This window comes from Choloepus didactylus, chromosome 1, assembly GCF_015220235.1.
Source record: "Choloepus didactylus isolate mChoDid1 chromosome 1, mChoDid1.pri, whole genome shotgun sequence".
In the NCBI taxonomy this organism is placed as follows: Eukaryota; Metazoa; Chordata; class Mammalia; order Pilosa; family Megalonychidae; genus Choloepus; species Choloepus didactylus.
This window is the reverse complement of record NC_051307.1, coordinates 9,783,069-9,855,157: the sequence shown is the minus strand read 5'-3', so window position 1 is coordinate 9,855,157 and position 72,089 is coordinate 9,783,069. Positions and strand designations below refer to the sequence as shown.

At 42.9% G+C, this 72,089-nt stretch overlaps 1 long non-coding RNA gene across 1 annotated transcript; it reads left to right on the top strand.

Annotated features, from left to right (window-relative positions):
* Positions 1 to 20,285: 20,285 nt before the first annotated feature.
* On the top strand, positions 20,286 to 70,692 carry LOC119541808. Its single transcript, XR_005218410.1, has 3 exons — positions 20,286 to 20,367; positions 20,513 to 20,563; positions 70,605 to 70,692. It is a non-coding gene; the product is annotated as an uncharacterized LOC119541808 (long non-coding RNA).
* The last annotated feature ends 1,397 nt before the right edge of the window (positions 70,693 to 72,089 follow it).

The following is a 72,089-nucleotide window of genomic DNA, read 5'->3' as shown; positions in this document are numbered from 1 at the left end:
AATTCTGCCCAAAATCCCCATTTGATAACTGAAGATTATTTAAGAGAAAACCTGTTCTTACTTACTTGGAATGTTTTCATGATAGGAAGGAAAAAAAAAGTGAAAGAGAGCCAGGGCATCAGATCAGTGTGAGTCATTGTGAAATTGAACTTCTTCTCTTTTCCCATAGTCTCTCAATTCCTTACAATTTATGTTGAAAAAGCTTTAGAAGTGTGCCACTTTGAATGTATTATGTCCCCCAGAAAAAGCCATATTCTTTGATGCAACCTTGTGTGGGCAGACCTATCAGTGTTAATTAGATTGTAATTCTTTGAGTGTTTCCATGGAGATGTGCCCCACCCAGCTGTGGGTGATGACTCTGATTGGATAATTTCCATGGAGGTGTTGGCCCGCCCATTGAGTGGATCTGAATTTAATTACTATGTAAGATCAGACAGAAGGAGTGAGCTTGCTACAGCCAAGAGGGACACTTGGAAGAAAGCACAGGAGCTGCAGATGAGAGAGTTTGAACACGGCTGTTGAAAGCAGACTCTTGCTCCGGAGAAACTGAGAGAGGACAAATACCCCAAGTGCAACTAAGAGTGACGTTTTTGAGGAACTGCAGCCTAGAGAGGAACGTCCTGGGAGAAAGCCATTTTGAAACCAGAACTTTGGAGCAGACGCCAGCCATATGCCTTCCCAGCTAACAGGTTTTCCAGATGCCACTGACCATCCTCCAGTGAAGGTACCCGATTCCTGATGTGTTACCTTGGGCACTTTATGGCCTTAAGACTGTAACTGTGTAACCAAATAAACCCCTTTTATAAAAGCCAATAAATTTCTGGTGTTTTTGCATTCTGGCAGCATTAGCAAACTAGAACAGACGTTTTAAACGTAACTCATTAAACTGTACTAATTTTCTTTACAAAATGAAAAATGATTCTAAAATAAATAAAAGTAGTGTATTGGAGTCAGAATATTTCTGGTGAATTCACATAGCCCCCCTTGGCCTCAGTTTCCTCTTCTGTAAATTGAAGGTGGGCTTGACTAGACATACTTAAGATTCCTTCCAACTTATATACTCCCTTGCTGTATGACGAGGCATGCCATTTTTTGTTAACCACATTATTTCACCACTACTTAGCCTACATTTTGGCTTCCTGCTGTCTAAACACATGCTGTATCAATGGAGTGGGGAAACTAATAGGTTTATTAAAGTATTTGGAGTGCCCTATATTGTTAGGAATATATAAAGATACATTGTTATAAGACTTTCTCCTCTCTATCCTTATCATTTTGTAGTTATATCCAGAAATGTTCTTTACCAGATACTCTGAAGAATTATGGTTCATCATTGAATCTCAACTTATTTTAATTTCAATTATATGTTGTTCTCACAAGTTGGAAGAATTTAAGAGATCAGATGAGTGTATGAAAAGTCATTTCTTTCAACAACTTTGACTTCTATTTTCACTGCCATTATATTTCCTCATTTTAAGCTAAATATCACAATAACCTCTGAATTGGTCTTTGTGGCATTAGGTTAACTGCTGATTTTCTATACTCACTCACAAACTAACTGCCAGAACATTTTTGTCTATTAAACCATCCTGCCATTTTCCCGGAAATGCATCCTGCCATTTTCCTGCTTGAATCTTTGAATGCTTCTGTCTGGTCTTGGGGGTAGCAATTCAAAAAATGGATCCCAGGGCAAATAGTCAGTAGGATATTAAGAGCTGCCATAGAGAATCATAGTGAAATATATTTGGGAAGCAATGGGTAAAAGTAGTTAGTTAAGCAGATTTCTTTGCTGCAAGACATCGTAATGCCTTTATTATATTAATAGACATTGGGAACCTCAATGGGAGGGAGAAGTTCTTCCTAAAATTATTGAGTCACCAGCACCTCTTATTATCCTGCTTTTTAAATTCATTCTGAGGATATTATGGGAATAATGTCCCAAGGGATACTTGTTGGAAAATGGTCTACAGAATAACATGCAAACTCCTTATCTGGCATGCAATAGATGCTTTACTCCATCTGACCCCACCTTCATTCCCCGACTTTTCTTTTATAGTTTCCCTACTTAAAATGTCCAGCTTTGGCCAATATGCCTTACAATTGTCCTCCAAATAAACCATGTACTCTCCTGACTCCATTTTTTCTCTTAAAAGAATGATCCTCCAGAGCTACCCACACAAACTTGGGGCGCTATTACTCCCTTCTTCTCTCTTTATTAAAACCCTGTCCATTCTCCAAGGTACTATGTGGTGGTGGGGTGAGAAGGAAATAAGCTATAAAACAGCTTTCCTGTTTCCTCCAAGAAGTGATCTCTCTTTTCTCAAATCTCAGCTTCAGTGATGAGATGCCCTGGGGTCAGTAATAATCAAGTACAGATATTTGTAAGTATATGTATATATATATTTTTCAATGAAGAGATTCAAGGTTATCTCTATAATGATGTTATCGTCTTTCCAGTATGGAAAGATAGGGAACTGAATTACAGCATAATAGTGGGGTTCCTCCAGGAAATGGGCTACTGTGAGTTGAAGTTCATCTGATAGTGTGTCTTTGTTAAAAAAAAAAAAAAAGAAAAGAAAAAGTGGGGCCGGCAGGTCTACCCCATGCACTTGCCATTTATCATTTACTTCCTTATGATATCTCTTGTCCAAAGTAGTGTTTAACTTTTTACGTCAGTCTTGAGGGCATGGTTCCTGTTTTATAGCTCATTTCCTTCTCACCCCACCCCACACAGTACCTACTAATAAACACACATTGATTGCTTGGTTAATTATTTCTAAGGGCTTCCCCCTTGACTTACAAAACCAAATTCAGATAAGTTTTTACAAAGATGAAGGGGAGAATTGTGTAAAATAATTCTGAATAATACAACTCTTTGGTTTACTTAAAGAAATTGCTTCTTCTTTCCTTGATGGTCATTGAGTAACATAAATTTACAAGTGTGGCAGGAGAAAATGGTGTGAAAATCTTCTCCATGGGAGAGTCTTAGAGAAGCTTCTGACTGGTTTCCTTTGATTAAAGTCAAAGAAGGTGGCTGGGAAACTGCAAAGGATGGGGCCATCCTGGATGTAAAAACATGTCGACTTATTTCTTCCTATGCGTTGTCTTACTGAGAGCATTCTTTCTGTTAATATGGACAGGGTAAAGGGACTTCAAAGGCATGTCCCTGTAGATTAGGGACTCAGCAATGCAACTTTGGGGGGAAATAATTTGGGGAAGGGCATTATTTAAGAGTCAGGGTACATTTTCCATAGGTTTATTTTATTTTAATTAATAGGACACTTTCTCCTGGCTGAGGACAACAGTGATCATCTGAATTAGCTAAGTAGCTACTAAAAAATAAATCTGAGCAACCAAGCAGGGAGTCATGTTTGGTTTGGGTTTGACTTCAAGAAATGAAAAGCATAATTTATCTCTCCTAATTCTATGAGGCTGAGATGAGTGGAAGCTTTGAGTCCAGGAAGCACACGCCCTCCCTACCACCAGCAGCCACAGCACGGGCAGATCCTCCTGGGGAGGAAACATCTGCATTATGAGTTGAAAAGATGCTTGGTATTTAGCAATGAAACCTGTAAGTCGACTCTTTGGCAACGATGAAAGTTCAAGTCTAAGTGCAGTATTACTCATCAGAAGAACAAAGCCTACTAAAATTCCAAACGTAGTAGGAATCAGTAACAAGAAGTTTTCATACCTAATGTCAGGTATACCATAGTAGCATCTGGCCTTAACCCTGGATCACTAAGAGAGTTGAAGCTGGTGCAAGGTTACTACGACTAAACTTGTCAATGTGAACATTCATTGAATGGGCTTGAAAGTACTAAGTAAAATGACGTATGGGAATAATGTGAGTTTTGTTTCGTTTTCTTGTTTCTAGTGCTTGATTTGGGCCAGGTGCTAAGCTAAATGCTTTATATACATTATACGTTAGCTTTATATACTTGAATGACCTATTAGCTCATACACATATATATTTAAATGCATTTATATACATAATTATGTATGTAAATATACATATCGGCTTGATACATATATACATTAGCTTCATACAAGGTATCAAAACCCTGCCAGGCAGCTGTTAGGCTCAGTGGCAGGAACTGCGAGGGGAGGGTTAGGGATTCATCTGCCTCCTCGCAGATAGGAGGCTCCGAGCCCTTAGACCAGCTCCGTCTGCCTCTTAAACTCACACTGACCTGCGTCTCCCTGTAAGGCCCACACTCGCCATGGATGTCAGGGATGTTTTGCTAACTGTGTAGGAACCTTTATGAATTCAGTTCTGGGCTGCAGGGCAAATCTCTGAGTCAATATTTAAACATCAAGATCCACCCCCCATCCCCCAGCCTTGTAACACCTTTGAGCCTGAAATTTAATATTTTGTGAGAAAGACGAACTCAAAGCAGAAAAGGACAGAAGAAATGGAGGCAGTGATGTTTTTACTGCTGACCCCCATCCCCCCACGCCGGCTCCTCGCTGTCTCCTCCCTGGGGCAGTGACTGTCTCCCACCTGGAGGCATCGGTTCCCACCTGATTTATCTGCCCAGTTCCCCCCACCCCAGCTTCAACGCCTCTGCCCTCTCTGAATCCTTCCCAGCAAAGAGACAAAGGAATTCAGGGAGGCGGAGGGAGCAGCCTGGAGCCCCTTGTAGCCCAGTTCATGCACCCTCACCGGGTGGAGGAGTAGCTCCCAGACCAAGGAAACAGGGCTGGGAGGTGGGAGGGGACAAGGGAGGAAAAATTCCCACACAGGCTCCATTCCTTCTTGCTGGGAAGATAGCAAGAGGCTGATCAAATTCCTCCAATCCGGTATTTGCATCCTTCCTGCTCCAAGGAAAGGGCTGTATGCGCGTGGCAAGGGCCTTGCCCATCCTGGCTTGTGCTCTGGGGAGCTTGAGTCTTTAAATTTCAGCCTTCTCTGCAGCTCCCTCCAGCCATCTGCTCCCTGACAGGGGCAAGTGTGTTATCTCAGGCTCGGTCTCTCCCAGGCATACCACCTTCCTCCTCCTCTGGGCTTGAACTTGCCTCTTCTTTCAGGGTGGGCACCTGCCCCCTACCCCCGGCCTTCCTCTTGGGCCTCGGGGCTTGTCCGGTGGACTTTCTGTTCTCCCCTTCGCTCTGCCCCGTCCCTGCCCCATGGCCTGGCCTGGAGCTTGGGCCCTGGGTAGAGACGTCCCTGCAGAGCCCCGTCTGGGGTGCCTTCTGGAAACCTGTTGTTCCCTGCGGCTCTGAGCAGGAGGGGCTGGCAGTGACTGAGGAGGGCGGTGAGCGGGGGGGATCCTGCACAGTGACAGGCTGTGGGCGGGAGGGGAAGGACAGACAGAGAGACGGGGTGGCAGCTGGTGGGAGGCGGGGAGGGCCAGTGGAGGGAGTGTGAGGCGAGAGTTTAAAAATGTATTTGTTTACTTTTTGGCTTTGCACTTGAGCAGAGGCAAGTGGGGCATGTTTCAGGTCTCCTCTGGGGGCTGGGCATGGGGCTGGCTTTGCCGGGGTGGGTCTGTCCTGGAGAGGGATCCAGGGCTCCTCCACTGCCTGGGGTGATGGAAACAGAGAGGCAGAGAGCTTTGGGAGGTGGTGGCCTCTGTGGTGGCACCCTGGCTGGAGCTGGCTGCCTCCGAGGAGCCAAGCTGGGCTGGTCGTGGCATGACTCTTGCCTGGAACAGCTGCTCTGTGTGTAATCACCTTCTGGGAAACGAGAGAGGGTCAAAGTCCTTGTGATCCTGAACAGAGAAGAGGCTGAAGTGAAACGTGACATCAGGGTCCCCTGAGACAGCAAACCGAGAAGACCCGGCTGCCCCAGAGCTGGCCGTCTTTACACCATCAACAGCTCGGAAGGGCAAAAGAAATGAGAAAAAAGTATTCTTCCGGAGGTCACGGGAGAGTTCTTATAATCTGGTGTTTGGGGAAGAATGACAGTTCCAGCTTCTGGGAGACAATGGCAAGCTCTTTCAGAACCAGGGTCTCCACCCACTCACCCACCTGCTGCCTCTCCTCTTTTTTCCTCCTGGTCCCAAGGGCTGTGGCTGTGGTATTTCCAACTCTTCTCCTGAACATTATTACATTAGAAAAATCACTTAATCTTTCTGAGTTGCAATTGTGCCATCAACCAACTAGAAATACTAATGTCTTGGTTGACCCCAAGGTCAGGAGCCGAGGTGTCTGCCGGGAGGGGTTCAGGCTGACCATTCCCGTGTTCAGCAGGTAGAGGGTGGGCGACTGCAGCATGGACTTGTACTGGAGACCACAAGCCTGGGTTTCTGATTCACTAGCAAATTTCGCCATTGATGTGACCCACTCGGAGGGGAGGGGACGGCTTAGCCTTCGTTCTTCCTCTTTTATCTAGATCGTTAGCTCTCAACTGGGTGTGTGTTTGAGGAGCGGGGTCTGCCGTGAAGGGAACACTTCGCAATGTCCAGAGACATCTGTGGTTGTCACAACTGGGCCATGGGCGGGGGGTGGATGCTATTGGCATCTTGTGGGTGGAGCCCAGGGATGCTGCCAACCTCCTGCAGTGCCCAGGGTAGCCCCCAGCGACGAAGACTCATCAGCCCCAAAACGTCAGTAGCACTGAGGTTGGGAAACCCCGATCTGGGTCTCCCTAGCACCAGAGAGAAGTGTGAGTGTCAGAGATGCCTGTTTCCCACTGACCAAGGTAGGGGCCTCCCTCAGGGAGCAGGGATCAGAGTGGTTTCCAAGATCTTTGAAAGAAGGAAAATGAGCTTGAGAAAACAGGTCTAATCCACTTCTTCCTGAACAAAGATCAATAATACCTGATACAAATGCCTGGCATCCTAGGCCTGAAATGTGCTCACTTATTTTGCTGTTTTCACATTCCTGTGTGTTTCTAGGAGTAAAATTCTTTAAACTACATGCTGGTTACAGAGATGGACGGGGGCATTCTGCTCTGGGGCTGCCCATTGCAGTGAAGGACCTCACCACAGGTGCAGGAGGTAGCAGACAGAGACCAGAGAAGTAAAAAGTCCCCACCTTGAGGGACATGGGGTGGAGGAGAAGGGGCAACTGGCCACTCCCATGGAGATGCGGTTCGGGGGCATTAAGCAGCAAGAGGGTTGTCATCCATTTCAGGACCTTCAACTCGAGAGCTAGGATCTCTGATTCCAAAAAAACACAGCCATAATCTCAACTAGAAAGCAATTATCCTTGGATTTGAAAGATGTTTTCCAGTAAGGACAAGCCTGTGCCTCATAGTGAAAAAATAACAGCTTTTTAGAGAAGCACAGACAGGGAAGAGCCTGTTGGCTCCCTTCTGGTTTGGATCACAGGAAGCTGTGGGAATGAAATTGTATATTGTGTAGGGACCAAATGTGCAGTCTAATCTTTGGTGTAGATATGCGTTCATGTGATGAAGAAATGTAAAAGGTGCTTCTGCTGCCACCCAAGCCATCCCACGCCCTTAGCATCCATTCTCGTACCTCATTCCCTTGTCCTGCAGGCAACCCAGGGACAGACAGCCTTCTCCATTGAGATGACACCAGCCTCTCTGGCAAGTGTGAGCAGACAGGGACTGTCAGGGGACATTACCTAGTAGCCAGAGTCTTGGGAAGAATGAGAGAACCAGCCTCTGGTTTCGGTTTCCAGAACAAACTACCTACAAAACTCTAATGAAGGAAATCAAAGTGGAGCTAAATAAATGGTGGGGTACTTCATGTTCATGGACAGAGAGACTCAGTATCATTAAGATGCCATTACTTTCCAACTTGGTCTATAGATTCAGCACAATCCCAATCAAAATCCTAGCAAGTTACTTGCGGATATCAACAAACTGATCCAAAATGCATATGAAGAAACAAAAAGTTCTCAATAGCCAACATAATACTGAAGGACAACAAAGTTAGAGAATTAGCACTACCTGACTTCAAGACTTGCTATAAAGATACAGTGATCAAGACAGTGTGGTATTGGTGAAAGAACAGACATATGGATCGGTGGAAAAGAATAGAAAGCCCAGAAAGAAACCCACACGAAACAGACAACTAATCTTTGACAGATGAGCAAAGGCAATTCAATGGAGAAAGGATAGACTTTTCAACAAATGGTGCTGCAACAACAGAACCAACTCCAAAAGCCCGTGGCAGATCTGCTCGGTAGGGGAATTACTGCTTCTGCCAGTCTCTGTTCAACACCTGTGCCCACACCCAGCCTGCTTCCTCCTGGAGCTGACCCCATCAGGGTCTCCCATGGGAGAGGCTCACAGTCCCAGGGCTGCACTCGGCTGCAAAGGTGGCTGGGAAATGTCAGTTTAGCTAGTCACCTTCTACTGTAGGAAGGAAGAATATGCAAGAAGGGGCAGTGGGCAACTCAAAAGAGGGTCTTGAAAACATAATGGGCAGTCACAAAGACACCTGCCCACTAGAGAGGAAGAAAGCAAATGAGAAGGGAGGCTCTGGAGAGAGGAAAGCCTGGAGAGAGAAGCAAAGACAGCAGGGAAAGATCAAAGACACACAGCCAGAGAGAGCAGTCCAGTGGAGGGTCCCTGAGGACTCCAGGATGTCCCCAAACATCCTATTAAAAGGGACATTTTGCCCCTGGTACAAGAGCTAGCAATGCTTCCCCAGGTGTGTATCATTTAGGAGCCCATTTAGATAACAATCAGAAATGAACTACATTGAAGTGATGATTTACGTTGTGTAATAGCAGGAATTGAGTAGTTCAAAAGTAATGAGTTTGACTTTAGTTTGAATTACTTTTCATGTGATGCTCCAACTACTTGTGTGGGTGTGAGCCCCAGGGATGGTTTCAATATTTGAAGTAACTGAATTTTTTGGTGGTGAGATGGTACATTTAAAAAGAATACCCTTTAGTGGCCCTGGTGTAGCTTTTTCCACAAGGGCTAAAGTGCTATTTTGCACCCTAAAGGCCACTTCTGAGTTTTATAGGGCTGCTGTAACAAAGCACCCCAAACTGGGTGACTTAAAACAACAGAAAAAGTACTCTGTCACAGTTCTGGAGGACAGAGGAAAAAATCAGTGTTTCGGAAGGGTGCAGAGCTGAGGGCAAACAGGGCTTTCTTCTCCCTGCTTCTGGGGTTTGCCTACCATCCTTGGATCTCTCCCTGAACTGTCAAGTGGATTTTCCCCTCATGCCTGCATGTCCCTCTTCTTACAAGGACACTGGTCATATTGGATTAGGGCCCAACCTCATCCAGTTTGGCTTCATCTCAACTAATTCTATTTCCAATTAAGGTCACATTCCAAGGTATTGGGATTTAGGACTTCAACCCCAAACAACCTCATACAAAGCATAGCCCCATCCTCTCCGAAACGGCCCCCTCCACAGTCCTTCACTCCCAGACCAGACAGGGGATTTCTTACCAGCCATAAACAGGGCCTGATTTGGGAGTGACTCTGCCTGGACTGTGACTTTATCCTTTCCCATTATGGGGGAAGGGAGCAAAAGTGTGCTGGGTTACATCAAAATTCATCACCCTGAGTGTCCGGGCTGGGGTGCTGGCCATATAGAGTGTGGGTGAGGGTGGGCATTTTCCCCATGAAAGCTTACACTATCCCACCAAGCTGGAGCAGCCCAGTGGGAGAGTCATGCTTCTGTTCTTCAATTGTCGGGAACCCGTAGACCATGGGATGAGTTGGCTGCCTTCTAGAAATCTGAACCTGCTTGCCTGCTCTTGGCTCTGGTCATTCCTACGTGAGCGTTCTCTCCGGGGAGGTGGGCTGTTCTGGGGCCGATGTGGTGTCACAGGCACTCACATGGATTATTCCGTTTCCCCCGGGCCCATCCTGGCCTGTTTGCCCTCAGCTCTGTCCCTCGCCCACCCCCTGCCCAGCTCTGTACCACCACAGAGTGCTCCTGCCAGCTGGGTTTTTCCAGGCGCCCCTCTCAGCTGGCTTCCACCCGGGCTTTGCCCACTGGGGGCTCTGCTGGGAGCCCGGAGGTCAGCAGGAAGGGGGACGTCAAGGCATCTCTCTACTTCCTCAGACTCTGCTCTGACTTCACCACAAAGGTTGGCTGTCGTTCCAGGTTTGTAGCCTCCCGTTGTCCCCCTGGCTTGGGGTGGTGGTGGTCCCCTGCCATTGCTAACAATGGATGTTCTCCCCATCTCTCAGTTTGGCTTCTCGGCTCTTCCAGCATGCAGTTTTCTGGTTGGAGCTGACCAACACCTCCTCCTTGCAGGTAAGGGGCAGAATTGTACCTGCCTTCCCCTTGGAAGTCGGGTGGGGCTATTGACTTGTTTTGGCTAGTAAACTGTAAGTTCTGGTGTTAAGATGCCAAGTTCCCTTTCCTCTAAGGGAAACAGGTTGACATGGAGCCTCTGACATCTGGGAACCCTGGACAATCCCGATGTGCCGAGTGCACAGCTGACCAGTGTTGCCAAGTGGGGTTGTCAAGTGTTGCCAAGTGGTGTGAGAAGAAATATACCTATGTGTGTGTGTCTGTACATGCATGTTTGTGTGTATATGTACATGTGTGCATGCAAGTATGCATTTCTAAGTGTGTGTATTCACATGTGCATGTGACAGCATGTGCACATCTGTGCATGTTTTTGTATGTGCACACATGCATATGTGCACGGGTGGGCGTGAGTACATGTAAGCACGCGTATGCATTGGCACATGTGTACATGTGCATATGCATGTGTTAGTGTGCCCCTCTGTGCACACACATGCTTTTGTGTGCTTGTGAGTGTGCATATGTGCATGTGCCCACGTGTGTTGTGCATGCGTATGCTTCTGTGCTGTGTGCCTGTATGGGCACATGTTTGTGTGTGTGCACACATGTGTGTAGATGAGTGTGTGTGCATTGAGCCACAGAGATGTTTTTGTTACTGCAGCATAGCTTAGCCTCTCAAGCTGATGACTTCATACATGCTCCATTCTTTTCCTAAAGGCACGCATGCCACCTGTGTAGTAAAAATGACTCCAAACATCTAGTGCCTCTAACCTCCCATTGTATCTTAAACTCAACACATTCAAATTTGAACTCTTTGTGGTTATTAGCTCCTCAATCACTTCCTATCCTTGCCGCATTCCCAGCACTGGGGGCTCTGGGAAGCATCCACTGGCCCTTCCCTAAGCTCACTGCTCCAGCAACTGGCTGTTCCCTTCCACATTGGCCTCAGCCTGAAATCATCCCACAACACCTTAGTGCAATCTTTCCAAAGTGCCAAAATCCCAGCACTGGGGGCTCTGGGAAGCATCCACCGGCCCTTCCCTAAGCTCACTGCTCCAGCAACTGGCTGTTCCCTTCCACATTGGCCTCAACCTGAAATCATCCCACAACACCTTAGTGCAATCTTTCCAAAGTGCCAAAATGCTTATAAACTGTAAGCGCCACCCTGTGACCCACAGGAAAACCCCAGGTGGTGAGCCGCGGGGCCCTCATCTATCTGCCCAGCCATCTCCGGTCTCACTGCCCCCAGCACCCTGTTGCTACCACATCACAAGCATTGCTCTCCCCCCACTCAGCCACCTCCTTGTGCCTCCCCCAGGCTGTGCCCTCTGTCCTGGCACCCCTGTTCCCTCTGGCTGCCTGGAGGAACCCTGCTTGAGCTGCAGGAGCCTCTATGATGCCTGCACCTCGGAAGCCTGTGGGGGGAGCACTGCTGGGCCGTCAGCCTCCTCCTGAGGGAGCACACCCTTTCCGTGCTGCCCCTCTTCACCCCCAGCCTCCTTCACCAGCTGCTGCATGCGCTTGGGCAGGGCTCTCATTTTCTCCTCTTTCCACGCCTTCACACGATGCTGAGCTATAATAGCTGCTCCATAAAGGAGGGAATAATGACTTAAAATGATTCTCCTTTGACCAAGCGAATTTAATGTGCAGCAATTGTAATTGGTTCTAGCTCTTCATTTCATTTGACACAAGAAAACTTCAAATTTGAACTAAATTTTTTTAAAAATTTTTGGCAAGAAAAGTCATTCCTTTAATAAATTGTCGACATATATCGTACACAAACTGCAGGGCACTTAATTTCTTTAACGGTAGGAGGAATTCCCTCTACATCAATGCAGACAGCCAAGACCTCTAAACATCTCCCAAGGCAGAGAACATGACCTCCCGCCTCTCCCCAGCTATGAGAAGACTCAGTCCCCGGACCCGCTCAGAGTCAAGCCGCCACCCCTTTTGTTTATTTGAAAATGATCAGCTTCCCTCACAACTCCTCATTCTCCTGTAAATGTGTTAAGGTCAGGAGATGGAGTTGGACCCTGAAGGAGGGGAGGACCTGGACAGAAGGCCTTGTGAGGAAGAGCAGGTGGGAAACCTAGGTTGGAACATGCATGCCATGAAGAGGACAGGAAAGATGGCAGAAGAAAGCAGCAGAAAGTCAGCTCCTCCAGTCAAGCCTCAGAGTGGGCTGCAGTGAGGTGCACGCAGCTCAGGGGACCATCATCAGAGGACACATGGCAGAAGTGAGTGCAGAGAAGGGGGCAAAAGTGCAACTCCTGGGGTGCCAGCCAAAACAGGGTGGGGTGCCTCAGGAAGGGGCCCCACAGCTGGAGAAGGTGCCAGCTCCAAGGCTCCCTGTCTGTCCCACCCTTGTGACTACATCAGACATGCCCAAAGCCAGACATTAGATTACAACCAATGGATTAATGGGACTGTGCGGTGAGACTCTGTGCTGTATTTGACCCATTCCCTAGAGCTCCATGTATGGGGGTGACACATCCACAGGCAATGATCATGAAGCTAATTATCCACAGAAATCTATGCAAGGACCGTCTACAAAATGATTCCATACAGAACACCATTCCAGAGACCCCAGGCCATTGGCATGTCCCTGAAAACCCTGTGATTTGTCGCAGTCTCCCTTAGATTAGGGTGCCCAGAACAGAGCCTGCCAGCCCCAGTGTCGCCTCAGTTGAGAGCACAGTGGGGAACCGGTCTTCTGGTTTGGGTCGCTGCAGCTTATGTACAGGAGGGTTCAGAGTCGCCCCTAGGATCAGGCTTTCAGTTAGACTGCAGCTGGTGGACGGTGTAGTCATGTGCTCATCACCACCGGACAAGCTCAGAGTAACTTCCTCCAGAGCGGCTTTTCTGGCTGGTGGTCTAAGTATGAAAACATCCATTTCAAAGATGCAAGCAGAGATTAAAATGTCAAAGGGCAATGACAAAAAAAAAAAAATCAGTAGCCCTTGGAAGGTTTAATGTCCACACTAGGCTAACGGGCAGGAGTAGTTTGCTAATTTTTAGACCCAATTGAATCTTTCTCTGTCCATACCTCTTCCCCATTTTGTCTACTTGTCTTCTCTTTGTTTCTTGTGACTTTTGACCCCTCCCTCCTTAACAGTTCCTTCTCTGGGCTTTTTTCCTATACATTTTTCCTATGTATATTTTTGCTTTCTCTCCATTTCTTTCTACATATGTTTTTTCTTGTTCCCTCTTTTTTTCTTCCTTTCCCCTTTTTCCATTTCTTATCATGTCTCCCCCATGAGTCCAATAACGTGATGCATAAAATATCTTATTGTATACAAATATAGAATAATATACATTACGGTTTTATAATACATAAAATAATATATGACAAATATTTAAAAATAATATTTTGTGTTTATTAAAGTTGCTTTTAATGAAATATTTTAAAAATCAGTCAACATTTTGAAATCTCTTGCCCGCACTTTATAAACAAAGACTGAAGTTGAATTTTGGAAGAAGGTGGATTAATGGCATGTGATAGAAAGAAATAGTCCTCATCCTTGCTCTAGAAGATGAAGCAGCATGCTCAGCAAGGCCTCATCCACTACATACTTTTGTAGCCATGGATAGGACTCGGACAGTCAATGTGACATGAGAAGAATTGCTATCTAGTTAAACATAGAGATGTTGTAGTGACCAGATGGTTTCTGCTTGGTGATTTAACAATCAAAGTGTTATTGGCTCTGGAGATGCATTCAGAGCACTGTGCCCTGGATATCTATGGCTCCATTTATGTTTCTTTTCTCTTGTGGGCTTGGATTTGATGTTCCCATCAACATTATTGAGTGGCAATGTTATTGACCAGAAGTACGTGAATGATTTGCTTAGCGTACTGATAGAATTTTCTTATATGATTATATATTTCCTGGTAGATCTAATACTTTCCATTACCTGTGTAGGTTAAAGTTGTAGTTGCATATTATATTATTCATGAGCTGTATATCACTACTAGTTTTGATGATATTATTTGTTAAGTGTTGACCACACAATTATCATTTCACACCACCTCGGTGAGTTATAGCATGTTTTGTATATTTTATAATGTTCTATATCTTCGTAAGGATCAGTGAACTGGTATGTTGGGTATGATTCCAAGGTTATTTCCAAACTTTAAATTTCAATGTGCATTGGCCATATCTATGTAATTTTTTTTTCTATTAAGACAAAGAAAATTAGAAGAATCACTGTACCCTTTGATCTACCCAAGGATTTAGAATTCAATTTTAACAGAATCCTCTTAAGCCAATAGATTCATAGATCAAACTTACTGGAATTATTGAAGAAATGGGATGTTCCTTAGGCAGACACCCTTTTGAAATATAATCTCTGTCCGGAAGGGAGGAAAATTAGGGACTATAATTATGATAAAGTCTTGGGATTCTCACTTTGATTGCATTCATAGTATCGGATGATGTTTACCAAAGGCAAATCTAAAGCATGAAACCAACAAATTAGTAGTACAGGGAGGAGCTCTTATTTAAATGCATGTGGAATCCAATAAAATAGAAACATTAAAATTCTTTATCAGAAATACTGACCAACCTATCTCTTATAGTACCCTTAATATTTTATAACTCAGCTGTGCCAGTTAAAAGAATAATATTCACTGAACCAAAATATCAGTTTCTAACAGAATCTTCATTGTAAATACTGTGTTAGTGTCACAATTCATGTGCAACACTATCTACTTTAATTCACCCATACACTCGAGACTCAACTAATTGATAGCGATGCTGGGTTCTAAGCCACTGATTTTTCCAGCATTCAGAGAATCGGGGTATCATTTGTGCTGGTGACAATGGGCTTAGAGAGTAGCACTACACTCATCTATGACTGTACAAGAGTTACATAAAATTAGCCAGAGGTTTTGGGTCAGGACTTAATAAAAGGAAATGTAAAGAACCTTTTCACATTATCTTTTCTTGGAAGGGGGTGCAGATCTTAGGGGAAAATGTTCACTCACTATTTATGCTATTGGGGAACGCATGGAACACTTTTATTTGAATAGTCTCATGATTCGAGAGATAGTAAAAGGAGGAAGCAGGGGCACAGTTAAGTGTGGGTAAGATTATTGATTAATTTGACAGGCCAGGTTTAAACACATGTTCACGATCCTATCGATAATGCAGCAATATTTGCAAACATCCCTTGTAACCACACAGATGAAATCTATCACCAGTAATGATATATATTTCTAAAGGAGAAAATCTGTGTTATCTGTGGATTTCATAACCACATGGTCCTCGCTATTTAAACTTCAGCATTGCAAATTGCATTTCTCATTTGTAGGAGGATTTGTTATAGTTAATTGTCCTTTCCTCTTAAAAATGCTTTGTATCCTGTTTATTTAGCTTCAGCGCTTAGAGCATCATTACACTGATTTATATTCAAAACTCAGATCATCACAAGCTACTGATACATCAAACACTCCATTTTCTAATAGTTTCATCTGAAATTTCTGAACTGCACCTGAAAGGATTAATGATGATCAAGTGTCTTTTTTCTCTTTAGATCTTCCAGCCTATTGCTTATCTGCATATAAATCTCAGCTGGAATTATTTTTATATAAAATTAAATAAAAATATTTTATGTGAAAAACAGCTTGAAATTATTGTAGGTCCTGATCCCTGATGCAGTGTTATAAATAGAAGCCATTTCGATTCTTCACCTCCATACGCTGGGTAACAATGTCACAGAATCTGACCCCACACAAGATGAATTCTGAATAATGCATAGTATAGCATCAATACAATGCTTGGCTGTCACAAGAGGCAAAGAGAATAGACCTAGGCTATCTCAAGAAGCAAAGAGAAGGACAAATCCGACAATCACAAGGGGATGCGGTTTTCGAATGATTGTGTTTTTTCTATTCAAAACCAAAAATACAGGATAAATTTCAAGTTACTTACTCATGGACTCTGTCAACTTGGCCATTGCTGTAGTTTCTTCTTGTGCTTTTCCTAGAGGTGAGAAGAAAAGACGATTATGTATACAACATGTCTGAGATATGAATTGACAAAATGGGTCAATTATAATTACCTTTCCCCTGTTTTTTTCCAGGTCACAATTTGGTGTCCAGTGAGAAATTAATTTCAAAAAATCTCAGTTTATAGATATATTATCAGACAAGAGAATTTTAGGACATTAAAAAAACCGCCCCGTTGCTCTTGGAAATGAGTGTCTGTCACACTGATCTTGGATATATATAATTGGTGATGCACGACCAGTTTTCAAACTCTCTTTGATACTGGGATTTTGACATCCGTATGTCAATCTTTTGCTCTCTACTTTCCCTTGTTGAAGCTTTTTTGATATTTTTGGATCTGATATTTTTGTAGTCATTTGGTTTCTTTTTTCCAAAAACTAAATAGATTTTATACATCTTTCTTTGTCTTACTTTTTGAGTTCCTGGAGTCTTTTGAAAGTCATTACTTTTGATAGGTTTACAACTTTATCTATTTTGGGCTGAAAACATTTTGTTTCAACCGGGATATAAGTTATAACCCACTGAGTTTGAGAGTCAGATGATACATGCAGAATTAAATTTGTCCTGATTAAAAAATGGCTTTGGAGCTATTAAGAATAATGATCATCTCTATTGAAAAGTTCTCTATAATTTCTTTAGGTTCCTAATATGTTTAGTAACTGCAATATTGGCCAATGTCATTTTGCTTTTTTGTAATCTTATTATTTCTGATTATGAAACTAATGCTGCTCATTATTTTAAAACTTCAAAAAATACTGGAAAATTATGTCATAAAATACAGTACTCTCATAATATCATCCTTACAGGAAACCACTGTTGCATTTTGGGGAACATGTTTCTATGCCCATTTCTATACTTGTTAACATATGCAGATGTGGAAATACCATTTTTATAAATATAAATATCTACACTAGACATACTATTTTGTAATCTGCTCTTTCACTTAACCCCATATTGTCTACTTTTCTACGTCAATAAAGATAAAATCCAGAATCAGTTTTTAATGACTGCATAGCATTGATCATGGGTTACACCATAATTTCCTTAACCAAGTCCCACTCAACTTTTAACAATTTTTCACTGTTTTATAAAACACTGCATTGAACATCCTTGAACCCGTATCTTTTTTTGCCCTCATCCTGTTACTTACTGAGGATAAATTCTAATGTTTTGCATAACTTATTAAAAAGGTATGACTGTAAAAATTTTTGACACATACCACTCAATTGTTCCCTCAAAGATTGTATCTGACTGTGAATACAAGTGTTCATTTTCTCAATTCTTGCCAACATGCCAATGGTATTAGTGTTTTTTTCCAATTGTTTCCAAATGGATAGGCAAAAAATGGTACCTTGTTATGAAATACTGTTGTTTTTCTTTCTCTGACCTTGTGAGCACCCATAATGTTCCTTCACATTTAATCATTATGTTATTACTTTAGTTTCACATTGCCGTGCTCCACCTCCACTGTCCTCAACACTTTGGCTCTTAGAAGCCAAGGATCGCCCTTACTCTTCCCCATGGCTCTAGTACAGAACTGAGCATATTACAGCTGCTCAGCTGGTACTTAACGTGTCACTGCTTGGGTGTTGAAGTACAGTTGACAAAATTGTTATTCATTCTTTCAGTGCTGCTATTCCTAAACTAAAAGGCTCTGCTTCGATTGAGTGGCAGCGAATAATTGTCCATCATAAGTATGCTTGACGTGCACAAGCTCTGTCTTCATAACTATGAAATCAGGACACCTCTTTTTACTTTTATTAACAATTGCCCTTGAGAACGGAAGGAATTAAGGACACATAATTTACTAACCTTCCTGCTGTGGCATTTAGCCCATGATATTTGACATACCACAGGGTTTATATCAAGATGCTGACTCACAGTATGGCTTGAGCTGGTAAAGAGGTTGAGTGTCATGTACAGAGACAAATAAGACCACAGCCAAAGAGGGATTTGTCACAGCAACGCTGGTTCACACCAGTGTGCAGAGGCTTCTACAAATATCAGTCTCTAGTGGTCATCACAATTCATGCCTGGAAACATCTCCACGGTGGGAACTTGGTGAAACTCACCCCAGATTAGTCTTTGACCTTCAGGAGACTCTGCTTGCTTGGTAGTTGACCCTCAGTTTTACCTCTTAGCTTAGCTTTGCTGGTTTGGCCCTTCTAGCTTACAGTGCCTCTCACTGTACCCTGGTCTGTGACTTGCTCCCCCTTCATTCTCTGGCTCCATCTTCTGTCAGACTACACACTCTACTACAACTGACCTCTTTAGCCTGGACTTCTTCTGATTATTGCAACTGTTGAGTCCCCAAACCATTGGCAACCAGATTCTAGGCATTATATCTTCACAAAGACCTGTCAAGTTTGTGGGTGTCATCACTTTGTCTCTTGTGGCTTAAGGACCCTGCCATATTTGTAACCCAGTATTGCTGGTGAATGGTCCTTGTACTTATTTTACTCAGACTTGTTGGGTAGTCTTGTCCTGGAGAAATCAAATACTGCTTGTGTCAGCATTTTTGTCTTCCCTGTAGTTAAACTGAAGCTTCTGATACTGAGGGGAGGGTATCCTTGAAAATCCTAATTTAGCTCTCGCAGTTTGACTCATCTCTACCATAACTTATGGTTGCAATCATGGCATATGTTTCTGTGTACACAGTTTGTCATTCTATGTGATGTCTTTAAACTCCTTATGTCCTTTCTTCATTATCAGAAAGTATATGTTTGCAATTACATGGAATGTATCCCAATAAAGCATTTACATTCCACTCTTGATCCCAACAAATTCTCCTCCTTATTCTAAAGCCAAGAGTTTCTTCCAAATTTCCTGGTTGTTGGATTTGTATCACTGTAAAGAGATTTAGAATTACAGCATCTTAAAACTGATGAGATTCTTTTAGAGATTGTCAAGTCCAACCCCATATTGATATAGTTGATGGAGCTGAAGAGTGTGATGTGCTAAGAAAGGAATTTAGACTGAATTGGTCTCTTCTTCTCATCATCTCCAATCCTCCAAAAACCTTGACACTCACCACACACAGACATATATGGACAAGATTCCTTACACAGCAATCTGGGTGCTGTACTGGAGTTTCCCAGATGTGCCATTTCTGTGTTCTTTTTAAAGCAGTGTCACCCACAACCATGCCCATCCTCAATTTCCATAAATGGTGGTAACTCCCAAATTTGCATCTACTGCCTGGACCTCTCTATTGAACTGCTGCTATCCATTGGACAGCAGATGTCCAATGGACACTCCAAACCCCAACAAGTTCAAAACTACTCTGTTTCCCGTCCACTTTCCACCTGCCCCCACCCTCCTATAGACCCTTACCCTTCGGCTTCCTCTTCCAGTCTCTGTCTTTGGTTTATAAAGTCACAATCTACATTGTATATGAGCCGGAAATCTGTGCATCACCTCATTCCTCTTTCTTCCTCATAGTTACCAAGATCTGTTAACATTGGTTAATAGATTAACATATGTGAATCTGATCTCTCCTCTCTGCCATTCCTTAAGGGGACTAGTAACCTTGTCTCCTGTTGACCCCATCTCTCTCCAGTCTCACCTGCTCCTTGGTAGATTTATCTTGAAACAGCCCCAGGGTGATTGTTCTAAAATGCAGGTCTGACTGAGGCACCCCCTGCTTGAAACCCTTTGGTCCTTCTCTAACAGGTAAGGATGTAATTCTCATCTTTAGTCAGGACCAGTTGCTTTTATGGTTTGGTCTTCTTCATTCACACCCTGTTTATAGCTCTCTGCAATCCAGGATCTTGGCAAACACCGTCTCCTCTGCCTAGATATCCCAATTTTAATTTCCTCTTTGACCTCTCCATAGTCATCCCTAAGAACTCCACCTGGGCACCACCTCATCTCTGCAGTTTTCCCTTACTCTTTTTGACCATCTTTCTTGAGTTTTAGTTCTAAGCATGTTAATTCTCAAATGCATATATGCATCATTGCATAATTTGAAAAGTCAAGAGTCCTGCCCTCCCAACAGTGTCTTTTGGAGCTACCTGTAGGCCAACCATCATGGCTAGGAGGCAGAACATGGTAGACCAGAAGCTCTGGCCAATGAAAAGCCCAGTGATCCTCCACAGGTCATTTTATTTTTTGGCCAGTTTCTGGTCTTCTCATTTCAGACATGATTTGCTGTTTGCTGAGACTCCCACCCAGCAGTAATCAGCCACGAGAAGAGGAATGCTGCACATGCCCAGCTTGACAGAGTGTGTAATTATTGGTGATATTTTAAGATGAAAAAGTGAGATATATTTATCTTATGAACTTTTGTAAGAAATGTCTTTCCTTAGGGAGTCAAAAGGTTTTTGTTTTTGAGGTAATCATCTCATTTTCTCCTTTTACAATGAAAAGAAAACCAGGAATGCAGGAATCTTACCGGTTTGGCAAAAAGAGCTTACTTGGGTAAGTTCTTTGTTCTTATTCACTGTAATTGTGCTCTCTGGATGATCCTATTTTGAGAGGAGTGACACAGGTAGTGGATGGGGAGCCTGGAGGCCTGTGTCTGGCTTAACCACTTCTTAGCCACTAATTAATTAACCTTCTCAGAGCTTCAGGTTTTTCATCTCTAAAGTAGGGATAGGGTAATTTTTATTTATACATGTGGGTGTATAAATACACTCAAGGGCGACATCACTGTTTGTAATCGTAATTCCCTTTGGCTATACTGTGAAGGCCAAGGGTTGTAGCCTGTATTGATATCTGGGGACAAATTCCAGCCTCTGGCATTTGTGCCAATGATTACAGAGTAAAAGTCCCTGAAACTAACAAGAGCCAAGTCTGCCTGCCCCCCAGGGGTGTGCCCATCACAAGTGTCAGCAGCTCGTGTCTCTGAACCTCTCATCCCCATATTCCATCAGGATACAAGGTTTGGGAACCTTGGCATGATGCTTGAAAAAGCTGGGTTCTTTGGCTCCAGGAGGCACTCCACTTACAATCTGTTGTCATATGTTTAATGGAATAACAGAAACATCTAAAGCGTGGGGGAATCATGATGACGTGTTTGAGCAAAACATGCCCACAGATGCTGAAAAAAGTATATGTGTCTTGTTAAAACCATGCCAAACTCCTTGGGCAGAGATTGACCCTCAAAGACAATAGGTATTTACTTTCCCTTTTACCTGACTTTTTGCATTCATTCTATCATATTTGGAAATGTAAATAAGTGCTCAGCAGTTTGTGCTGTGTGTGTGCATGCACATACACAGAATCCTTACCCACACAACTGCTTCAGTTAAAGAGAGCTTTCTACTGAGATCATGCCTGATATATACTTCTCTCAGTCTGTCTGAAATGACAGAGGTCTTTTTAATGAGGGCAATTATAACTGAATCTGACTGTAACTGAAAGCTAAGTCCAAGCCACTGTGTGTGCGAGGGAGAGACAGACAAAGAGAAAGAGACAATGAGAGAAAGTGAAAGAGAATCATGAATGTAAAGCTTTGCAAGAGGTTGGAAGGTGCTTTTCCATCAAAATGATGTGCAGCCGTCGCTCCTGGCTCCCTCAGACGTACAGGGCAGGAGTGGGTGGGCTGGGTGAGGGTGCATGTGCAGCTGCACAGTTTACTTTCGTTTGCCAGAAGTAGGCTTTCAGGATGGGGGTGGGGAGGGGAAACTCATCATGCTTGATAAATTTCAAACCAGTCATATTTGCATCTCAGATATTTTTATCTCTCTAAAATGTGTGCGTAGTTTCATCAGGAAGCTGTGACTTTTTTTACAAGTTACAACCACTTAAAGGAACATTGATGCGAAGTTGGAAACGATAATGCCATTTGGTGTGTTTGAATCCTCCAGCTGCCCTCACTCCAGGCTAAGTCAGGGGCTCCCACCTCCCCCACCGTCTTCTTTGAGTTCTCTACAAATGTGCCAGCTGTCGCCCCCACCCACACCTTCTTTCTTCCTCTTCACCAGCATGATGCAATCGCGGGTCACTTGAGGACTGATTTAAATGGAAAATGCCTCCTCTTCAGATAGCCTACCAAGTGAAGTATTTCTATAATGTGATACCATTTTTATTGCCTTGAGTTGCTGCTGAAAAATACAGGCCAGAGCAGTTAAGAACCACTGATTGGCTTTTTGTTTAATGGAAGAATAATGTAATGAGTGACCAGCATGTAGGAATGGCCTGAGGGGAGTAACATAAAAATTCCTAACCTTTATTTAACGTTTATTATGATCTGGCCCTGTGTTAAGTCCATTGTAGACTATCTCATTTAACCTGCAAAATGACCCAATGAAATAGGTACTTTGCAGATGGAGAAAGTGAGACACAGTGAGGTTCAGAAAATTGTCCCAGGTCACATAGCTGATATGGAGTAGAGTCGGGCATCAAACCCAAGAAGTCTTCATCTAGGATTTGTATTCTATATTGCTGTGCCACCTGCCTTCCAAGAACTGGTGAGGGGGTCTGGAAACAAAGTCGGTAGAGCTGGAGGCAGCAGTGAGAATTCAGGACTAAGATTCTTCTTAGGGTCATTTGTTGCTTATATGTTTATTGACTTGTTCAAGGTGTGCATTAAAGATAACAGGAGACACAAGTAAAGAAGACATTAAACCTGCCTTCACGAGGCTTTCAAGAAGGTCAAGAAGGTAAGATGTACTTGTAAAAAACTGACAGGTGTGGTAGTGAGGAGGCCAAAGGTTCTTCAGGACATCAAGGGAAAGAGGACGAAGGGAGAGAAGAAAGGAGGAGAGAGGAAGAGGAGAGGAGGGAGGGTGGAGAAGAAGAGAGAGAGACTGAGAACTAAGAGAAAGACATGGGAGATAACAAAGTTCCAACTTAAGAAACCAGGAAGGGCTTCATAGAGGAAATGATCTTGGCTGAGTGAAATCCAGTGGACCATGACCAGACTTTATCTTACTTGCCATCTTTACGGCACTGGACACCATTGACCTCACTCCTTTCTTGAGACTGTCCTTTCAGCTTATGTGAAACTCCTTCCACAGGCTTGTAGGTTCTTCTTCCAATTAGTCCTTAAACATTAGCAATGCCACTTCCCATAACCCCATCCTGCCTTCTTCATCCACTTTGCACCTGGTGATGCCTCCCCAGACCACTGCTCTTCCTGCTTCCAGCCTCACTTGCCTTCCCCATGCCCACCCATTCTCTCTACCAGAGGCTTTCTGTTCAGGACATAGATGGGTCGTGATGAGTGCTGTAAATAATCTATAATACACTGACACTTTGGGATGACTTACAAAAATAAATTACGTCAGATTCAAGGTTATGCTTGCACTAATATCACTTCAATTCACTTGCACCCCAGTGTGAGTTCTCAGGCGGAAGGGAAGGATTCAGAGCATCACCCTGGAAGCCTTTTCAGAAGCACATTGAGACGTAGACTTCATTTGCCGAAAGAAACAGGTCACAGTGGAGTTAAAAATGTGCTGAACCACAAGGTTCTCAGAACAATTCCCCCAAATCCAACTCTGCATGTGTCCTCCCCTGCTTGAAGCCCCATGGGATAAAATCTAGGCTCCCAGCGTCACTATATGGCAATGTCTCATGAATTCCCCAATGCGGTTGGCTTCTTGGAATATTGATGAATGACTCACTCTCCCTTTCCTAGAACTCTTGGAAATTTCATAAAATATAGGACAAGTATTATCACCAAAGTTATAACATCAAGGCATTTCCATTAAAAAAAAAAAACACTGTGGCTAGAGTGCAGCTAGGCACTGGGGATGTCCAGACAACTGAAGAGCTCAGAGCCTGAGTTTAGCTGCATGTCCCTTGTATCAGTTTGTATATATTATGTCCCCCAGAAAAAGCCATATTCTTTAATGCAGTCTTGTGTGGGCAGACATATTGGTGTTGATTAGATTGTAATTATTTGATTGAGTGTTTGCATGGAGATGTGACCCACCCAAATGTAGGTGATAACTCTGATTGGATCATTTCCATGCAGGTGTGGCCCTGTCCACTCAGCGTGGGCCTTGATTAGTTTACTGGAGCACTATATAAGCTCAGACAGAAGGAGCGAGCTAGCTACAGCCAAGAGGGACACTTTGAAGAACGTACAGGGGCTGAGAGAGGAGCTTCAGCTTACAGAGACATTTTGGAGATGGCCTTTGAAAGCAGACATTTGTTCTGAGAAGCCAAGAGAGGAAAAATGCCCCCAGAGCAGCTAAAAATGACTTTTTGGAGAGGAGCCATAGCTAAGAGAGGATAAAACGCCCCAAGAGCAACACTTCGGAGAATGCCATTTTGAAACACAACCTGGGAGCAAATGGATGCTAGCCACGTGCCTTCCCAGCTAACAGAGGATTATGGATGCCATCAGACTTTCTCCAGTGACTGCACCTTTTGTTGATGACTTACCTTGGACACTTTATGGGCTTAAGACTGTAAATCTGTAACCAAATAAACCCCCTTTATAAGAGCCAATCCATTTCTGGTGTTTTACAAAAGGGCAGAATTAGCAACCCGGAACATCCCTGTTTTAATGAGTCACTCAAATCCAGCGGTGAGATGGGTAGGTCACTAGAATGCCTTATGGTTGTCATATTATGGAATCTTTGGAGCAGCCAGGAATTTCCTCTTGGTCTCATTTCATTCTCTTCTGTGCGGGCATCTCTCTGAGAGCCGCAGTCTTGCCTCCAGCAGCTGCCTTCCAGGAACTTAAAGTTTGCAGTGACCATTTCCTCTCCCACTTAACGTTCCCCTGAGGCACAAACTTTGCTACATCCTGTCTGGCCACAAAAGGAAAGAGGGCAGATGTCATATCATTTCCTTTCTTTTTCCTTTATCTTCTGTTGTTTCCCTACAATCTGTGTTTTGGGTACCATGAGTTCTCCAATACCCCTCTGCCCTCGCAGAGCTGCCCCATTCCACAGGAAGTCAGGATCCCTCACTTCACGACTGGCTTCCGCCTCCTCTCCTGGTGAAGTTCCCGCTACTTCTCAATTCTACCCTACATTCTAGTCACACATGCTCCTCAGGGCTCCTGAGCACGTTATACAGCTTCTTTCCTTGGTTCCTTTGCATGTTCTACTTTCTTTGCCTGCAAAGTTAACTCCTATCTGTCCTTGAGGACTCATTTCAGGATTGACATCCTGCTTGAACTTCTCCCTGGCTGCCTCCTTCCTAGGTGCCCGTCTTCTCTGCACCCACCATCAGTGCATACTTCTGTCGTAGCACTTGTCATTCTTGGAGCCATGACTTCCAAAGTAACAGAACAAGTCGGAGGAAATAGCCATGGCAACTTCAGAAACAAATGAGAAACTAAAATGCATGAATCCCTTCCTTTCCAAAGAGGAGACAACAAAATCCCAAAACAAAATCAAAGAGTTAATAGAATAGATGGGTTTCCTTGAGTAGTCATGAATTTCCTGACATAGGAAACTGATGGATCATTTTTCCACAAGGTTCAAAGAGGGATTTCTGCCCCCAGGAAGTGATGCAACGAAATGACCTATAGAACATTTCTGAAATTGCTTCAGGGATGGAATGATAGTTGAAGGTGGGCAGTGAGGAACAACCCCGAGTTCTTTTACTCTTGTATGGGTGGAATTGTTTCTTTCATTGGTCCAGAAGTGGGGTAGGGTTGGGGTGAGGTGAGGTGGGAGTGATGACGGGGATAGGATGGCAAAACAAAAGATCAGACTGGATAATTACATTGACATATCTGGGATATTAAAAAAAAAATCACCAGATTCAGCTGCATGTCCCTGTTTTAAGTAGTCACTCAAATCCAATAGTGAGATGGATGGGTCACCAGAATGCCTTATGTTTATCAAGTTAGGGAACCTGTGCGAAGGTGTCATGGACGGCTTTTAGTAATCCAGAGAAAAGCAATTGCTTAGTGCCCCAATTTTCCTGCCTTTTAACTTCTGCCTACAGCTTCCGCTGGCAGGAATGCGCCAGCTTCTTCCCGTGGGGCTTTGCTGTGCTGATGTGAGATGATTTATCCTGTTTCCCCTTAGGAACTGGCTGGATTGTAGTTAAGAGCAAGGATTTACTCATTCATTCATGACTCAACTCCTGTGAGGCTGTGATAACGCATGGCCTCTAGGAGGATCATGATCCGATTTTTGACAAGAGGTTGATCAATGGTGAAACTTAAGGATGCACTTGAGCTGTCCACTGTTGGGTGACTTACGTGGAAATCCCCCAGTCAGCCAGGGAACCCAGAGAGCCCAGTGAGGACCCCTTCCCAGGCCAGGCCACTCTTGAGTACTGACAGCATCTAGGAAGTAGTTATGGATACTTGCTGTCAAAACGGACCACCATCTCTTACTGGAATCACCCCAGGAAGTCAGCCTGTTGTTTATGCATGCAAAAAAAGAGTGTAGAGTGCAAGAAAATATGATTCTTCAACTTTTCATCTGTGCCAATAGCTATAAAAGATACAAAGTCAGGGGAATAATTTCTAAATGTTACTTTGTGAAGTTCAATTTCATAACCAAATGTGACATTTACCAGGGCTGGAAAATGAAAATTTATTGGTACAAAGCACATCATTTTCTCATGCTTCTTGTTATATATTTACAGCTTGAACCTCTGTTTGGGCAGGGAGAAAAGAAGAGTAGATGAGTCCTTCGTTAGGTGGTACCTAACTACTGACTCTTGGCTGCAGGGATCTCCAAGAAGGATGGAAAACAGGGACACTCCATTTCAATCTTTTGCTTTTTGTTCTCTCTGTTTCTGTCTTTTTAAAATAAATTTTTGATTTCAGCTCCCAGGAAGATGTAATAAATGTATATTTTCCTATTTATCCCACTAAGAACAACTGAAAAAACCCTGGGCATCATGTATAAAACAAATATAAGACAACTCTGGAAGGCAGAAATTAGAAGGAAGATGGGCAAGGTACTTGGGACCCAAGGAGTAACATGGTGATGAGTTCCCTAGGTGTTCTTCTACTCTAGATATTGGAGAAGCCAGAAATTCATAAATGCTAATGGCTGCAGACAAAAATGCCCCAACAGAAGCCTGATTTCTCTGGCTAAAGGACCAGAAAAGTGGTAGCTTAGCAAGACTGAGTACTTTTAGATGGTAATTGCTCTACTCCAGCCAAACACCACAAGAAAAAAAATGCAGCCCACCCCTACTCCTGATGGCAAAGGCTGAGTGTCATCAGAAGACCACCCGAAAAGAATGAATAAAGGAAATTCACTGAACAAAAAGGAAATGATCAAAGAAGAAATTTTGTGATATTAGGAAGGAAGAAAGGATACAGAAAAAGCAGATATATAGGTAAATACAATAACCTTTCTCTCTACTATCGAGTTTTCTGAATTATTTTTGATTGCTGAAGCAAAAATTACAAGACACTCTAATGTGGTTCTTGATTTATAGAGGAAATATTTAGGGAAATTTTATTATAAATTGGGGAGGTTGAATGGATGTAAAGGGAGGTAAGGTTTATATACTTTGATTAAGCTGATAAAATGTCAACACCAGTAGATAAGTTGTGTATGAGTAATGTAATGTCTAGACCAACCATAAAAATGCTAAACAAATAGATACACTCAAAAATACTGTAGATAAAGAAAAATTGAATTCTAAAAATTGATCAAGTATCCCACAGGAATTCAGTAAAAATAAAACAGAGAAACAAACAGCAACAACAACAAAACAGAGAGAACAAATAGAAAACAAAAAATAAAATAGCAGACATAAATCTTAACATAGCAATAATTAGATTTAAATTTAAGTGGTCTAACTAAACCAATTAAAAGATAGGCATTAACAGAGTTGATTAAAAAACATGACCCACCTATAATGATGTCAAAAAGAAACTCACTTCAAATATAATTATATAGGTACGCTGAAAGTAAAATGTAAGAAAAAGATGTACTGTACAAACCTTAACTGAAAGAAAGCAGGTGTTGCTATATTAATATCATATAAAGTAGACTTTAGAGCAAAGAAAATACCAAGGATGGAGACAGACATTACATAATGGTACAATGACAGCCTACCATGAAGACATAGCAATCCTAAATATGTGTGCACCAAACAACAGAGATGTAAAATATGTGAAGCAAAAAGAACAGAAGGAGAAATAGAAAAATCTACAAATATAGTTGAAGACTTCAACACCCTTCTCTCAGCAATTGATAGAATAACTGAAAGTCAGCAAGTACATAAAGAAACTCAATCACACCATCAGCCATTATGATCTAATCAATATTTATAGAATACATCACCCAACAACAGGAGAATGGACATTCTTTTCAAGTGCCCACAGAATATATGTCAAGATAGACCAAATCCTGGACCATGAAACAAACCTCAACAGACTTAAAAGAATTGAAACTAGAGAGTGTATTCTCTGACCACAATGGAATCAAACTAAAATTGATTTTCTTATTTTTCTGTTTTTCTTTTTTTCTCTTTCCAACCTTTTTGCTTTTCCTGTTTTTCCACTGTGTGTCTGCCTCCCTCTTCCCCTGCCTGCCTTCATTCTAAGTGTTGCATGAGGGTGCCGTTCTTGGGATGTTTTTGGAGGGGATCTGGTTTCATGCCCCAGGGCTGTACATGAACAAGAGGCGTGGATTTTCCCTTCTGTGAAGGCTCTCCACTGGAGTCTTCTCTCTTCTTTTTAGAAATCACCACGACCCTCTCCTAGTTGTTCAGACTATTCCTGGAACCTTTCTATATAAAGCCAGGAGAGGAGAATTGTTGAGATTCAGAGTCCATGTCACTGAATATGAATTCGCATCCTATGTGCAGTTTAAGCAGTTTTGTGACCGAAAAGAAAAAATAAGGGAGCAGAAAAAATATCTTTCCTTATGCCTTATGAGTTCTAAAAATTCAACCATAAACTCCCGATTTAAAAGGCAGAAGTTGAGAGTGACTGCATCTGCTGTGCACCTTCTGTCCCCTGTGGATAACCACATGCTGTGTCCATATGACCCTCTCAGTGCTGCTGAGTTCTGAAACCTGTTCCTGGTCAAATATGGGAAGTCTTTCTTAGAACAATATATTCCCAATAACTGGCTTTTCACTGAAATTCCACAGTCTCTAACTCTTTAGTATATATATGTAGAAAAGGAAAAATGACTCTCACCATCAATTATTACAGGGTGAGCTATTGACCAAGCACAACTGGGGGCCTCAATTTCTGACAGGTGGTGGTTGTTCGGCTCCCTGACCTGGAGAACAGGGGGCAGAGAGGAGGGGTGGAGGCAGGATTCAGGGAACTCAAGGCAGAGATTCTTTCCTAAGGGGATTCCCCCTGGGACTAGATGTTGAGGCTGGTGGTGCTTGCTTTCTCCTTTGGCCAAGTAGCCATGACTAGAGGTACAGGGAGTCCAAGAATTGCTTCTTAAAGCTCTTCAGGTTCCCTGCATTTTAAAATTACATAAGTCTGCTCTCTAAATATCACCGAGTCACTTCCATATGATGTTGCTGTGGATTGGCACAATCTTTTTGGAAGGTTACTTGGTAATATCTATTAAAATTTTTAAAATGTTCATAGACCTTCTTCTAGCAGTTCTACTTCTCAGAATGTATCTTACTGATATGCCCACACAGGTGTAAAATAAAATATGCAGCCTTGTTTCCAATGTAAAAAAATTGGACACAACCCAATGTCATTCAGTAAGAGACTGGTTAAGTAATTTATGTTGTATTTATACAATAGATGCCATCAGAGTCATTACGAAGAATGAGCCAGAGCTAAAACACTTGACATAGAAAGGTGACCAAAATATGTCTTTAAATGAGGAAACAAGTTGCAAAATAATATGCATTTTGTGATTTATGGGATGGATGATTTATTTTTCAGTTAAAGACAGTAATATTTACAGTATAAATGCAGTAATATATATGACTGTATTATGTATTATTTGATTCCTTTTTTGTAGGAAACATATATATTTATAATTTGCATATGCATATAAAAATAAATGAAGGACAAAATATCAAACCACTTATGGTGGTTACCTTTAGGGAGTTGGGTTACTGGAGACATTTTCTTCTATATTTTATATAATCATATTTTTCTGTAATATGTGACTTTTTATGCATTCATTTTGAATTAGATAAAACAGTAATGCGTAAAAAGTAATCTTGCCATAAAGTACATTTGGTTCATGTACTGTGTGATGAGGCTCAGAACTGCATAGGTGAGCCATCCTCCACAGAAAACACAGCTACCAGTGAGAGTTCTGCCATAAGAATGGCCTCAAAGAGCTATTAAAGCTTCCATTCAACCAATATGGGGGCATAACATGCTCTAGAGTCCCTTTCCTAAACAGAATCTTTGCACAACTAGCAAAAACTGGCAGAGAACCCTTCCTCAAATCTCTGGAAAATGGGTGAGTGCCAAATCTGGAAAATGCAGCTTTAAAAACTGTAGGAGAAACTTGTGGTGCCCTTGCTGACCTTTTCTCATCTCCCTCTGCTGTGCAGTGTGGGACCAGCCTGGGGTCCCTCTGTAATGTTCCGGACCATATTCCAGAGGGAGCAGAGTAACACCTATGTGCATACTGGGATGCCTATACGGTGGTACCAACTATCAGATGGCAGCTAAAGCAGGTAATTTGTCATAAGCTCACCCTCCCAGAACTTGCCCTGCAGGAAGAAGCAGCTTGCAGACAGCTAAAGTACTGTGAGAACCAATTAAGTCGGTATGGCCTGGAGGAAAGGATTGCCTGCTTTAAGTCACATAATAGGGCACCTGGGAGGAGGAGAGAGTCTATGTCACAGGGAGCAGAAGTGGCATTAGAATTCCTGTAAACTGGGAACTTCCTAAGGCTGTGAGCAAGCACAAGCTCAGGACAAGACTCAAGCTTAGAAAAGACAGAGAGGATGCTGCACTTCACTTATGCCTCAGGCTGATCTTCCCGATAGGAGGCCTAAAATCTGAAGGGGAGCACCAGCCAACACAGAGCCAATTTTCAAAGACTGTGGAAGGTGCTCTTTGCTTTGTTTTGTTTGTTTTTGTTAGCTGCTGACACTCAAGGAAATCTCTTCTCATATCACTATCTGGATACAAACTGAAGGAATAGACAGCTCAGGAACTAAATCCCAGAGGTAAACTCTAAAATATTAAAATATATAGTGTGCAAATGATGACAAGACAAACAAAGAAATAGGAGATGACAGCCTATCCAAAGGCACAAGATAAAAATACAGAAACTGTCAGTAAAGTAGCAATAAAGAGATAGCAATTTTAAAAAGGGATCAAACAGGAATACTGGAGTTACAGACTTAACTGATAAGACTTAACAGTAATTGAAATAAAAAATTTCCTAGATGGTTTCAATAGTATATTGGAGCTGGCAGAAAAATCAGTGATCTCAAAGACAAGACAATTGAAATGAATCAGGCTGAGGAACAGAAAGAACAACAAAAAAAATTAGCCTAAGAGACCTGTGGGTCACCATTAAGCATACCATTATATATATTATGGGAGTTCCAAGAGAAGAAAGAGAGAAAGGGGCAGAAGGAATATACAAAAACAATACAAAACAAAACAAAAAAGAATGGAAGAAAACTTGCCAAATATAATGAAAGACATAAATATGCACATTCAAGAAAACTAACAAAATTTAAATAGGAGAAACTCTAAGAGAAACATGCTCAGACACATAGTAGTCAAACTGTTGAAAGCAAAGGACCAGGAGAGAGTTCTGAAAGCTTCAAGAGAAAAGTAATGTGTTGTGTACAAGGGAGTCCCAATAAGTTTAAGTTCCAATTTCTCATCAAAAAATATGGAAACAAAGAGGCAGTTGGATGAAATACTTAAAGTGCCGAAAGAAAACAATTTCCAACCAAGAATTTTATATTCAGTAAAACTTAATTTCAAAATTGAGAGAGATTAAGATATTTCCAGATAAACAAAAGCTGAGGAAGTTCATCACCACTAGGCCTGCCCTACAAACAATGCAAAAGGGGGTCCTTCAGATTGAAAGGAAGGGACACTAGAAAGTAGTTCAAAGCAGTATAAAGAAAGTAAGATCTGTGGTAAAAGCAACCATATGGGTAATCAAAAATGCCAGTACTGTTGTATTGTATTTTTTGGTATGTAACTCCATTTTTTACTTCTAACAGGTTCTAAAATGCAAATGCATAAAAAGTAATGATAAAACTATGGTTTTGGACATACAATGAATAAAGACATATTTTCTAACAAGTACTCAAAAATATAGCTAGTGCTGAGAGGGAAATTTATAGCTCTAAAGGCTCACATTATAAAAGAAGGAAGATCTCAATTCAGAGACCTAACCTCACAACTCGAGGATTTAGAAAAAGAAAAACAAACTAAACCCAGAGTGAGCAGAAGGAAGAAATCACAAAGAGTAGAGATAAATGAAATAGAGAATAAAAAATACAACAGAGAGAATCAACAAAACCAAAAGTTGTTTCTTTGAAAGGATCAATCAAATCGACAGAGAGCTAGCTAGAGTTAGACTGATAAAGAAAAAAAGAGAGATGATACAAATAACTAAAGCCACAAATGAAAGGGGGTCATTAATACTGACCACACAGAAATGAAAAGGATTATAAGAGGATCTATGAACAATGGCATTCCATCAAATTAGCCCTGATAAATTGGAAAAATCCCTAGGAACATGCAGACTACTAACATTGACTCAAGTTGCAATAGAAGACCTCAATAGACCAATAACAAGTAAGGGTATTGAATCAATAATTTAAAACCTCCCAACAAAGAATAGCACAGGACCAGATGGGTTTACTGGAGAATTTTACCAAACATTCCAACACAAATCCTTCTCAAAGTTTTCCAAAAAAATCAAAGAGGAAGGACACTCTCTAACTTGTTCTTTGAGGCCAACATCACCTTAGCACCAAAGCCAGATAAAGATACCACAAGAAAAGAAAATTACAGACCAATGTTTCTCAACAAAGTAATACCAAACCAAATCCAACCGGACATTAAAGGAGTCAAACACCGTGATCAAGTGGGATTTATCCCAGGTATATGCAGAAGTGGTTCAACATAAGAAAATCAGTTAATATAATCCACCACATTAATAGAATGAAGGATAAAAAAACCACATGATCCTCTCAACCGATGCTGAAAAGACATTTGACAAAATTGGGCACACTTTCTTGAAACCTCATATCTGATAAGGTTTTAATATCCAGAATATATAATGAAATCATATAACTCAACAACAAAAAGACAAACAATACAATCAGAAAATGGGCAAAAGACTTAAACTGACATTTCTCCAAATAAGATCTACAAATGGCCAAAAAGCACATGAAAAGATGCTCAACACCATTAGCTGTTGGGGAGATGCAAATCAAATCATAATAAAATACTATTTCACACTAGAATGGCTACTATTAATAAGAATGGAAAACTACAAGTGTCAGAGAGGATGTGGAGAACTCCTTTATCATTGGTGGGAATGTAAAATGGCACAGCCACTGTTGAAACAGTTTGGAGGTTCCTCTGAAAGTTAAATATAGAATTATCTATGATCCGGCAATCCCATCTATAGGTCTATACCCAAAAGAATTGAAAGCAGGGACTTGAACAAGTATTTGCACGTTAATGTTTATAGAGGCATTAATCACAATTGCCAAAAGATGGAGGCAACACAAGCGTCCATCAACCAATAAAGGAGAAACAAAATGTGGTATAAATACACAATGGAATATTATTCAACCATAAAAAGGACTGAAGTTCAGATACACATGACAACATGGGTTAACTTTGAAGGCATCATGTTGAGTGAAATAAGCCAGACACAAAAGGACAAATATTGTAGGATCTCACTGTTGCTAAATAATTAGAATAGGGGAATTCATACAGTCAGAAATGAGGATGCGGGTTATTAAGGGCGGGGGTGGGGTGGGGCTAAGGCATGGGAAGTTAGTGCTTCATTGCTACAGAATTTCTATTTTGGGGTGATGGAAAAGTTATGGTAATGGATGGTGGTGATGGTAGCACAACACTGTGAATGTAATTAACATTTGGATGTGGCTAAAAGGGGAAATTTTAGATTGTTTATATGTTACTGGAATCAAAATTTAAAAAATAAACAGCACTCTGCAGCACAAACAGGGAACCCTAATGTAAACTTTGGACTATATTTAAGAGTACAATAATAATAATAATCCTTTATAAGCTGTAATAAAGTTACCACACTAAAGCAAAGTGTTAGTAATAGGGAAAACTGTGTGTGTGTGTGTGTATGTGTGTGTGATGTGTGTGTGTGTGTTGGTGGGGCAGGGAGGGGTTGGTATATGGGAACTCTGTATTTTCTGCATGATTTTTCTGTAAACCTACAACTTCTCTATTAATATAAAGGAGCTGTTATAGTTCACACATTACACTATTGGATGCCCAAACCCAAGTTAAGAATGGGTTGTGTCCCAAATATTAATGTATAAGTCATACGTTAGTGATTTGGAATTATTTCTCCATGGAACTAGTGTGGCTTCTGACCGGCTCATGGAAACAGCACGTGTTGAACGACAGCATCACGTATAATGCTTCTTTGGAAGAATGCGCTCAGAATTCTGACTGGGATGCCAGTAGGATTTGGGCAGGAAGAAATGTAGGGCACTTCACGATGTAAAGGACAGAAACTAATGACAACCCTGACTCAGTAAACTGTTATTTTTACTACTACTAAGGAGGACAAATGTGGGAGAAAAAGGATCACTTTTAATAGCCCTTAGCCCATTTACCCCTCCCTTGGGAGAGGACCATGTCCTCCCCACTTGGGAGAAGACTGTTTTATATAGATTTAGGGTGGATTTTTATATCCAAAGTTGGAATATTTTCCATTTCTATTTCAGATGAACATTTCCCAGTCTGACTTGGGAATTTTACCACTAGGAACTGAGCATTGTGGTCTGTGGCGAGCAGCATGGGGAGCTGGTGAGGTTGAGGCTTTTAAGAATGAAAAAAATAGGAGCTTCTCCTGTCTTCTCCATTCTTATTTCTGTGCCTGCCCATAGGGTGGACATAACTTCCATCTAATTTCTTGTTTGCTTCTTGGGAAAGAGCAAACACCTAAGCCACCTTGACTGGTGTGGGGGCGGGGATGGAATTACTGTGCGTAAGGCAATGACGAGCTTTTATACACTTTCATTTCCTTCCTGTGGCTTAGGTCCTTTCCCCTGGAGACCCTATTGCCTTGTCTGCCCTCTCCCTGCTCCTTGCTTTCACTTGCTGAACTCTGGTTGAGTTTTGCGCCTGGCTTCCATGTGGAAAGCAGTGTAGTTAGAGCCAGCCTCTCTCTTCCTGGCTCTCTATCTCCAGCCAAACGGTCAAGTCAAGCCTGTGAACCAGGTGGGCTTGAAATCAGTATGGAGAATGCCCTTGTCTTCAGGAGGTACATACTGAAATACCAAGTGACCATGTGTTACGACAGCTACCACTGATTCTCAAATGACGGAAGAGAGAGAGAGAGAAGGGTGCTACGTAAATAAGGCAAATTGTTTTCAGTTGGTGAATCTAGGTGAAGGGTATTTATGGGTGCGATGAATTATTTGTGCAATGCTTCTGTAGGCTTGAAATTTTTCAAAATAAAAAAAAAAATGGGAAGAATCAGCCTAGTCAGTATAGGGTGCTTCTCTTTGGGCTCATGTCTGAACCGTGGTCCCTGCGTTGGGGGAGGTGTGTGGTTAGGGTGCTGACTTGGGTGAATACAACAGCTACTTGTTTCCTGTGGGGTCCACTCTATGGTTCATCAGTCAATACTTTGGAAAGGAATAGCACTGAGTGGCATCCCAAACCACTCTAAATCATTGCCACGTCTCCATCTAAGCCTGAAGATGCCTACAGTCTACTTTAGAACTACTGAATCAAAATGTCTGAGCATGGAAACAAAGAATACGTATGTCTTTAAACTGTTCTCTTCGGAGACATTTCATTTTAAGACAGTTGGATGAAGTCTTTGCCTCCTGAAAACATAGAGAAAACCAAGTGAAAAAAAAGGAATCTCCATTTTTGATAAAATGAGGAAATGCCAATATTCCTGAGTTGCATACATAGAGGAAGGGCTCCCACCAAATGCAGCAGAAGCTGGGCCAGGACGAAGGTACTCAGTGTGAAGATGCCCCACACGGGACACTGATGACAAAGCTGGCAGGGCATCGTCTTTCCATGTTGGGGCATGTCCAAGGGGCAAGATCAGTGACCAAGGCTCGAACAACAAGGTGAAGGCATGGGACTGGCTGCAGGAGCCTCACTTAGAGGGGCCAGAAGGAACAGAAGTCAGGGAGAAAATGCTCAGAGCTGCTGTTTTTCAAGAAGCAGTCTTGCTACGTGGGCAAGTGGAAGGGGAACTGGATGGTCAGCAGCTCTGCGGCTGCCAGTCCTTGTTAGCTGCAGTGACGTAAGCAGTAAATTTGCTTGCGGAACCTGTTATCAGACAGAGCTTCACTCCTAGCCAGAGAGACTTCCTGTCACATCACACTGCTGCCTGGGCCTTCCCAAGACTGTCTTTTCACAGGGAGTTGATCCAGGGAGGACATGCCTCATTCATGAGGAAGCAGAGGATCCATCCAAAACATTGCAGAAAGAAAAGACAAAAATAAATAAACAAACAAACAAAAAAAACCAACCAAACAAACTAGAGGCTGCTGAGGAGACACATAAGGGAATATTTTGTAAGAGTGGATTAAAAAATTCAACAAAATGATTCAAAGAACTTAGTGAAGCACTAACCTCAGTATTTCAAGAGCTAAAAGCAGAGACTTGAGAGCTGGAGGAGGAAATGATAAGGTAACAGAAGGAAATAAAAATGAGCTAGAAGAGAAAAGTAAAGTGAAGACAGAAATAAAGGCCTTGGAAAGATATAATCAGGGTTGTGGAGGTCAGGCTTGAGAAAACAGAACAAAATAAAAAGAAAACCAAAAAGAGTTTAAAAAAAAAGACTGGACATACACAATGACTCAAGATATTCGTAATTTCTCTCCTTGAAGAAAAGAACAGAATAAATCAACAGAAAAAAACAAAACAAAACATTTGAACATACAGTTTAAGAAATATTTTAGATACAGCTTGATTCTTAGCGTTGATCCGGCATACTATGACCTCCTAGGATGGGGAGGATTCATGGACACTGATTAGTTACTGGACTTGAAAGAAAAAGAGATAATTCTACATGTATCAAAGCAAAAAGAATGCATGATGACGGGGGGAAAATCAGACTGTTTTTAGACTTCTCTCTAGAAATGGCCAATGGTAGAAGAAAATGGAATATAGTCTAAAATCCTTGTGAAAGAACGTGAGACCTCAAGATTTAATACCCAGCCACAATGATGTTCAAGCAAAAAGATACTTGAGAGACACCTTTCAAGGATGCAAACACTCAGGGAATATAATTCTCTATGTGTCTTTTTGAAGACATCAAAAGAGGGTAAACTTTAGCGGCCTAAGATAGGATTGGAGAGACAGTGACAAAAGGTTGCAGTGAGTGATGAGTCCTTTTAAATATAGATCTAAGGATAAAACAGTCTTGGAAGTTATGATCGCAGAGAAGAATAGAGAAGTGAAAACCATGACAGTGTTAAAATTATATAACTTGAAATCTAGGTGGTAAAGAGAAGAAGATGGAAAGAAGTAACAGGAAGCTAAAATCCTTATCTTACAGAGCAGAAAGGTCAGATGGGTTTAAAGTTGAAAAATCAAGTAGGGAATTATAAGAATATTATTTACACAAATGAAGGTAAAGAGTAGAAGAACTAAACTAGACAGTGAAAGAGAAAGAGGAAAGGTAGATGATAATCAAAGAACCTGAATTTAAATATAGTTTATGGTGGGGAGATAAGAGTCTATCTAAAGAACAGAGATATAAGTATAGAATACATTATAGGAGAACAAAATGAGACTATCAATCTACAAATTTGCAAAAGGAAAGCATGCACACACATACAACAAAGTAAAGAAAACACGTAACATAAATGAAGGATGAACAATAAAAATATATTTTAAGACATGAAGGCTTAATGTAAAATAATGACTCTAACAAATAAAAGATCAAAATATAGCTACAGGTATTACAGAAAAATCTCCAATATAGATTAAGTAAAAAAAGCTACTTAAAAAAGAGTATGTATGGTATCTTCCCTGTGTGTTTAAGAAAGTATATACAATTTAAATATTTGTAGGATATATAACTAAGCTGTGTGAATGCACATATACACACATACGTGTGAATACATGAATAGAATACCTCTGGAAGGATACACTAAAGAGTCTAACAGAGGCTGTCTCTGGGGCAGACAGCTAGGGACTAGAGTCTAGAAAAGGTTTTTACTGTACACATTTTTTTTTTTTTGTACAGGGTACAGTGTACACTGTCCTTTTTTTAACCAAGGGTTTGTATTACTTTTTCAAAATATATATAATACTTCAAAAGCTCCACAGGTGATTCTGACCTGCATCCGGGGCTGAGAAACCTTGTTTTTTCATTTTGGGGCTCTGACAACCTAATGGCCGTTTTATTGTTTCTCAGTGGCAGGAATGAAGGTGATAATGGCTATCTCTCTAGTTCATGCAGTTTTTGGCAGACTAGCAAATAGTCTTATTGATTTACTTGTGTCCGAAATTTCCTGGTTTCAATAGAAGGTAACAGTCACTAAAAAAGAGAGAAACAAAACCTCAGTTGTAATGTTGTAATGTACTGATGTCCTTATGTTACCATTTATATTTTTGCCTTCATGTTAGGTTGTCTCTGTTTCAACTCCCCTGAATTAATGGATTGGCCTCTTAGCTTTTCTCCAGGACTCTGGGTCTCTCTGTCCTTTTTTCACCCTTCTGGTCCCTTCTTTGGTGACGTCCCCTGAGCACTCCATCCAGCGTCCTTTGCCCCTGGCTCTGAGGGTCCCAGTATACCCACCTCGTTGCTCTGGGAAAGCTGGGCAACTACACGTGACACTTATTTCCATCCTTGCTTTGTTGCCCCCCCAGCCAGGTGTCGTCCCAACCTCACGGGCTACTCATTGTCCTACATTGGTTTCTTTCTCTTCTGAATCCTGTTATACTCTCAGTTTAGCCCTGAATTGTTCTCTAACCAGCACACTTGTGATAATATTGCTCTAACTTGAGTTTAAGCTACTCCAGGGGGAAGACTATGGGGCTCTGTGGTTGAAATAGACCCCACATCTGACCACTTGCTGCCATCTTCTCAGTTACAGCCTTAGTTCAAGCCACACTTTCTCCTAACTAGTGTCCTTGCATCCCCTCTTGTGCCCCCTATAGTCTGCTCTCTACATGGCAGCTGGAGCCATCTTTGGCTCTGAAATGTAAATCAGATGGTCTCTCTCTGGCCCCAAACCCTGCAAGGGCTTTCCAGAACACTTAGGATAAAATCTAAGTTCAGGTAAGCCACAAGTCCCTGCCGGATCTGCACCCTGAGAACATCTCCAGTTGCTCTCCCCATCACCGGCACCCTTAGTCTCATCTCTGGCTTTCTTGCTTTTCTTTCTACAGGCCAAGCTTACTCCTTCCTCAGGGCCATTTCACTTGCTGTTCCCTCTGCCAAGAATGCTTTTCCCGACATCCTCACAGGGTTCATTCTGTGAGTCCACTAAAGTCATTGTTAGGATATCACCTCCTTCAAGGCCTCTCCCAACACCCTACACCCATCACTTTCTAACCCTTTCTCTGCTTAATTTATCTTTGCAACTTTCCTTATCACTGTGTATGAGGAAGGATAGTGTAATCTGGGATCGGACTGCCTGGGTTTAAATTCCAGCTCTGCCACTAAAGCTGGGTGACATGGGCAAGTCCTTACCTTCCTTGCCTTACTTTGCTCATCTGTAAAATGGGGATCCTAGCTTAAGGGACTGTGTCGAGAACCGAGGGTGGTAATATGTAAACCCCTTAGAAAGTGGTAGGAACTTGGCAAGCACTATATGAGCAGCTGTTATTCTTATAAAATAGGAATGTACTGCTCATTATTGCCTGACTCCCCTCTCAGCTCTGTCAACTCTGGAGGGCAAGGATGGTAGTCTGGTCAAGCTGTATCTCAGCACTTTGAAATGTGTTTAGCACATTTTAGTTTCTCAATAACTATCTCTTGAATTAACGACAGCGCCACCTACCCTCTCTCACTACATCGGTATTTTTGGTTTTTCAAAAGTTATCTCTTTTTTAAGGAAACAAAAAAATAATTTCAAACTTAGAAGAGAGTTAACTTAATAGAAAAATAATACAGAGACCTCCAATATGCCTAACAGATACCCGGATTTACCAACTTTTAAAATTTTCCCACATTTGTTATATTCTTCTTTCCATATATGTATGTATTATCTATCTATCTATCATCTATCTCTACCTATCTATTTTCTAAGCCTTTGAGAACAGGTGGCATATATCATGTCCTTTTCCATTTAATATTTCCATCTATATTTCCTAAGAAAAAGGATATTCACTTATGTAACCACATTCAGTACAATTTATCAAGTTTAAGAAATCTAACATTGATATAAAGCATACAGTCTATTAATCTAATTTTTAAAATTGTCCCAGTAATTTTCTTTGGGGCATTTTCTCCCCCATTAATAGATTCAGTGCAGGATCATGTATTACATTCAATTGTCATTGTCTCTTCACACTCTCTCTCTTTTTCCGTTTTCATTGTGGTAACATATGCACAATGTAAAATTTCCGATCTTGACCACTCCAAAGCATACACTTCACTGGTATTAATCACACTCACAATGTTGTGCTACCATCACCACCATCCATTGCCACAATTTTTCCACTACACCAACCAAGACTCTGCCCCCACTGTGCGGTAACTCCTCATTCCCCCTCCATGTCCCCAGCCTCTGGTAACCTGTTCTCTACTTTCTGTCGCTATGAATTTGCATTTTCTACTTACTTCATATGAGTAGAATCAAGCAATATCTGTCCTTTGTGTTTGGCTTATTTCACTCAACATGATGTCTTCAAAGTTCATCCATGTTGTAACATGTATCAAAACTCTGTTCCTTTTTATGGCTGCGTAATATTCCATTGCATGTATATACCACATTTTGCAATCACTTTCTCTTGCATGAATGAGAGCACCTCCTACTCATCTCTCTCCCACTGTCCATGAGGCACAGGGCACCTGAGCCCTGAGTAGAAAAGGCACTTGAGGAACATGCTGAATCCCTGAGGAAGGACCAAACTGGTGATTACTCCATGGCTTGGATTTTTCCCTCTAAAATTTATATGACCCCTTCACAGCCCAGTGGCAAGTTGGAAGTCACCAGCCTCATTGAGGTGCTGATATCGTGCTCCTTGGTAACGTACTGATTGGAAGAGATAGGGAGGCACAGAATACTCAAGCTTTTAGTAGCAGGGCTGTAAGTCAGCACACAGTTAACAGAAGGTTCAAACCCAACAACAGAACAGATCTTCAATCAAATCAAGCAAATAATCTTCAGTTTACTGGACCTTGCCTTTCAATGCCTTTATTTGACTGAGGTTTGGAAGATAGCCCTTCTTCTGAGCTTGCATAAGACGTTGGAATCAACAATTGTCAGAATTACCCCTTTGAGTGCTGTGGAAAGGGCTGCATTTTACTTATTTGCAATCAGGCAAACTTCACTTTATACAATAGATGAATTCTCCAAAGGTTGTTTGTGAATTTTAAATTAAAATCTGCCTTAAATGCACCGTGACATGGTTGGAGGGCTCACTATTTAAATATTCAGAATACCTCTTGTCAAACAGGGAAGGCTTCTAATTTATCTTTTCTGTTTTGAAAATATGACCTTTATATCAGACTCACACATGCACACACACACACACACACACACATTTTGCCTTTACCTCTGTGAGAACCAAGTGTCTAACTCAACACTAAAGCCTTTATTCATTACCTCAAACTGCAGAGAAAATGATGATCCTAGTTTAAACTAAAATACCACAAAAAGCCTAGAAACAGCATCTGCCAACTTTGGTGATCCTGCTTCACTCTGGGCAGGAACCTGGTAAATTCCTACTTTGCAACAGAAGCCACAGAGACCATGGTTGCCGCAGTTGGCATGTCATGGAAATGTGAAGAAATCGGGGTCTCTTCCTCTTCTGTTCGTAGTATCTGGTAGGCTCACTTTGTTGAACATATTTTGGTGATTTTGCAAAAGAGTATCATGCTTTAAAAATCCAAATCGCTGAGTCATTCCCTAGATAGCCCCAGGGTTTAATTGGAATGATCTAGGGCAGACATCTTGACTGACTTGGGATATCATTTGTTTAAACTATGAAAAAGTAGATTGGAGTCAAAGATGAAGGAGTCAGATTTACACCTTCTTAAAGGTGAGCTCAATAGCAAAGCAGCCTTCAAGGGGAATTTAGTTGCTTGACACTAACAGCTGGGAAGGAATGGTTGCTGAGAGTCAATCCAGCAAAGCTGAGGAATGAGGCAAAACATGTTTTGCACTCTTATTTTCTTTTCTTTAAAAAAATGCTTTATTTTGTGTTATTTGATTTATTAATATTTTAGAGGAGCCAGTTCCTTATCACTATGTCTTTAAATTTGTAAAACAAGAGATAACAATCTTTTAGTTTCTAAGTTTTCAAAATTCAGAGATTGCTATGCTTGGATTACTTACTGTGCCTCCAAAGGAAATGAAAATAGTGGCTTCCAATGACTGGAGAAGAAACTGAGTGGCTTTTTGGCCTTACGCTAAATCCTCGGCTTCTTAATTTTGATGGAAATATCACAAGCAGCTACTTAGACTTATTGTAGATCTGGTTTAGAGTAGCCATATAGACTTGAAGAAGGCAGTGTCTATCTTATTACTGAGTGCTTGAGAGTATTTTTTGGGAAGTACATCTGGTTCCAGGCATTCAGATTTTTAATGTTTTGGATTGGATTTTGCTTTATTCACAGTGTGTGACTGACATCTAAAATTGGTTTTGTGCATAAGGAAATGATTTTATTAAAATATTATTAAGATAGATTTTCATAGGCACGTTGCTGTGCATGACAGAATGCATAAATAGCAGGACTTAAGAGCTAATAGGTTTATAACATAAAGGCTCCACTTCTAAAATAATGTCTAGCTGATTCTCTCTTATATGCATTGCTGTGATCTGGGGTAGAACCAAATTGTTCTAGTGGTTCACAAAAGTCTTATGGCCTTGAATTCTCTCTCTAAGCAATTGAAAAATATAGAGCTTAATGTGTGTTTTTTGTTTTTTGTTTTGGTTTTCTTTGCTGTTTTCCTTCTTCTTCTGCCATATTGGAAGTTTGGAGATTGAAATTAAACTGCCTGAAATGATGGGACCCTGGGAGAGAACATCAGAAAATGTGGGTGTTTCATGGCAAATGAGTCCTTGAATGTCACAAGCCACGTTGGGGGGCTGGTGCTGGTTTGACTCTGTCAGTTGATGCTTGGCAGAATCAGGGAAGGAAGGCCCAATTTTTAAATAGTTTTTAAAAAAACAGCAGCATGCAAATTAAGTATTTGGATGCCATTGTTTAAAATGTTGTAAAAGTAGATCAGATAGAGGAAAGCTAAACAGAACCAAAAAAACTGTGTAAACTCTGTTATTAAGTACCTTAACATCTAAAGACTTGAAAATATGACTGGGTTTTAGGGTTGGGGGAAGCCAGATCCTTTTGGTCAGGTTGCGTGAGTGAATTACTTTAACTTGGACTTTCACCGGAAAGCCCTCTTCACAGGTATCGGCTTCTACCAAATACATGCGTTACCAGTGGACAAAATGGCTCTGCACTGCTGTTTACTGTTGCTTCAGTGAATATGCCAAGAAGTAGATGAGGGGGTCTTTAGCATCCCCATAATTCCATCAGTCCCCAATATCCCGCAAGTAAATCAACAGAAAAATCAAGTAGAAAGAAGAAATCCTCTATGCCCATACAGATCAAGAGAAGATGCTTTCCTTGCCCTTATAACCAGATTGCCTCTGACCCCAAGCAGCATGCCCTCATCCTAACACAGCCCTAATTTGTGCACAGAAAATCTCTGGATTCACCATTGAACAGGGTGTGCTGAGTACATATAAATTCTGAAAGCTGTAAAGTGTGTAAGAGAGAGCTGTATCTATCTTCAATCGGATGCTGAAGTAACTAAGAAATATTCTACTTCAGTTCACATAAAAAACAGAAGTTACCATTTCCCAGAAAAAATGGAAGAGGCATTGTACAAACATTGCCCTGAGAAAGTATCACAAACCAGATGGTTTAAAACAACAGCAATTATTGTCTCATGGTTTGGGGAGCTAGAAGTCTGACGTCAAGGAATCGGCAGGGCCTCTGAAGTCTGCTGGGTTCTGGCAGTGGCTTGCCAGAAATCCATAGCATAACTCAGTCTCTGCCTTCGTCACATGGCCATCTTCTCTCTGTCTCCTACCAAAAGTGTCTGCATTTCTTCTCCTTTAAAGGGCACTAGTCATATCGGAGTAGGTTTCCCACCTTAACCCAGTTTGGTCTCATTTTAACCAACAACATCTTCAAAGAACCTATTTCCAGATTCATAGGATTAGGTTTTAGGACTTGAACACATCTTTTTGGAGGGACGCAATTCAATCTATAGAACTGTGGATGTTCTTTATTGCCACCCAGGTGCCTCTCACATCCACCTTCATTTCTCGACCATCTGGCAGGAGCAGGAAAATAACATAAGATGGATGAAGTGGAGAGAGAAAGATGTTGACTGGGAAGGAGCAGTGCACCTGGTCTTTCTGAAACTATATTGCCTCATTCTGAAGAATGGGAATTCCATCTCCTCTGTTGGGAAGACAGAGGTAGAACCCGTTTGTGATCTCTTTTAGCTTATTTAATTAACCATTCTGTAAATGGGGATTCAGCTTAGAAATAAATTGCACACATTATTTTATTGAAAGTTAAATAGCTATTTCATTTTGAAAGCTTAGGAATAGTGCTCTTGCTAGAGATTTAATATATTGTAACTCAAGTACTTGACCCATGGTCTCTCTGTCTTTTTATGGCTGGTATGCCTTATAATTGAGTGACAGTTAAAAACCTAGGACTTGCATTGAAGGGAGTGATGCATTTTATATTGTGGATAGTGAATTTATCAAGCTAGGGCTTATTTCAACAATTGATTCTCTTTGAGATTAACGAGGGAATATTCTCCAACTTGAGCAAGCTTCAGTTTCTCCTCACTGCAGCCTGATGAGGTTAATAGAACCATATGCTGGATGTGTTAGCTGTAATTTTTCATGATTAAAGAAATGCAAGGGGAAAAAAAACCTTCAACCCAACTGTTTGAAAGCTAAATTTTGCAACATGCAAATTCTCCAAATTGAGAGTTTAGTGTTTCCCCTTTCGGGGGGTAGATCTGCACGATTTTTGGCTTCAGAAGAGGGGGAGTGGGGGAGGGGGAGATCAGCTACTCTCTCTCTTTGGTTGGTGTTTGCATGCCATGGAATTGAAGCGAGCTTCCACTAATTGGGTTTAGAATTTTCTTCCTAACTCCTTGTAGGGCTGTTCTTGCCCTCAACTAGTCAAAGGACAAAGGGATAAATTCCATCTTCTTTTGGGCCTCCCTTTCTCACTCTCTCCTGCCAGGTTTACCTGTGATATTTTCTCCTCTCTAGTTCACTCCCACTATGCAGCAGGTTATGTTAAAGCAACCTGTTAAAACGTAAAAAAGTTTTGTTGAGGGTAAACTGGAAGATACATATTGCATTTCTAGTTCATTGGCATTATGAATCTCAGTAACAATGCCATATACAAATACAAACATCACACCCCGACCGGCTCAGGAGACCTGGTGTCATAAAGCCCCTTTTACAGATGAACAAACAGATTCCATGGAGGCTGAGTGGCCCCAGTGATGAAGCCAGGTCTGGAACCCACCTTTCCTGATAACTGTGAACCAAGCGGGTTTTCTTTTCCACCACACACACCCTGATTTGGGATATTAGCACAACTATTTGTTTCACAAGTATGATGGTCATTGGATGTGTTCACTTAGTGAGGCTACAGTCCCCAGTTATTCAATAAACACTGATATAGGTATTGTTGTGAAGGTATTTTGTAGGTGTGATTAGGGTTCCATCATTAGTTGATTTTAAGTGAGGGATATTATCCTAGATAATCTGGGTCTGGCTCAATCAGCTGAAAGGTCTGAGGCTTCCCTGAGAGAAGAAATGCCTCCTGTGTACTATGGACTCAGCCCATGTCTGAGAGATCCAGCCTGCCCCTCCTGACAGATCCTTGTGGATTTCTGACTTGCCTGGCCAGTCCCCACAACTGCAAAAGCCAATTCCTTGAAACAAGTCTCTTAATATTTATTTATCTCTTACTGTTTCTGTTTCCCTGGTTGAACACTGATTGATACACCAAGGGAGACATCATAATTAATAAGTGAATCTGAGGTGCTGGGAGTGGATCATGAGGTTTCCGTAGATGGATGGAAGGAGGAAATAGCATCTTGGGTAGGCAGGCTACTGTTTCTTATTTCACTGAACCAGGAACTTTACCATTTGTTCTGGTTTGCTGAAGCTGCCATTATGCAAAATACTAGAAATGGATTGGCTTTTATAAAGGTGATTTATTAGGTTACAAAGTTACAGTTCTAAAGTCATAGATGTGTCCAGACTAAGGCATCAACAAGAGGATACCTTTTCTGAAGAAAGGCTGATGGTGTCCAGAACACCTCTGTCAGCTGGGAACGCACGTGGCTGGTGTCTGCTGGTCCTTTTTCCCCTGGATTGTGTTTCAAAATGGTTCTCTCTAAAATGTTTCTGGGCTTCTGTCTTCACTTCTCTCTCTGCGCTCCTGTGTGTCCTTGCGTCTTTCTCCTAAGGCATTTTTCTCTAAGCATCTGGGGGTCCTCTATTAGCCTCATCTTTTAGCTTAGCATCTCCAAATATCCTTCCTTCTGCATCTCTAAGCATCTCCAAGCATCAGCGTCTGTGTCAGCTCTTGAGCTCTCTTAAGCAGTCCAGTGAACTAATCAAGACCCACCCTGAATGGTGGAGCCACACCTCCATGGAAATAATTTAATCAGAGTTCTCACCCACAGCTGAGAGGGTCACATCTCCATGGAAACATTCAATCAAAATGTTCCACCCTAATCAAGACTAATAACCCTGCCCCACAAGATTGCATCAGAGAACAATGGCTTTTCTGGGAGACACAATATATCCAAACTGGCACACCATTCATATGTTTTTGTGCAACTTTTGCTGAAGGAGTGGACTTGACTTTAGCTGGATAATGAGGGCAGGAATGAGCTCAGATATGGTAACTGATTGGGTGGTGGCCCTGGCCATGGGTGGAAGAGGGAGAATGGGCAAGGGAAGTGTGGATCAGAAACTCAGTGCAGAAAGGAGTTGAGATGGTCAAATGGCAACTCCTGGGAAATCAGAGCATCATCCTGATTTACCTACTGCCAGGTCTGGGTCAATATGGGCTATTACTCCTGAGATCTGGAGGCCACAAGATAAGCTAGAGGCAGCCACTAGTGTTGGAAAGAGGATGGAAAATAGGGAGTGGGAAGCCAAGCCTTGTGTGCAGAAACCTTGGAATAAACAAGAAACAAAAATACTGGATGTTTTCAGTGGGAAACTATGCACTGCTTAGTGTACACCCTTCTAGGTTTTCTGATGTCAGCTCATTCATTGCCTTTGAGCTGTTTTACAATCTGTAAGTTGCAGAGAACTGATAGCAAAGAAATAATTCTTGCCTATAGACCTGCAAATAAATTCTATCCAATGGGAATTCAATTGATTTCCCTCCCCAAATTTCCTTTACTTCATATAAATTTGTGGTTTCTTGATTTCTTCTTTGAACCATTTATGACATTTGTATGATTTCTGCATTTAATTAATGTGTTGAATAAAATCTTTGACGTGGTCATTTTATATATTCACTGATTTTATTCTTTTTTTTTTCTTGGAAGTTATCTTTTAACACCATTCGCCATTCACAGTGTCTTGGCTACACTCTGGGAGGGAGGAATGCAATGGGCAAAAATCTGTCCCTTGGGGAAAGCCCTTGGGTCACTGGCTCCCAGAAGGCCCCATGCAACCATTTGCAGTAGGGACAATATGACTAAAAGTAACTTTTCTATTAAAAAAAATTTTTATAGTTAGGAGAACATTCTCATTCTTCATTTTACCCTTAGAGACTAATATCAAGAGATATTTTTATAGTTTTCTGAAGAGGAGTTAAATCTACTGACTGTCTCAATTTTATACAAACATTTGTTCATGTGTTTGTAATTTATAGCCTACCTGCTTCCAAAAACCACACTTGAAATGTATCATATGGTAAAAAAAAAATAAAAAAAATAAAAAAAGAGAGAAAAATAGTTTGTGTAGCAGGCCAGACTTCACCTTGCAAAGAGCAATGTCATCTGTAGATGACACAGAGCAGATGGTGAAAAGCCATATGATAAAAATAACAGAAGGCTACATGGAAAATGTATTGCAGCCACAAGCGGGCAGCTAATGAGACTGATAAACCGAAAGAGACTAGATGGGGATTGGGGTCATCCAAGGTCACTAACTCTGAGATGTTAACAGCACTTAGCCCTTGAGATTTATGCATCATTATTCTCCAAAGAGCAAAATATGGTTTTGCTTTTGTTATGACTTGGTCATCATTTTGGAGGTGGGTGGGAACAGCCGAGGGCAGGCCTGGGGTAGCAGAGCCTCTGGCTCTCCTGTATGGATAGAACAACTGGGGCTGGGAAGGAGAGCGGCCCCTTCTCTTAGACCTCACAGCCAGTAGGAGAATGCAGATTCAACTCCAGGGCTCCATGTGTCTGGTATCTTTCTCACCTGGCCGTGTTGTCGTCTGCATTCGGGCAACACAGGGCTAGTTCTGTCTTGCTACCATGGGCACTTTGTAAAGAATGCAACAAATGGTGGGGAAGGGAGGGACATTCTATTGTTTTCTTAGCACACTTGACTAGACAGATAATCACCCAAAATTTCAGGGAAAGTTGTGTGAGATCTGTGATTACAGAGATGTATGCTTCCTGGAATTAAAAAAAAATAAATTCCTAAAAGACTTGTTAGGGAAAATATCACAGGATTAAATTGAGTGTGTGTATACTGTATAAGAAAAATAGTATGCCTTCAGCAAGTAAATTACACATTTTATCAAGAAAAGCATTCAGAAAACTAAGATAACGTGTTAATTCTCTTACTGTCTAAGGACTGCAGTTTTCAGAAAAGGATCCAGACTAAAAAGAGCTGGAGACAGGGAGGGAGAACATTCCCCTGGGACATGGGAGGAAACACAAAGGAAACTGAAAAGTCCTTTCAGTAGCGGTTTGCGTGTTTACTCAAAGGGAAGCATAAAAGCCAGAAAATTCAGAGGACCAGCCTCAGAGCACTGGAAATGTACCAGTTAGGGGACAATCCCTGCAGAAATTCCACCCATCTCTGGACTTGTGTCAAATCCTAGGCAGAATTACCATGGACTTCCATGAAGGGCAGAGGAGATGGCAATTTGAAAATAAAAGAAAAATCTTCTTCAGAATTGACAGTACAGAAAATTCTTGGAACTTGCTTATATAGGTGACAGTTTTACATCATGGTTCTCCATCTGTGTGTTTGGTGCCTTGCTCATCGTTTAGAAGAGGGAAAAATGAAAGTAGGAATAATGATGTAGTGTGCGAAATTTACAGCAGCCCTGGTTTGTGGCTGGATTTTGTGGAGGGTAAGAGGATGGTCAGCTGAACCTTGACTGGCAAAATTTATTTGCAGGTCTATAGGCAAGAGCCAAGACAAGAATTATTTTGCATCGCTCTTAGTTCTCTACAACTGACAGGTTTTGTGAACTGTACTCTGTGGATTGTTTTTTGGGATTGTGAGTCAATCTTCTTAAGGACTGGGGACTCCATCCTGAGTCACATGCGTGGGGATGCAGAAGAAATAGGAGTTCCTGCTCATGATGAGCGGCCATTGATATGGGCCCACCACTGAGATTTCCATGGCATTCCCTGGCTGTGATCCCTCTTCTAAAATTAATTATGGTCAGCATTTATTGAGCACTTACCAAGCACCAGGCATTGCTTCACATGCTTCTTGTGTATTAATTCATAGGAATAATCCAAGAGGTTTTTTTCACAGACTTGAGTTGAGAAGCTCATCAGTTAAACTACCTAGAATATGTGTTTTAAATTTATAGCTATTTTCTTAAGTTGTCAGTTCTAATAATTTTTGAATCTGGTCAAGTTGGATGTTGATAGGAACATCTGCCTTAGGCCTTCACATGTTTGTATGACTTGGACTGAGCTCACTCTGATCATTTTAAACCCCATCAGGAGGCAGAACAACTCATACATATGATGTCGGTGGTTGGTTACTTAGAGTGATATGAAGCAAAGTAGACGGATTCTTTCTATCCCATTGTGACCCCTCTCCCTCCATCTTACAAGTTAAATGAAGGCATCTTTACCTTCCTATATGCTTTAAATTCACTATGTCGACATGAATTAGATAGCAAAGTCCTATGCAGGCTCCTTTAAAAGATGAGCCCTGGAAAAGCCTGCTTGTTCTCTTTCATTAAGGAATGTTGGTTGACCAGATGGCTGTGGTCATTTCTAGCAGACACAAAGTAATAAAGTTCTGGGTTCTAGGACAGGGCAGTTCAAAAGAGGGACTACGCTCTGAGCTGCACCAAGCTCTGATGTGCAGCTCTGAGGGCAGGCTTCAGGGATGAGGTGCCGTGGATAGTAGGAGTTGAAAAGCAAGGGCCAGCATGGGCAGAAGCAAGCCAACACAGATGGCATCTACTTCAGAGAATGGCACAGGTCCCTGGGAGAGTGTTGCAAAGGAAAGAGGAGAAACAGTTCTTGTAACTTCTTGTTTCCTGGAAGCGTGGGAAGCAGGAGACTTTGCTAGATGCTGGGTTGGCCCTTTTCTGTGTTTGGATGTGTTGCAATAACCAGGAGGGCATGCAATTATCTACCCTTGCCCTGCTGAAACACAGACTGATATGTGGCTTTGTATGTCAGGTTGGATAAATTAAAGATTCAAAAGCAATAATGCCAGCAATGGCTACCATCAAACAGAGATCTCAGGAATGGAACAGACCTTCTAGGCCTCTGTTTTATTTAAAGCCTAGTATTTATCTCGTTGGCTCAAATCCAAGTACCTAGCTGGGAAAAACCCAAACCCATCCCTAGAGTTGCCTCTTGGGAATGCAAAGAACCCAGTCTGCCAGAATGGAAAACCCTTTTCTGCTTTGATTTCAGAGTTCTGTTAGAACAATTCTGAGATATTCTAGAAAGCATGTCTTAAAAAATTGAAACCATTTGACAATTTTGTTTTCCAAAGAAGCTCTTAAGAAGACAATTAGTGCAAGTTATAAATTATTTAAAAGAGAATTTCTAGATAGTACAATGGATGCCTGAATATTTCAGTTCCTTTATTATCACTTGTCCCTATTTGATGAAGAAGCTTGTAAATTTTGGACTGATTTTTCAAGTGCGTCACCCCACCAGAATCAAAGGGTACCTGATGATGCCAGTGTTCACCTTGGTTCTTTCTGTGCCTATGTCCTCGCCCCCTGACGCTAGGCTGGGTCCAGCTCCTGGCACTGCAGCTTGGCCTGGCCCGACGTGAGCCTCATGGTCTCATCTGGGGAATTTTGTCTCCATCTCCATCTCAGACGCCAGTCCCAAGTCTTGGGAGATGCACGATTATCTCTGCCTCCCCAAGACTTTTTGTCATGTTCGAGGCTTCTGTCTGCTTTCTCCAATTTTCTTTCCCATTCACTACCTTCCATTTCCTCTTTTCCCTTTCTCCTCCCTACAGTGAAACTTCCAATGAGTGACATCGGCCGTCCACTGACATGAGAGATCAGTAACAATGGAGAGGACAGTCTCAAGTTTAGGAGAATTAACATGGCCAGTGGCAGAATGGGTGCACTCAGGCAAGCCCTGAGACCTAGATTGAAATGAGGGTCACAAACACAATAGGGGACACCACAGTCAGGATTGCTTGCGTGCATGAGCATGTCCACAGCTCTGGCATCCTGCCCTGCCTTGCACCGTAACCTCAGGCTAATGCCAGAGTCAAAGCAAAGATGAGGCAGAGTGTTCCGGGTGGGTGGGAATTGCCTATGAAATGAAAAGCTGATGAGGGGCCCCGTGCAGCACCCCCACACACCCTTCTAGCAGAATGGTCAGGTGGAGGGCCAGGACCGACTCGACTCTAGGTAAGAGGATGGGGTTCTGGACACAGTCACACCCTTGGGCACTGAGACTTTTTCCGGAATAACCGCAGGATTTGTAATCCCTAGTATCCTTCATCCATGACCCATAACTCCCTCCTCAGTTCTGGAGGAAGTCGCTCAAAGAAAAATGTGCTTTATCAGACAGATGCGTAAACTGGCAGGCAGATGGCTGGACTGTTAGATAAACAGTGACAGGGAGAGGTGAGTCTGTGAAATGAAATGTGTCCACAGCAACAGAAGTTTGGTGTTTGGGTTTATTTCCCATTCAAAAAGTATAGCCACCTGTTTCTTTTATTTTTTTAAGGAAAAGCTTTTTAAAAACCTATTAAGACACATCAAAATGATACTTGGGCATTAGGCAGCTGTTAAAATGTTTTGATGGGTTTAGAATAAATAAAGTCAGAAACATACGGATTTCCCTTTTCTAAAACTAAGTGTGTAGCTTTTAAGTAAAAGGCAAATTCCCATGAAAATATAGCTTAGCTTTTTTTTGGGGCGGGGAACACTTAGTTATTAAACAAACAAATGTATATACTCAAATCAAGATAAAGATGTGTAAGGCAAGAATATTCTAAGGGCTGCTTTGATCAGTTCATAAAGTCAAGGTCGAGCTAGAGTTAAGCTGGTTAATTCATTGCATAGCATGTGAAACATTTGCAAAGTCATCAAAAAAGAGTATATCTCCCAGGATAGAACATCATGAGCTAGACCTGAAAGTCTAATTGATTCTGCCTGGATGTTAAAGAAGCCATAGCTGAAAGAATGCATGGTTGCCACTTCTTGCAGTCTAGACCTGTGAAGCTCAGTAGGCAAGTCTCCTTCTGTGTCACTGGCATTAGTTAGGGAACAGGGGCCCTCGCCACAGACAAGAAGGTTTCAGTCTACCTGGGAGCCCATAGCCGGGGTAGATGACTGGTTATCGTGGGTTGGTAACATTTATCCACTTCACCCACCTGGGCTCCCAAGCCTCAGATTTCAGGCTCTTACAACAATCTTCTGATTATAACTTGATTCCCCAGTAGATTCTCCTCCTGACAGTTATGTTTCCTACCTTGAGTAATACATTGGTATTCTGGTTTGCACATCAGTCTACTGTGAGTTTAGTTCATGTGATTTTGGCTCCCTGAGCCCAGTCATATCTATGAGGACTGACGAAATCAAATTGTTGGCCCTGCTGGGCTGAGGCCAGACCTGGAACACAATGATCTCTCAATCTGCTGCCCTCTGACAAGGGCTCAGCCAGGACAACATCACCATCCCAAGCATGCACATACCACAGTAATTTTATATTGCTATAATAATACTAAGAGTGACCATAACAGCTACCTTTTGTTCCAAGCTTATCGTGTGTCAAGCACTTTTCATGAATCCTTCAAGTAAATCTTCACAGTGAGTCTGTAGGATAGATGCTATTATCAGCCTTAGTTTTCAGATGAGAAAACGGAGACTAAAACAAGTTAATAATTTTTCTGCAGATCGCATCATTGCCAGGCAGTGGGGAGGTCTGGATTGAGCCAGGTGGGCTGACTGAAGAGTGGGTGTGCTCAGTCATCATGCTGACCCCCTTCCTAACCTAGCTTGCTGGGCATACCGGCCATAGACACCCAGCATGCATTGCTGGGACTAGGTACATCGGCCTAGATTTGGGTGTCATTTAATGAACCTCGATTTATAAGTGCTTACACATTAAAAAACCATTATGAGGAACCCACTGTGTAGGGACCAGCAAAGGAAAGATGAGCAAGGTATCCACTCTCCTGCTTTCCTTCTTTCTCCTCAAACCTCCAGCACCTTCTCCCCTACCTCACCCTCAGTCAACTACCCAGGTTCCTCTTTCACTGAGTAAGTTGAAGTCAACATAAAGGAATGCCCACAAGTTACCAACAACATTCTACCCACCTGCCTGCATCCCTATCTCCTCTGCCTTCCATCCTGCTGATAGCAATGAACTTCCCAGCCTACCATCAAAGGCAACACACTGTATTAGTTTCCAATGGCTGCTGTAACAAAGGACCACAAACTTGGTGGCTTGAAACCACAGAAAATTATTCTCTCACAATTCTAAGGGCACCAGTCATTGGATTTAGGGCCCACCCACTCCACCGTGATCTCATCTTAACTTGATTACACCTGTCATGACCTTACTTCCAAATAAGGGCACATTCTCAGGTACCCTGGATTAGGACTTGAACTTATCTTTTGGCAGGACACATTCAACCCACAACGGCCCTCTACTTGCACTTTTAATGTCCTCCCTCTTGCCTTCCAGCAGACACCATGACTCAGCATTTCTCTCATTCGTTAGCATTTTTCAGCTCCTTCCCATCAACTTGCATTGCTTCATCCTAAAAATAAAATATTTTCTTATCTTCACCTCCCCCCCCAACAGCTTCTACTCCACTTCTCTGCTCTCTCTCACAAAAAAAACTTCCTAGAATATTTGCCCATACTTGCTTCTCCAGTTTCCACTCCTTCTATTTCCACTTAAATTCATTCTAAACAGGGGTTTGCCTTTCCCCATCCTGGTACATGGGAACTGCTCCTTCCCAAGCCCCAATGCCCACCCGACCCTCAGTGGAAGGCATCACTGGCAAACTGGCCCTCCTCTTGCTGGGTCCGACAGCATCCAGTAACAGTGCTACTGATGCAATCACTCCTCCTCCCTGGAACTTCACCTGCCCTTGGCTTCTCACTCGATGCTCTTTTTTCTTTCTTTCTTGGCTGGTTCCTCATTATCTTGGATGCCCCAGATCTCAGCCCTCAACCCTGTATTTTCTCTAACTATTCTCACTCTAATTTTAAAGACCAAACTAGATGCCGATGTCCATCAAATTTATATCTCCAGCCTGTACTTCCCTCGAACTCTGGACCCTTGGGTCTGATTCCCAGTTTGACTTCATCCTTTGGATATCTAATAAATATCTCAACCATATCCTGACCAAAATGGAACTCCAGATATCCACCCTCCCCCACAGCCACCCCACACACCTGTTCTGTCTTCAGTCTTCTCCAACTGGGTCATGATAATGCCTTCCGCCCACTTGCTCAGGCCCCGGCCTGGAGTCACCTTGTTGGCCCTCTTGCTGTAACCCTCCACATCCAGTGACTTAGAGAATTCTTTAAATATGTTCAGAATCCAACCACTGTGCCACACTTCCACTGCTGCTTCACTGATCCAAACCACCATCTCTGCAATAGCCTCAAAGTAGTGTCTTGGCTTTCATTACTGTCCCCTGAAAACCTATTCTCAACACAGCAGCCTCAGGGGGCCTTTCAAAGCTTAAGTCAGACCCTGACAGTCCTTGAGTCAAAGCTCTCCATCGACTCCCCTTCTATAAACAATGCCAACGTCACACCATGGCTCTGCAGTCTCACTCCTGTGCAACCCGAGGAACTGGCAAGCACAGACTCTCTCTGGGATATGGGTGCTTTGCCCACTGCTCTCAGCTCTGAGTGGACCTGCCCTGTCCATAATGCCAGAAATGAACTTGTAGGAATCTAAAGCAGGTATCTTCCTTCCTTCTTGGAACTGCAAAATCTGTTTTTTTTTTGCAATTTTGCAAAAAATTCTCCTCTGCCTCCCCAAGCTCTGCTCTCAGCAGGGATTCTCCACATTTCTTGTAAATTTGAAATATCAGCTCACTCATTCTGTTCCCTCCTCTGTCCGCGGCCCAGGGCTTGTATTCCTGGCCTGACCTGGGGCCGGAATAGTAGTATAGCTGGTGGGGGTGGGCAGTGGGGCTGGCGGGAGGTGGGGGGGAGGGGCACTGAGGCTCCCCAGCTTCCTCCTGGTTTAATTGTCTGGTGGTTTTATTCCAGAAGCTGCTGCTGGGTGTGTGGGCTGCTACGAGCTCACTGTTTTGATTTTCCTTTATTACTGGCCTCACACTTCAATGCTATGTGGAAGTTAAAGCTGAATAATTTTCTCCTCTGAACCAGGCCCAAATGGTAGAAGGATCTCAGGGGTCTTTTCCCCAGCAACCTTCTCAGGGCCAATGCCCCTGTCCTCCAGAAAACGGAGCTTTTTGTGTTGGCTCATAGGTGCAAGTTTGCAAGACAACACCTCTGAAGAGCCTTTTCTCCCTTAATTTATTTTTTCATTGCTAAATAATTCAGAGTCCTAATAGTGTTGCTGGGTGGTTTATATACCTAAAGGGTAATTAGCAAAGATCCTTAAGTGTTGACTCTGCGTGTTGAGCTTTGAAATGATGAAGAACCATTGAGGACAGTCAATTATATTAGCTAACATTTCCTGGGCTCAGGACCAGCTACATCTCTGTGGGTGCCTTGTTCAAAGATTATTAAGGATATCAAGATGGCGACCACAGAGTATTCAACCAAATGAAGGGCCCTTCTGAGGGCAGGGTCTTGCAAGGGCAGAGCCTTCCACACCGGTCACAAGCTCAGGAAGCCTGCCCTGGTGGGGTTTCATCTGTGTCCCAGGCTCCAGGTGCACACTTTAACCACATGGTCTTATTTCATTCTCCTCAAAACCCTTCGAGGTAGAAACGCTTATTATTTCCATTTTACAGATGAGCCAACTGAGGCTCTCAGAGGTTAAGTTTACTTGCCCCAAATCAGCCAACCAACAAGGGAAAGAGCCAGACTTCAAATCTAGGCAGTAAGACCCAGAGAAGCCATACTCAAAGAGATGTATTTTAAATATTTTTATTATCCATTTCTTTATCTTTACAAATAATATTAGTTTGTCTATCATCATATATGTAATATTACTCATCCTAGGACATTTGAACAAAAAAGAAAAGCAAAGAGACGAAAAGTAAAAACACCCATAATCCTAAAACCTATTAAATTAGTGCATAGATTTCCTGTCTTTTTCAAAGCATACATAACATATGAAATTAAATCTTTTTGTTGTTGCTGTTTTTCTTCAAACACCTTAGGCACAGTTTTACAGGTTGAAAGTTGGTAACTGAACAAACACACACTATGAAGTATCAATGACTGGGCACTTATGGGCACAGACTGGACAACCCAATAACAAATGGGCAAGTTGGCCAAGCCCAAGTTAAGAGATGCTTCTGTGGATAATTTAATCCATGACAACACTTACTTTGGAATGACAAGGGACTAACAAATCAGACTTGGGGCAATACTGGTTTAACTACCCAAGAAGTCATCTAATTCAAGTGGACAAAGTTTGACCAGTTCACCAGTACCCACCAATAGACTGGCATTTCAGTTTATCGTGTGCAGTCCAAGTCAGAGTGAGCTTAACATTTTTATAATTACGAGTCACGTTTCAAAGTTCTCGGCCCTCGAGTTGATGCTGCATGGTTTTGTGGGATCAGGTTTGCACCCGGGTGCTATTCCAGCACCATTTGCCTGTGCTGTACCTTACGTCAGTGAACCCACAGTGGCTCAGATTAAAGAAAAAGGCAAACAGAACAAAGCCTGATTTGAAAAGCAAGCAACAGCCACAGATTCAATTGTGATGCGAAAACCATGAGCCCCTTGTTCTAGTTTGCTAATGCTGGAGAATGCAAAACACCAGAGATGGATAGGCTTTTATAAATGGGGGTTTATTTCACTACACAGTTACAGTCTTAAGGCCACAAAGCGCCCAAGGTAACACATCAGCAGTCGGGTACCTTCACCGGAGGATGGCCAATGGCGTCCGGAAAACCTCTGCTAGCTAGGAAGGCAGCTGGCATCTGCTCCAAAGCTCCGGCCTCAAAACGGCTTTCTCCCAGGACGTTCCTCTCTAGCAAGCTTGCTCCTCTTCAAATGCTTCACTCCCAGCTGCACTCTCTTTTTTCCCCCCGAGTCAGCTCATTTATATAGCTCCACCGATAAGGGCCCACCCTGAATGGGCGGGGCCACACCTCCATGGGAACATCTCATCAGAATCATCTCCCACAGCTGGGTGGGGCACACTCCAAGCAAATCCAACCAGCACCAAAACTTCTGCCCCACACAAGACCACAAAGATAATGGCATTTGGGGGACACAATACATTCAAACTGGCACACCCCTCTTCTCAGTTCCCTCTCCTTCCTATGTCTATCACCACAGCCCCAAAAGTCAAAAGCAAGAGACCTGTTCCTTCCTCTCACTGGCATTTTCTGCAATTTCTGCCACAGAATACTCCAGTCAACAGACATTAGGAGGATCAACTGGATAAAAATAATCTGGTGATTTTTATCTAATGGTGTCAGTAAGACTCTCTGTGGGCTGTACATAGGGAAAACACTGCTGATCTGTAAGATTATTCTTCCCTCAAATATGAAAAACTTTAAGCTGAAGTATGAAATCCAGATGAGCAATTTGCTTCCTATTAAAAGGGGAAGAGCTGGGATATTTTGTTAAATTATTGAACCTAATGTGGAGTAAATGACCTTAAATCTGGGTTAGGCTAATAGGTCATTGAGAGTTAAAACTATAAGACTAAATTTTCTCTTTTGTATGGAAGTTATAACAGAAATTTCACTGTTCCCCCCGTGAATCCCCACTTGTACTGGTTGCTGTGTGCTCACAGGTTACTTGCCTTCCTTTATCTCTCCCTCCTCAGTGGCTTTACTACCTGGGGCTATGGATTTGGACATTCTGTTGTTTTAATTTGAACTTAATAGAATACCAGTTTTAAGAAGGCAAGTGGGTGTATATTATCTCTCTTTTCCTCTGGCACACACCAGAAGTTCATACACTTAATTTGTTTGACATTTTGCAAGATAAAACACAAGTTGGAGAAGAGAAAATCAAAAAGAAAGAAAAGAGATCATGAGGTCTTCTTAAAGAAAGCATAAGTCAAAATGATGGCTTAAAACCAAAAATATACTATATAAGGGGTGGTTGGCTAAATGTTTTGGGACTGAACTCTTTGTATGATTTCCTCTCTGCTGTCAGTCTGCATTGTGAGAACAAAAAGCATTGAGCTTCCAATAGCTGTGGCTTGAGGGAGAAAAACACCATAAAATGCTAGTTTCAAACCAAGTAACCTTTTAAGATAATTGAATTATTCCCAGGCATGGTGTTAAAATGTTTTATCCCATTGTGACTATTGCTGTGTTCATGGGGATTTTTCTTAAAGAATTGCCTTCTTTAACAGGAACAACGTTAATAAGTATTTCTTATAAATATGCTTATATACTAACCTCTTTCCTTAAACTTCAACTTGAAATTCCCAGTCTGTGGGCTTGTAATAATTTACGTAGCAGTGTTCTGAGTTAGGCAAGTGGTGAGTGAGTTCAATAGAATAATAACTCTCCAGCCATCCCTGTGGAAACCGATGTGCTCTCCTAGCAGGCTTGCTGGTCAACCAGCCCCCTCCTTTCCAGGCATAGCCCAGCACCAAGGTCTTGGCAGGAGTTGCATCCAGCATGAGGATCTGGGCAGCCTGTTTGTGCCAGTTAAGTGTTTCTTTTTGCCCAATTGAAATCCTGCCAGGGCACCTCATGTGTCTAGGAAACTTTGCCTACAACTGAGTCACAAATGGAAAAACAGAGGTGGGGTAGGGTGAGGGGAAAGGGGTAAGGAAAGGAAGGAAGGCAGAAGTGGCATCTTGGGAGGAGGTCAAGAGCATATGAAGGGAAGCACCACCTCTTCCTGGAGGGTCGTCCACCTTCTCACACCCACTCAGATAACGGGCCATCCTCCAAGATGCTCCCGTGAGGCTCACTTCTATTGCTGCACATACCACATTGTTTTATAATTGGTTGGGTTTAGACCTGACTCCAGTACTAGACTGTTAACTTCTTGAGGGCAGGGATTGTGTCTTAACCATCTTTCATGCTCACATGGAAATTCAGTGAGGTTTGTTGAAGAAATGACTGGGGAAGACAAAAGGTATTCAATCATCAGCAGCAAGTCAATTCAACGATTATATCCTGCCAAACACTAAGCAATGAGAAGTGAACACGAACCAGACACTGTCCTGTCCCAGCCTCAGATTGCTCACCATCTAAGATGATGCAATTTATGACTAGCTCTGTAGGAAATGTAAACAAGTCAGGGGCTTAGCCACATGTGACAGGGTAGGGGAGCATAGGTAGGGGACGGTGTAGGGGAGCATGAAATGCATCTTGGACAAAGTTGGGTTGCATTATTGGGGCCTGGAAGCACTTACACTTTCAGTGGCTTCCAAGTGGTGCTCTGTCTACTTATGAGGCTTCTCTGCACTGGAATAAGAAAGGGTAGTGAGCACAATGGTGAGGGGTCAGCCACGACAAACACTGGCTACACACAATTACATCACTAGGGTGACTTAAATTCAGGACTCCTTTAAGTTCACTGTCCCATGGTTCACCTGAGGTTATTTCCATCCAGGTACAGGGAGAAACCTTATAGTAGATTGAATCATGTCTCACACAAAGACTTGTTTAGCCCTAACTCTCGTCTGTGGATGTAAATTCCTTTGTAAATGGAATTTTCAAAGATTCTATTTAGATGAGGCCAAATTGAATCAGGGTGGCCCTAATCCAATATGCTGGAGTCTTTATAAGCAAAGGAAATTTGGACATGGAAGTAGATTACCATGTGACAAGGGTTTGCTGGCAAGCTGTCACCAGAAAGCTATAGAATTCAGACTTTGGGCTTCTTGCCTCCAAACCATGAGCCAATAAATTCTTGTTGTTTAAGTCAACCAGCCTATGGAGTTTGTCATAGCAACCCTGGCAAATTAAGAGAGACCTATTGCCCCCAAAAGTATCTCCCTCCTTCCCCTTGCTGAAGCCAGCCTAGACTCTTGTTTTCTGTGTCGTAGCATTACAAAATGAGGCTTTAGAGCTGGGAGGGTCACTATTCCAACTCTCTTGGCTTACAGAAGGAGAGCAGGACCAGAGATGATGTGACACTCATGGGTATATTAGTCAGGGTTCTCTAGGAAAACAGAACCAACAGGAGATATCTGTAAATATTATGAGGTCTTTAGAAGAATTGTCTCACAAGACTGTGGGGATGGGCAAGCCCAAATTCCATAAGGCAGGCTGTCACCTTCTGATGAAGGTTTTCAATGAATACCCATGGAGAAGCTGGCTGGCTGAAGTAGAGATGGAAATTCTCTCTTCTGACTGCTGAAGGCATTGCTTCTCCTATTAAAGCCCTCAACTGATTAGACGAGACTTCTCTCATTCTTGAAGGCTATCTCTTCAGTCGACTGTAGATGTAATCAGCCATAGATGCAATCAACTTACTGTTGATTTAAGTCTGCAAAATGTCATCACAGTGACTATCAGGCCAGTGCTTGCTTGACCAAATGATTGGGAACCATAACCTGGCCAAGTCGACACATGAACTTAACCATCATAACAGGCCGCTCAATTTTTTTCTTAACAGGAGACATGGAAGGCACAGGAGCATAGGACACCTAGTTTAATGGAGTGCAATGTCCTCTTTGCTCACCCAAAATAGGTTCCAATCTAAGATCTTCCAAGAAATTACTTGGCTGCCTTTATAAATCTGAAGATCCTTGAATACTATAGATTTAATACATGTTTATTTCATTCTTGTCTTTGGCAAAAGATGCATATAACAAATCAGGACTGTCAACTACTGTTCTGAAGTAAGTCTAACCAAGAACTGGGTAAGCCTCTCTTGGTAAGCTAGTTTTCACATACCTGAAACCAGGGACATGGGATGCTTGCAAACTTCTTGTGAGAAGACTGTGCTAGTTTACTGTGTAATGTTGCTGGCAGGCCCACCCCTAATATTTGTGAGGACCAGGAAACTATAAAATAGAGGGCCTGGCTTATGGCCCACCCGCTTCTCTTCCTATACTTGGTTCCAGTCCCATCTCACACAGCATAAATATATAAGCACCCCAGGCTGCACAGACAAGCCCCATCCACCAGCACCCCTCAAAGAGCCCTGCCTTGTTCTCAGACTGTCCCCAAGAGAAACCTAGAGAAAAATCTGCCTGGAATGGGCATGGGACCCTGGGGGGGCCAGGTACCTGGAGCAGTGTCTAGAAGTAGGGCCATGGCCTCCCGGGGTGCACATCCCTCTGATCCTAGGGACTCTTTACATCATGGGGAGGGTCATGGCTGGTGGTGGGCCAGAGCAGGGTTACTTAAGCACAGGCCCAAGGCAAGTCGAAGGGCAGTACTAGCTGCTACAAATGCATTAAATTCACCCCAAAAGAGATAAAGCAGTTTAGACTGCACCTTCTTATGGCCAATTATTTCAATTCCTGCCTGAAAAAGGTCATAAAATGGCTAAAACACTTCCTCACTTTGAAGCAGATCCAAAGTGTTGGAAAAAACTCAATGTCTGCCTTTCAAAGAAATGTGTGTACACATGGATGTGCGTATGCGTGCATGTGTGTGTGTGTGCGTTGGGTTGGGAGGAGGGATGGGCAGTAGTTCCAGATTTGATAAGTTCATGTTCAAAAAGAAGTAGAACTCTCTCTCAACAGCTGATATTTCAACAGCTGGTCCTCTTCTTAGAGTCCAAAGCAGTAGCAGAAGAACAATGCTTTGATGGGTCTACAGGTTTCTTGGGGTCTTGAAATGTCCACCTCATTTTTTATTTCAAATGGATAAATTGTAGGCATTTCCTAGGAAAAAGCACCTGGTTGTCAAGCACCTCGTACACTGCCCCCCATCTCTGGAGAGAAATAATGGCAGTTAGTCCTGGCTTGAGGGAAGCCCAGACTCTTATGCATCAGTAGGACTTGGACCACTCCAGGCCTAGGAGACAAGGTCATTACCTTCTCCCCACCCAAGGGAAGGGGGGAACTGGTGGATGATTCTCTGGAATTTAAGCCCCACCAAAAGGAAGGCCTGGTTGGTATAAGGGCAGGGATGAGAGCCTGAGGGAATGTGGCTCTGTCCACCAGGGGTTTGCAGTAGTGAAGGGGGAGAAGGAAGTGTGTGGTCAAGTATGGGTTTCCCACACTGTTCCATATTCTATATTACAGTGGCTCTTCGGAGGTTAATCAATAGCTTACGAAAATGGAATTCCTTGGTCAAATGTATGTAGGAAATTCTGTGCTAAACAAAATAAGTAAGTGTTTTTACCCGGTCCTCTCCACATATGGAGCGTTTCCCAAACTGTTTGATGCTGAAGCCTTTTTTGGTGGAGATCTATTAAGAGCTAGTGGACCTACTGCTCCAAGGAATAAAGATTTAGAACTCTGCTGTAAGTTTCCAGAAGACAATTCCAAAAGAATTCAGAGTGGATATGGATAACAACCCATGGGCAGAGCTTGTTCAGGAGAGATGGGAGATCTGCAATTAAATTGTGACCAGAGAACCCTGAATGACACAGTTGAGGAAGAAAAGTGAGACATTTAAGCCAGGAATATTCATGAAAATTTGAGCTAAATTAAAAATAGAGAGTTTGCGGAAAGATGGGTAATAGTCCTTGTTTTAGTTTGCCCAAGCTGCCCTGACAAACACCACGCAATGGGTTGTCCTAGAGATGCAATGGGTTGGCTTAGAGAAATTACAAAGAGGATTTATTGTCTCATGATTTTGGCGTCTAGAAGGCTGGCTTGCTTTCCCCTGGGGTTGGTAGTGTTCTGGTGCTGCCTCACCACAATCCTTGGGGTTCCTTGGCTTGCATCTCTGCCTTCCCTCACATGGCAATGTCTTCTCCTTTCTCCTGGCTTCTCTGACTTCCTGGTTCTCTTTATAAAGCCTCCAGCAATCTGGATTAAGACCCACCTTCATTCAGTTGAGCCACACTTAATTTAAAAATAACATTTTCAGAAGATCCTATTTATAATGTTTTCATACCCGTGGGAATGTGAATCAAGAACTCATCTAAATTGTGCTACACAATTCAACATATAACAATCCCTCTGTATTTTTTTCTTTTATGGGTTCACTAAATAATTATTGGTCCCCTTCTCTGTACCAGGCCCTGAAATAAGCACTTAAGATGCATTGTAAATAAGACACAATTTCTTCGCTAAAGGGTTTCTTGGTCATGTTGGGAGGGCAGAGTGGGAAACGAGTTGTCTACTGGAGCAGGTGTCATTTCTGGGTACAGAAATGTGTGTGTGCCATGACAAGCTGGAGCGCATCCACAGGAAGGCAGCCAGGAGTGGAAAGGTTTGGGATTCTGATATGAAGGAGGGTTACAGACACTAAATATATTTAGCCTGTAAGTGAGAAGACAGTTGGATCCCGAGAGTTGTCTTCAGGTGAAAAGTGAATCGGGAGCTAAGACAAATAGGAGGAAGCTTCAGGAAGGTGGATGGAACAAAGAAAGCTGTTCAGAAATTATAGGGCCTCCTTGGGAAGCAGCAAACACCTCATCCCTGGAGGTGTGCAGGCAGACGTTGTGGGGTTTCTTCTTAGGGTGGTTGCAGGTGGGATTCCTGTAGGGCTCAGAATTCAATTTGAAGCCCTCCCCTCTTCCCCCAGAGCCTTAACATCTAAAATCCCACCTTAGTTCAGTTCATAAGCTTTATTTTCCCCTTTTCTGTCTAGAATGGCTGCTCCATCCTGTTTCCTCAGCAGTGAGGGCAGGAGGGGCTGTTGCCTGGGTGGCCGCGTGAACCAATACCCAGGCAGTACTGAGCTCTGCACGGCAGTCTGGAGCTTCTTGGAAATGGGAGCTCTAGGGAAATGCGGCTGCTCTATCACCCTTCAGTTTAATAAGGCCATATCCGTCGAGAGCATGACGGCTCTAATGTGCGTGTCCATGCTTACCCCATCCTCCTCCTGAACACTCATTCACTGTGCTCCCCTGTGTCACTGGCACTCAGCGAACGCCAGTCACTGTCCCCGCTGCCTCTCCCTGGAAACGCGTCCCCAGCCTTCCCCTCTGCAAAGTCACTCACCACTGGCACGGGGCAGACAGGTGTGAGCCTGCTTTCCTGTGCTTTGGTTCAGTTCCTCATGGTTTGTAGAAAACAGCAAGAGGCAAGGCTTATGGCAATTGACAAGGGAAGGAGTCTGTGGGGGGGGGAGGCAGGGAGGGGCATGGAGGGGGCAGTTGCCAGGGGCACGTGCATTGCACATTCTAAGGCTAACACTATTGGGGCTAAACTGCCTGAAGTTTGACCACAAGGAAAACAATGTCTGCCTTGAAGGCACTTTAGAATTTGCAAACTGCCTTCAAATATGGAATGTGTCACAGCGAACAAGTGAGAAGCAGTATCATGGTGTTTATAACCATAATGCAAAGTCTTCATGGGATTTATGGGTCCTGTGTGTGTGTGCACATGTATGTGTGTGCATATTTAGGCATGTGTGCCTGTGTGTGCATATGTATGCCTGTGGGTTTCTGCGTGTGGTATGTACACATGCCCATGTGTGAGAACATGCATGTTGCATGTGTTGTGTGTAATTGCATGTGTGCACACAGTGCACATTTGTGTGCTATGTGTGTACATGTGTACACATGTATGTATGTGTGTGTATGTGTTCACATGTTTGGTGTAGGACTCATTCTACACAGGAAGTATGAGACTTGAGTTCTAGTTCCCTCCTTTGGCCTTTGGCAATTCTTTAAAAATGCGAGCTTTCTCTGTAAAGGGCAAGAAATGGAACTATTTTATTCTTTGAAAGCCACATGTAATCTCTGTTGAGAATTATTCTTTTTTTTCCTTCAAGTTTCTGAGAAGGTAAAACCATTACAGCTCTGGCTTTAATTTGGCCGGGCGAAGCCTGTGAACCCTGCAGATGATCCCTTTCAGCTGCAGCAGGGCTGGGTCTCCTGGTGAGCGAATACTGGCCTGGGTGTTATCCTCCTGGGAGTTTGCTATTGATGGCCCTGCTTTACCCAGCAATCGAAATCAGGGGAATCCAGGATCACGGCTCAGATTCAGGGGCCAGGAGCTGGCACTTTCTTTGCCTCTGCTCCTAGAGGAAAGCTCAAGAGCAAACACATCCAGAGTTTGCATATTCGGGAAGTCCTAGCTTTAGATTCAGAAAGACGTCCGGAGCCTGATTGTGGCATACTGGCCGCGTAGCCTTGGACAGTCATGTAACTACTCTGGCTGCCTGGGCAATGATGTTCAAAACTTTTCAGATTGCTTTCTGATTTGAAATTATACAATTTCTCTTAGTAAAGCTTCATAGCTAAGGACTTTGAGTTCCTTTGTAGGTAAACAGAGAGCTTAGCTTATGTCCCTCCAACTTCCCAGGCCTGGACCTCTCAGGGCTGGGAGCTGCGTGGTTCGCAAAGAAGTCAGGCAGAAATAGAGCTGTAAATATTCATTGGTTCACGTCTCTGAGTGTCGTGTGATGTCTACGTTAGGAAGACTTTCCAGAAGGGTGGCATCTGTTTAAAATGTCTAAAGCAATGGAGCCACCTTGCCGCTTTGCTGGCAGAGAAGCCCTTCTACTCTGGGATCACTTGTCAGGATTCTCGATTCCCCAGGGCATCTCAGCCGAGTCAGAGCTCTCTACGCGTTTATATATTTCTATTTATATATTTCTACTTATATATTTCTACACCTCTGCATCCGTCTCACTTAAAGCATCCAAAAGTGCTGAGGTTGAAAAGCCTCCTGTGTCACTGGGGAAACTTGCAGCAGTTGTCACTGGTGGTGCCCTCGAATCTGCAGGCAGCCTTGGGCAGATTGAAGGGTTACGGGCAATGAGCCCAGGTCTACACCCCCATACCCTCCTTTTCCTCTGAGCTGCTGTCCCTGTCACTAACTGCTGGCCTCCTGTCCCCATTACTGCTGAGTCCCCCAGGGAGCACCAAGTCTCTCCCCAGACTTTTCCTCATCCTTCTGCTCCAGCCCATTGACTACCCTTTTGTCAGTTGAACTTTCCCAAGGCCTGCTTCACCCACTGCTGTCCCCAGTTCCTCTTTACTAAGGAAAAAGCAAACTTCATTCAAACTCAGACTTCCACCCTCTACCTGGCCCCAACCTGCACCTCGATCATCATCTCAGAACATCACTGTAAATGAAGACGTCTCAGCTCAGGCACCTGGGCTCAATTGGTCGGTAATAGGGCCAGACACTGGGATTTCTTTTTAAGCTTCTGAGGAGCTGTCCTCGAAACCACCATCTGCAGGAACTCTCTGCTCAAACCAAGTGGGTCTCCTTCTTGATACTTGAATTTGCTGAATGCAAATGTGCATCTCTTCTGGAGTCAGAATAAAATAATGAAAGTCATTAATCACAAATAGCCAAAACCATACTAGGTGTCCTACTGCTTCTCAGACTCCTGTGCAGTTTTCCATCCTCTTTTTCTCTGGTTTTCTTTTCCAGCAGTGTTGGAATTCCCTGGGTGGAATTCCATGTCTCCGGTGATGTCTCCTCCTCTTTTATCTCGGCACTATGGCCCTGATTTTCTCTGCCACACTTCCTGAGCATGGGAGATTTTTAACATGGGCTGGTGTCCATCCATCTAGCAGTGTCCTATCTCATTCTGTGTGTCCCATCCCCGACCTCACTGTACCTCAAGCTTGGCAAAGTGATGGATTGTAATTAGTTCTGAGTTGAGAACTGATTCCTGGAAAAGTCTCCATTGTATACAGCAGGGCTCATGGGTCCTGCATTCAAGATGGGCCTGGAGAGTGCACTGTAGTGGGCAGCAGAGGGATGGTTTTTAAACTCTGACCCTTGGTTGGCATCCCCCTGAGGCCTGGAAGACATGGGTGAGGTTCTTGTGCTTTGTGGGGTCAGAATTTTAAGATGCTTCCCAAGATCCCCAAGATCCCCATATTCTTGTATACCCACAAGTTATCCATTCAAGTACTCCCATAGGTGCTGCTCTGAAGGGATTTTGCAGATATGAGGTTCCAAATCAGTTGACTTTTAAGGAGGGAGAGGACCCTGGGTGGGCCTGACCCAATCAGGTGAATGGTTCTTCCTGGCAGGGGGATTTGAAGCATGAATGGTGGGCAGTGGCTTCTAGGAGCCTAGTGTGTCCCCTGGCCAACAACCAACAAAATAACAGGTGCCTCAGTCCTACAGCCTTAAGCAATTGAATTTTATGAACAACCACGTGACCTCATAAGAGAGTCCAGAAAGGAATTCAGCCTGGCTGACCCCTTGCTTTCAGCCTTGCAAAACCCTGAGCAGAGAACCCAGCTCAGCTATGGCCGCAATTCTGGCCAACAGAAACAGATAATAAATGGGTGTTGTACACCATTAAGTTCGTGGCAACTTGTTACACAGCAATAGAAAACAAATACATGCTTTCTCCCTGCCACCCTCCCAACCTAGCCTTTCCTGAGATTATTCTCCATTGTGGTTTATTCGTATTCTGCCATCACCAGCTTTGGGAATTGGTGTGAGGAGTCCTGGCAGAGCTGTCTTCTCCCCATGAGTAGAAATTACATGAGAAAGCATTCTCCAAGAATAGAGTAGGCTGGAAAGAAGGAGCCTCCTAGACAAATTCTGGGGGCTCTTTTCGCAACCTCTTGCCAAAATTCTTAACCCACAGGCTGCAGCCCTCTGAAAAACCATTAAAAAAAATTCGCTATGCAAAACAAAAAAGATATGTATTATTTTTTTTTTTGTTATCAGAGCTGCAGGTTACCCTAGCCCTGCTGCAGGGACTCGGGTCACTTTTCTAATGGTGGATCAGGGTGTGTCGGGCACACCCTCTTGCCGCGATGCCCATGGCTCCCCACTTCTACCTGAAAATGCCCAGGCACCTGGCACCTGCTCCAGAAGGTCCTGCTCTGCTGCTGAGCGGCAGAGGGTCAACAGTAACACACGGTGGGGGTAGATCCTCCTGGGTCTTCCCAGGCTCTTAAACAACATCATGTAATTAGAGCTAGTCTGTCCTAATTTCAAACCAAAAGGTAACATGACTAATATCTTCTAAAAATAGAGTTAGCAAAAGGCACTTTTAATAAGGCATCACACATATGGGCTACTTTTAACTGTAACCTATGGTTAAGTCTGTGAACATGCTTCTGGAGCAAGGGGGAAAGGAGAAGTCTTAGTGGACGAAGAGCTGCCTGTGGCTTCGTCATTGTCCCTTTGCTGCACTTCAGCCTCTTGCAAAGTCTACTTCTCACTCCAGTCCCTTATACAGCCTTGAGCTGAAGCTCCTCGAGGGCTGGGATCGGAACTTTCTGGTGTCATCTCCCCAGCCCCTACCATGGAGCCGGCACACAGAAAGGGCTCAGGCAACGCTGATTTCAGGAATTCGTATTCTCTCTGGCTTTTTCCTGCCTGATCCCACCTTGGGTCTCTGTCCAGGTTGGCAGATGGTGGTGTGGGCCCCCCACCCTCACCCACAAAGCACTGCCTTCTGTTCCTCACCCTGGAGAGTCTTAATGTTCCTAAGCTGGCTCCAGAAGCTCGGCCATGGTCTCCTTGTAACCAAGGAGTTTCCTTCACCCCTTACCCCACTGCCGAGGATCTTGTTAAGTCACCTGTGTGTGGGAGATGCCCAAAGTGGAACAAGTCTGAGGTCAAACTTAGACTCACACCTTACCCCCAGGGTCATCGCAGGGCCCTGTGTTTGCTGAGAATCCACCCCTGGTTGGTAATCACAGCTCGGCTTATGGCAACACCAAGCCCCATTCAGTTTGGTTGTAACCTTCAGTGGTTGCTGTCACTCATTCATTCAACAAATCTTCACCAAGGGCCTACTCTGCACCAGCTGCTGTTCCAGGTACTGGGGAATGCAGCATCTAATGAGACAAAGTCCATGCCCTTGTAGAGCTTACATTTTGGTGGGAGATGCCAGCAGGAAAGAATAGCTGTATATTATAGATGTGATGTAAATTTCAGGAAATGTTATCTGCTATACACTGAAGGAAGGTAAGAAGATATAGAGTTTTGGGGTGGTAGCTCTTTTAGGGTGGTCTGGGAACACCTCCCATGAGTTGACATTTGAGAAGAAATCAAACAGTGTGAAGGGGTAAACCTGGCACATTTCCCGGGAGAAAAAGTAATCCAGGCAAAGGGAACAGTAAGTGCAAAGGCCCTGGGGTTAAAACAAGCTTGGTTTCAAGGCCCATCACCCTGGAAAAATGCCTTGATAATTTGGATACACACTTCCCTTTCCTTTCTCCTGGAAATGTGGAAGAAAAGTCAGGTGGACTGGTATAAAGTAAAGGAGAGTAAGATCAGAGGAAGGTTGGGTTCCCCTGCCTGTTTGGCCATAATCGGAAACCCCATTTGGGCAGTGGGCGCTCCGAAGCTGTGGGGGCTGAGACCGCCTAGGTGCTCACCTTGTTGACCGCTGCAGCTGGATGTCTGGGGACTGTGGAGGCAAAACTGGGGAGGGGACGGCGAGGGGACCCTGGCGACTGTCTCAGAGTCAGGCCCATGGAAGACCCTTGGGGGCCGGCTCTTTGGGCTCAGCTGGAGTGGGGTGGGGTTGGGACTGGGAAGCTAGCTCAGGCAGCCTCCCTCTGGAGTATGATTTGGGGATACTGGGAAGGCAACTGGACTCCCACTCCCCCAACCCAGAACACCTCCCTCCCTCCCTGCTCCTGATGCTTCCACCACATTCTCAGTAATTCCTTTTGCCCTTCAGGTTTTCCACCATTCAAGCCATACATAGAAGCTTCCACAAGGAAGGATGACACAAAAGAACACTGCAAGAACAAACAGCAAAATTCTTGGCTTGGATTTCTAAAATAGTTTTTCCAGCCAGGGCTTTTGAATACAAGAGCCAAGAACTTGAGATAATCTTTTCTTAAGTTCCCCCACGTTTGGCTTTGGACACCAGACATAAAGCCTGGAGGGCTCGGAGCACACAGCTTATACATTCCAGATTCAGGAAGAAGATTTGATGACATAACAGGAGTTTTCCTGCCAAATAGCAGAGAAAAGCCTTTCATGTGAGATGGGAGGAAGGTGGAGAAAAGTTGGTTAGCTAAGAAGAGCATGTGGAGCCCTCACCTGGACTTGAAGTAGAAAACCTGCTGGGGACAGGTGAGTTTGGGGACCACGATGATTTGCACCTTGTCTGCTCACGTGTGGCCCAGAGAACTTGCAAACCTGCTAGAGAGCTGGCTGCTAGACCTGCACTGGAAGATGGAGGGTCAAGAGGGCAAAGCCAGGGAGAGGTCACACAGAAAGGACAAGATGCTTGGCGAGAAGAAGTTAAGATGGCTTTGTGGACCAAGCAGCAGATACAGGAGGGAACATGTCCATCATCTGCTCGTGGCTGTCAATTCCACCTCGGTGGAGTCCGTAGAAGGTAAAGGCTCAGACAGGGAGCTCACTTTCCCACTTCACTGTAGCATCACAGTGCTGTGCAAGCCTGCCCCACACCCACATGCTGTCTGAAAGGCGGAAGGCAGGAGGTGAGGGGTCAGAAGCCTGACACCCTGACCTGTTTGAGCTGTTCCCTAAAAGAGTGATGTAAACCATAAGCCACTGATTTACCTTAACTTGGCAAGAGCTTTCCTGCCTCTTCCCAGAAATCGGGTCTTGTGAGCTCTAGAGAAATAAAGTTCCCACCTCTGAACACTAAGTTTTGTGATGTGAAATTTATGCCTGCCATCCTTACAAACTGTTTCAACAGGCAGAAAAGCCGTCCATGTCACAGTGAGAAACTAGGTTCGAGGTGCAACGAGTGAGAAGCTCACTAGAACAGATGTGTTGGGTTCCTTGGTGCAGGCTTTCATATGGAGAAGGCTGGCTACTGCAGAGAGAAGGGGGCAAGAGAGAGGGGTGGGGCTGTGGAAAAGGCAGAGGAGCCATTCACACGTTTGCTCAGAGTCTACTGACCCTGACACCATGGTTCTTGGTGAGCCAGCCTGCAGAACTTCATTCGTTCTATTGGCTTCCTCACTCTGGATATTGGGTTTAGCTAAATCAGATTGCAAGACTGACGTATTTCTCAAAAGCATTTTACAATCTTTTCACATCTCTAAGGCAAAGAACTTGAGACCTATAAATCTGTTCAAAAATTCTTCAAGCCCAATTTATTTCTGAGAATATTTAATCTATGACAAACAATTCTGCTGTTTTTGGGCTCCTTGTTGCCCTAGAAGATGCCAGCTCCAAAACC